Here is a 72,089-nt window from a genome sequence, read left to right as displayed (position 1 = left end):
CGCAACTTGTCGTCAAGCAAGTCAACAAGGATTACCAGAGCCCGTTGATGAAGGCCTACGTCGATGAAGTGAGAAAGCTGGAAGAGCACTTTGACGGTATACAGGCAGAATACGTTCCCCGAGCGGAGAATGATATCGCCGATTACCTGTCAAAACGCGCTGCCCTCAAGCTACCTGTGGAACCAGGTACCTTTGTGCTTCGGCTAACTCAGCCATCCATTGATCCATCAACAGAGCAGAACAAGAGGAGAAAATCAGGGCTCGGCAAGTACTTTCCCGCCGAGCTCCCCGGAGCCACCGGAAAGGATGTTGCCGGAGACACTGAGCCCGCCACGGGACGGCTAGCTCCGACAGAGCATCAAGCTCTTGCCATGGAGATAGCCGCTCCGATAGCGGAGGAAATGCCTTTAGTCCTCGCCGTCGAGCCCCAGGCTCCAGCGTGGGCACAGCATACCGTCCGATTCCTCCAAACAGGGGAACTTCCTGAGGAGCAGGAAGAAGCGGAAAAAGTAGCCCGTCGCTCTACTATGTACCAGTTCGTCGATGACGTCCTATACAGAAAGAGGCCGAACGGCGTGAAATTGAAGTGTATCCCTCGAGAGGAAGGACTGGGGCTGTTGGCGGAGATACATGGAGGCATATGTGGATCCCACATCGGGTCAAGGGCCCTTGCCGGCAAAGCGTTTCGGCAAGGCTTCTTCTGGCCCACCGCCCTCCAGGATGCGACGACACTAGTCACCAGGTGTGAAGCGTGACAGTTCCATTCAAAGAAGCTTCATCAGCCAGCTCAAGCCCTTCAAACCATTCCTCTCTCCTGGCCTTTCTTGGTCTGGGGGCTCGACATACTGGGCCCTTTCCCCCGCGCTGTCGAGGGCTTTGAGTACTTGTACATTGCAATCGACAAGTTCACAAAGTGGCCAGAAGTGGAAGCAGTGAGGAAGGTCACAGCATAGTCAGCCGTCAAGTTCTACAAAGGACAGGTGTGCCATTTTGGTGTACCCAATAGGGTTATCACCGACAACGGCACGCAGCTCACAAGTCACACCTTCATGCAATATATTCAAGACCTCGGCAGCAAGGTCTGTTTCGCTTCCGTTGCTCACCCACGAAGCAATGGTCAAGCTGAGAGGGCAAATGCTGAAGTACTGCGAGGCCTAAGGACAAAGACCTTTGACAGACTGCACAAGAGTGGAAGGCGCTGGATTGATGAATTGCCAGCGGTTCTTTGGTCAATCAGAACGACACCAAATCAAGCCACCGGCCAGACACCCTTTGCCCTGGTATACGAGACAGAAGCAGTTCTCCCCACGGAACTCATATACAGGTCACCTCGAGTACTCGCTTCTGACGAGCTTGAGCAAGAGCAATTGCGGCAAGATGACGCAACCCTCCTTGAGGAAGATAATCTTCGGGCGGCTGTGAGAGCTATTGGAAATATGCCCTAGAGGCAATAATAAATTAGTTATTATTATATTCCTTGTTCATGATAATCGTTTATTATCCATGCTAGAATTGTATTGATAGGAAACTCGGATACATGTGTGGATACATAGACAACACCATGTCCCTAGTAAGCCTCTAGTTGACTAGCTCATTGATCAATAGATGGTTATGGTTTCCTGACCATGGACATTGGATGTCGTTGATAACGGGATCACATCATTAGGAGAATGATGTGATGGACAAGACCCAATCCTAAGCCTAGCACAAGATCATGTAGTTCGTATGCTAAAGCTTTTCTAATGTCAAGTGTCATTTTCTTAGACCATGAGATTGTGCAACTCCCGGATACCGTAGGAATACTTTGGGTGTGCCAAACGTCACAACGTAACTGGGTGGCTATAAAGGTACACTGCAGGTATCTTCGAAAGTGTCTGTTGGGTTGGCACGAATCGAGACTGGGATTTGTCACTCCGTGTAACGGAAAGGTATCTCTGGGCCCACTCGGTAGGACATCATCATAATGTGCACAATGTGACCAAGGAGTTGATAACGGGATGATGTGTTACGGAACGAGTAAAGAGACTTGCCGGTAACGAGATTGAACAAGGTATCGGGATACCGATGATCGAATCTCGGGCAAGTATCGTACCGATAGACAAAGGGAATTGTATACGGGATTGATTGAATCCTTGACATCGTGGTTCATCCGATGAGATCATCGTGGAGCATGTGAGAACCAACATGGGTATCCAGATCCCGCTGTTGGTTATAGGGAATAGATATACGTGGTTACCGAATGTTGTTCGGAGTCCCGGATGAGATCCCGGACGTCACGAGGAGTTCCGGAATGGTTCGGAGGTAAAGATTTATATATGGGAAGTCCTGTTTTGGTCACCGGAAAAGTTTCGGGTTTTATCGGTAATGTACCGGGACCACCGGGAGGGTCCCGGGGGTCCACCAAGTGGGGCCACCAGCCCCGGAGGGCTGCATGGGCCAAGTGTGGGAGGGGACCAGCCCTAGGTGGGCTGGTGCGCCCCCCCACCAAGGCCCAAGGCGCAAGGAAGAGGGGAAGGGGGCAAACCCTAGGGCAGATGGGCCCTAAGGCCCACCCTGGTGCGCCTCCCCCTCTCCCCTCCCCTTGGCCGCCCCTAGATGGGATCTAGGGGGCTGCCGCCACCCCTAGGGAGGGAACCCTAGGTGGGGGCGCAGCCCCTCCCCTTCCCCTATATATAGTTGAGGTATGGGCTGCCCAATACACACGAGTTCCTCTCCTTCTTGGCGCAGCCCTACCCCTCTCCCTCCTCGTCTATTGCGGTGCTTGGCGAAGCCCTGCAGGATTGCCACGCTCCTCCATCACCACCATGCCGTCGTGCTGCTGCTGGACGGAGTCTTCCTCAACCTCTCCCTCTCTCCTTGCTGGATCAAGGCATGGGAGACGTCACCGGGCTGTACGTGTGTTGAACGCGGAGGTGCCATCCGTTCGGCACTAGGATCTCCGGTGATTTGGATCACGGCGAGTACGACTCCTTCAACCCTGTTCTCTTGAACGCTTCCGCTTAGTGATCTACAAGGGTATGTAGATGCACTCTCCTTCCCCTCGTTGCTGGTCTCTCCATAGATAGATCTTGGTGACACGTAGGAAAATTTTGAATTTCTGCTACGTTCCCCAACAGTGGCATCATGAGCTAGGTCTATTGCGTAGATTCTATGCATGAGTAGAACACAAAGTAGTTGTGGGCGTAGATTTTGTTCAATATGCTTACCGTTACTAGTCCAATCTTGATTCGGCGGCATTGTGGGATGAAGCGGCCCGGACCGACCTTACACGTACTCTTACGTGAGACTGGTTCCACCGACTGACATGCACTAGTTGCATAAGGTGGCTAGCGGGTGTCTGTCTCTCCCACTTTAGTCGGATCGGATTCGATGAAAAGGGTCCCTATGAAGGGTAAATAGCAATTGGCATATCACGTTGTGGTTTTTGCGTAGGTAAGAAACGTTCTTGCTAGAAACCCATAGCAGCCACGTAAAACATGCAAACAACAATTAGAGGACGTCTAACTTGTTTTTGCAGGGTATGCTATGTGATGTGATATGGCCAATAAGAATGTGATGAATGATATGTGATGTATGAGATTGATCATGTTCTTGTAATAGGAATCACGACTTGCATGTCGATGAGTATGACAACCGGCAGGAGCCATAGGAGTTGTCTTTATTTATTGTATGACATGCGTGTCATTGAACAACGCCATGTAATTACTTTACTTTATTGCTAACCGGTAGCCATAGTAGTAGAAGTAATAAGTTGGTGAGACAACTTCATGGAGACACGATGATGGAGATCATGATGATGGAGATCATGGTGTCATGCCGGTGACAAGATGATCATGGAGCCCCAAGATGGAGATCAAAGGAGCTATATGATATTGGCCATATCATGTCACTATTATTTGATTGCATGTGATGTTTATCATGTTTTTGCATCTTGTTTACTTAGAACGATGGTAGTAAATAAGATGATCCCTCATAATAATTTCAAGAAAGTGTTCCCCCTAACTGTGCACTGTTGTGACAGTTCGTTGTTTCGAAGCACCACGTGATGATCGGGTGTGATAGATTCTAACGTTCACATACAACGGGTGTAAGACAGATTTACACACGCGAAACACTTAGGTTGACTTGACGAGCCTAGCATGTACAGACATGGCCTCGGAACACAAGAGACCGAAAGGTCGAGCATGAGTCGTATGGTAGATACGATCAACATGAAGATGTTCACCGATGATGACTAGTCCGTCTCACATGATGATCGGACACGGCCTAGTTGACTCGGATCACGTAATCACTTAGATGACTAGAGGGATGTCTATCTGAGTGGGAGTTCATAAGATGAACTTAATTATCTTGAACATAGTCAAAAGGTCTTCGCAAATTATGTCGTAGCTCGCGCTTCAGTTCTACTGTTTAGATATGTTCCTAGAGAAAATTTAGTTGAAAGTTGATAGTAGAAATTATGCCGACTAGGTCCGTAAACTGAGGATTGTCCTCATTGCTTCATAGAAGGCTTATGTCCTTAATGCACCGCTCAGTATGCTGAACCTCGAACGTCGTCTATGGATGTTGCGAACATCTGGCATACACATTTTGATAACTACGTGATAGTTCAGTTAAACGGTTTAGAGTTGAGGCACCGAAGACGTTTTGAAACGTCGCGAAACATATGAGATGTTTCGAGGGCTGAAATTGGGATTTCAGGCTTGTGCCCACGTCAAGAGGTATAAGACCTCCGACGATTTTCTTAGCCTACAAACTAAGGAGAAAAGCTCAATTGTTGAGCTTGTGCTCAGATTGTCTGAGTACAACAATCATTTGAATCGAGTGGGAGTTGATCTTCCAGATGAGATAGTGATGTTTCTCCGAAGTCATTACCACCAAGCTGCTAGAGCTTCGTGATGAACTATAATGTATCGGGGACATATATGATGATCCTTGAGATATTCGCGATGTTTGACACCACAAAAGTAGAAATCAAGAAGGAGCATCAATTGTTGATGGTTGGTGAAACCACTAGTTTCAAGAAGGGCAAGGGCAAAAAGGGATGCTTCATGAAACGGCAAATCAGCTGCCGCTCTAGTGAAGAAACCCAAGGTTGAACCCAAACCCGAGACTAAGTGCTTCTGTAATAAAGGGAACAACCACTAGAGCAGAATTACCCTAGATACTTGGTAGATAAGAAGGCTGGCAAGGTCGATAGAAGTATATTGGATATACATTATGTTAATGTGTACTTTACTAGTACTCCTAGTAGCACCAGGGTATTAGGTACCGGTTAGGTTGCTAAGTGTTAGTAACTCGAAATAAAAGCTACGGAATAAACGGAGACTAGCTAAAGGTGAGATGACGATATGTGTTGGAAGTATTTCGAAGGTTGATCAAATATCGCACGCTCCCTCTACCATCGAGATTGGTGTTTGCGTTGAGCATAGACATGATTGGATTATGTCTATCGCAATACGGTTATTCATTTAAGGAGAATAATGGTTACTCTGTTTATTTGAATAATACCTTCAATGGTCTTACACCTAAAATGAATGGTTTATTGAATCTCAATCGTACTGATACACATGATCATGCCAAAAGATAGTAATGATAGTACCACCTACTTGTGGCACTGCCACGTAAGTCATATCGGTATAAAACGCATGAAGAAGCTCCATGTTGATGGATCTTTGGGCTCACTCGTTTTTGAAAAGTTTGAGACATGCGAACCATGTCTATTGGTGTATATGCATGAAGAAACTCCATGCAAAGGGACCGTTTGGACTCACTTGATTTTGAATCACTTGAGACATGCAAATCATACCACATGGGCAAGATGACTGAAAGCCTCGTTTTCAGTAAAATGGAACTAGAAAGCAACTTGTTGGAAGTAATACATTTTGATGTGTGCAGTCCAATGAGTGCTGAGGCGTGTAGTGGATATCGTTATGTTCTTACTTCACAGATGATTTGAGTAAGATGTTGAGTATATTTACTTGATGAATCACAAGTCTGAATTATTGAAAGGTTCAAGTAATTTCAGGGTGAAGTTGAAAGATCGTCGTGACAAGAGGATAAAATATCTATGATATGATCATAGAGATGAATATCTGAATTACAAGTTTGGCACAGAATTAAGACATTGTGGAAATTGTTTCACAACTAATACAGCCTGGAACACCGTAGTGTGATGGTGTGTCCGAACATCATAACTGCACCCTATTGGATATGATGCATACCATGATGTCTCTTATCGAATTACCACGATAGTTTATGGGTTAGGCATTAGAGACAACCACATTCACTTTAAATAGGGCACCACGTAATTCCGATGAGATGACACCGTATGAACTATGGTTTAGAGAAACCTAAGCTGTCATTTCTTAAAAGTTTGGGGCTGCGACGCTTATGTGAAAAAGTTTCAGGCTGATAAGCTCGAACCCAAAGCGGATAAATGCATCTTCATAGGACACCCAAAACAGTTGGGTATACCTCCTGTCTCAGATTCGAAAGGAATAAGGGATTGTTTCTAGAATCGGGTCCTTTCTTGAGGAAAAGTTTCTCTCGAAAGAATTGAGTGGGAGGATGGTGGAGACTTGATGAGGTTATTGAACCATATCTTCAACTAGCGTGTGGCAGGGCACAGGGAGTTGTTCCTGTGGCACCTACACCAATTGAAGTGGAAGCTTATGATAGTGATCATGAAACTTCAGATCAAGTCACTACCAAACCTCATGGGATGACAAGGATGCGTACTACTTCAGAGTGGTACGTAATCCTGTCTTGGAAGTCATGTTGCTAGACAACAATGAACCTACGAGCTATGGAGAAGCGATGGTGGGCCTGGATTCCAAAATGGCTCGAGGCCATATAATCCGAGAGAGGATCCATGTATGAAAACAAAGTGTAGACTTTGGAAGAGCTACTTGATGGTCGTAAGACTGTTAGGTACATATGGATTTTAAAAGGAAGACAGACAATGATGGTAAGTGTCACCATTGAGAAAGCTCGACTTGTCGTTAAGATGTTTCCCGACAAGTTCAAGGAGTTGATTACGATGAGACTTTCTCACACGTAGCGATGCTAAAAGTCTGTTGGAATTATATTAGCGATTACTGCATTATTTATGAAATCTTGCAGATAGGATGTCAAAACATTGTTTCCTCGACGATTTTCTTGAGGAAAGGTTGTATGTGATACAACCGGAAGGTTTTGTCAATCCTGAAAGATGCTAATAAGTATGCAAAGCTCCAGCAATTCTTCTAAGGACTAGAGTAAGCATCTCGGAGTTGGAATGTATGCTTTGATGAGATGATCGATTTTTGGTGTATACAAAGTTTATGAGAAACTTGTATTTCCAAAGAAGTAAGTGGGAGCACTATAGAATTTCTGATGAGTATATGTTGTTGACATATTGTGGATCAGAAATGACGTAGAATTTCCGGAAAGCATATAGGGTTATTTGGAAAGTGTTTTTCAATGGAAAGCCTGGATTAAGCCACTTGAACATTGAGCATCCAGATCTATAAGGATAGATCAAAACGCTTAATGATACTTTCAAATGAGCACATACCTTGACATGATCTTGAAGGTGTTCAAGATGGATCAGTCAAAGAAGGAGTTCTTGCCTGAGTTGTAAGGTATGAAGTTAAGACTTAAAGCTCGACCACGGCAGAAGAAAGAGGAAGGACGAAGGTCATCCCCTATGCTTTTGTCATAGGCTCTATACGGTATGCCATGCTGAGTACCGCACCTGATGTGTGCCTTGCCACATATCTGGCAAGAGGGTACAAAGGTAATCTAGGAGTAGATCACTAGATAGCGGTCTAAATTATCCTTAGAGGAATAAGGATATGTTTCTCGGTTATGGAGGTAATAAAGAGTTCGACGTAAAGAGTTATGTCAATGCAAGCTTAACACCTATCCGGATAGCTCTGAGTAGAGATACCGGATACATATAATGGAGCAACAATTTAGAAAAGCTCCAAGTAGAACAGTTATTTGAAATGGCTCCAAATGTAGCGTAGTAGTTGCATCTATAAGATGACATAGAAACTTGCGAAGTACATACGGATCTGAAAGGTTCAGACCCGTTGACTGTAACCTCTCTCACAAGCATAACATGATCAAACCCAGAACTCTTTGGGTGTTAGTCACATGGGGATGTGACCTTGAGTGTTAATCACATATCGATGTGAACTGGATTATTGACTCTAGTGCAAGTGGGAGACTGTTGGAAATATGCCCTAGACGCAATAATAAATAAGTTATTATTATATTTCCTTGTTCATGATAATCGTTTATTATCCATGCTAGAATTGTATTGATAGGAAACTCAGATACATGTGTGGATACATAGACAACACCATGTCCCTAGTAAGCCTCTAGTTGACTAGCTCGTTGATCAATAGATGGTTACGGTTTCCTGACCATGGACATTGGATGTCGTTGATAACGGGATCACATCATTAGGAGAATGATGTGATGGACAAGACCCAATCCTAAGCCTAGCACAAGATCATGCAGTTCGTATGCTAAAGCTTTTCTAATGTCAAGTATCATTTCCTTAGACCATGAGATTGTGCAACTCCCGGATACCGTAGGAATACTTTGGGTGTGCCAAACGTCACAACGTAACTGGGTGGCTATAAAGGTACACTGCAGGTATCTCCGAAAGTGTCTGTTGGGTTGGCACGAATCGAGACTGGGATTTGTCACTCCGTGTAAATGGAGAGGTATCTCTGGGCCCACTCGGTAGGACATCATCATAATGTGCACAATGTGATCAAGGAGTTGATCACGGGATGATGTGTTACGGAACGAGTAAAAGAGACTTGCCGGTAACGAGATTGAACAAGGTATCGGGATACCGACGATCGAATCTCGGGCAAGTATCGTACCGATAGACAAAGGGAATTGAATATGGGATTGATTAAGTCCTTGACATCGTGGTTCATCCGATGAGATCATCGTAGAACATGTGGGAGCCAACATGGGTATCCAGATCCCGCTATTGGTTATTGACCGGAGAGTCATCTCGGTCATGTCTGCATGTCTCCCGAACCCGTAGGGTCTACACACTTAAGGTTCGATGACGCTAGGGTTATAGGGGATAGATATACGTGGTTACCGAATGTTGTTCGGAGTCCCGGATGAGATCCTGGACGTCACGAGGAGTTCCGGAATGGTTCGGAGGTAAAGATTTATATATGGGAAGTCCTGTTTTGGTCACCGGAAAAGTTTCAGGTTTTATCGGTAATGTACCGGGACCACCGGGAGGGTCCCGGGGGTCCACCAAGTGGGGCCACCAGCCCCGGAGGGCTGCATGGGCCAAGTGTGGGAGGGGACCAGCCCCAGGTGGGCTGGTGCCCCCCCCCCACCAAGGCCCAAGGCGCAAGGAAGAGGGGAAGGGGGCAAACCCTAGGGCAGATGGGCCCTAAGGCCCACCCTGGTGCGCCTCCCCCTCTCCCCTCCCCTTGGTCGCCCCTAGATGGGATCTAGGGGGCTGCCGCCACCCCTAGGGAGGGAACCCTAGGTGGGGGCGCATCCCCTCCCCTTCCCCTATATATAGTTGAGGTATGGGCTGCCCAATACACACGAGTTCCTCTCCTTCTTGGCGCAGCCCTACCCCTCTCCCTCCTCGTCTATTGCGGTGCTTGGCAAAGCCATGCAGGATTGCCACGCTCCTCCATCACCACCACGCCGTCGTGCTGCTGCTGGACGGAGTCTTCCTCAACCTCTCCCTCTCTCCTTGTTGGATCAAGGCATGGGAGACGTCACCGGGCTGTACGTGTGTTGAAAGCGGAGGTGCCGTCCGTTCGGCACTAGGATCTCCGGTGATTTGGATCACGACGAGTACGACTCCTTCAACCCCATTCTCTTGAACGCTTCCGCTTAGCGATATACAAGGGTATGTAGATGCACTCTCCTTCCCCTCGTTGCTGGTCTCTCCATAGATAGATCTTGGTGACACGTAGGAAAATTTTGAATTTCTGCTACGTTCCCCAACAAGAGCAGCGCGCTACCAGCAAGCCTTGCATCGCTACCATAGCCGCAAGGTTCATGCCCGAAGCTTTTAGGAAGGCGACCTTGTTCTTCGGCATGTTCAATCGACCAAGAATTCCAACAAGTTGACGCCAAAGTGGGAAGGCCCTTATCGGGTAATACGAGTCACCAGGCCCGGCGCAGTCCGCCTGGAGACCGAAGATGTCGTTCCGGTGAGTAACTCATGGAACATTGAGCATCTTCGCAAGTTTTACCCATGAGGCGCGGCTTGTCGGGCCCCCCGGCAAGCCACCTTTTGTACGAGCCTTGCCGATGACGCATGTAACCCTTTGTACAAAGCCAGGCGCAAACCCTGAGCATAAATAAATGAAGCGCTGGCGCCCTAAGTTATAGCATGCATGCTAGGTCGGGTCTCGTCCTTGGTTAGGGTTGATAGTGCTTAGCGGCGACTAACCCCTAGCTTAGAGGTCGAGTGTGCGTCTCTTTGTCTTTCTTTTGTCTTCTTTGGTTCACAAGACACACAGATATCCGTGCCGAACCACTTGGGGAGAAAAAAAATAGGAACAGACCAGCATCTAGCCCCCGGCAAGCCAGTATTGCCGGGGGCTGCAAGAGCAAAGATTCACCCACGGCGAACCAGGGTTGCCGGGGACTGCAGCTTCAGGTAAGTTCTTCATCCCTTATCATGCATTCCATTATGGACTGAGGTATGTGAAACCTCGTTTTCCCCTAAGCTACCATGCTCCCCTAACTCTAGGCCCTAGGGCTCGTTCCTGGGGCCAAGTTGGGTCGTAGTCGCGGCAGCGAAAGGATGAAACAAGGAGCCTGAACCCACCTCATCCCTGCCTCCGCCAAAGGTGTGAGGAAGGTCGAGCGAAGTGGGGAGACGGCAAGGCCTGTTGTCGGGCAAGGAAATGTTTATCTTGAAGATATCAAGGATTTACTCCTTGTCGTGGGTTCTACCCGCAAACAAATGACCCGGCAAGCATCCCTTTTTCATTAAAAACACATTCCACTCAGGTACAGTCCATAGGGAATGAAAAGCATGAATGATGGGATTACAAGTTTTAAATTCAGCAAAGGCCCGAAGGCTTACAAACTAAAAAGAGATAAGGTGCCCGTAATCCCTTTCTTGTCCCTCTCCTCAGGAGGCAGGTCAAGGAGGCGAAAAGGACAAAAGGAGCGCCTAGGCGAGCTACGGGTGGCAGAAGACACCAAGAGAACATCTTGGTGGCCGTCCAAAGGCTGGATGGTGATGGCGGCGCCGGAAGAAGAGCTCGAAGATGAGGCGGCAGGACGTCAGATCGCGTCGAAGGCATCGATGCCCGCGTACTCCGACTTGACGGCCTTGCCGCCCGCCCTCTTCCTCTTCCGCAGCCTCCCAACGCCAGCCGCCCAAGGAGACGACCCCGAGAAGTTCAGGGAGCCGGCGACGCGGATGATGGGGTCGCCGCTGCCACACGGAGCGGCACCCGACACCTAATCGGACCCATCATCCTGCCGCCTACTGCCCTCGTCGTCGCTGCCACTGTCCTCCTCGTCACTCCCGCCCGAGGAGGAGTCTTCACTATCAAAAGAGCTCTCCACGCAGCACCTTGCACGGGTCCCAAAGCACTCGAAGACCTTGACGGAGAGAAGGCCACCCTCCATCAGCTTAAAATGGAGAGTGAGCCCCTCCGTCAAGCGGTGGATATGAGCAAACGTCTTCCATCCCCGGCAAAGATACATCACGTGAGGGGCGGGGAAGTCAACGCGGACCCGCGTGCCACTGATCCCGCAGCCCCTCATGTGCAGCCGCAACGATTCCGGCGGATCCAGCTCCATCTCCCACGCAAATGGAGTCAGGAGACGAAGGCGACAGCACGGCGGCCGGCGTAGCCTAACGAAGAACTCACAAGGGTCATCCCCAACATGGCCCTCCATTGGAGGAGCAGCTGCTGGTGGAGGCGAGGCCGGCGCGCCGCCCCGTCCTCCTCTTCCCCGAGCGCCCCGGCCTCGCCCACGGCCTCGCCCCCTCCCCCTTCCCCTCGCGGCTGGCTCTGCCACCGCAGGTGCAGGAGAAGGAGGGACGCGTTGTCGAGCGGCGACCCTCGCCACCACTGTTGAAGGACCGGGATTCCCTCTCTCCATGACGGATGGAAGGGAGGAGCAGAAGCTGAAGGAAGAAGAAGATGAAAGAATGCGGGATGCCATCCCCCATCCCGCTCTTTATAAAGGATCTGGGTTGGGGCTCGGCCGCCCCGCTCGGACAATCAAGATACGGAAGGCGCGGGGAGCCAGGACCGACCCGCCGCCCCAACCAGCGACGGCCCGGTTTCCCGCCTCCACCGTTTGACACCCCAGGCGCATGGGAGACACATGGCGGACGTGCAGAACCGAGGGGACGGGTGAGACGACCACTCCCCACCCCGTGATCATGGGGAGTGGACGCCTTGAAGACCGTGCCTCAGCCCCATTCAGTAAATGGGCCGCGCCTCCACGCCTCCCTCCATTTATGGGGAAGGCACGAACTGCCCCTTTACTATGATGTGACGCATGCCTGCGGGAACCAACCCCACGCATGCCGCCCACGTCACACGCGCCTCCCCACGCCGCGCCACGCGCGGGGGTCATGGGAAGCGCAGCGCGCGAAGAACCTTACCGCGGTAAAAACCGCCCCGCCTGCCCGCGCACCGTTTTTGGGCCTAGCCCAACAATGCATTGCGCTTATGTGTGGCCCAGGCCCGGGGGGCTCCTGTCGGTGTACAAAAAGAGGGGTACACTTTTTGTACCCCTATAACTGTGCACGGGCAGTTTGAGCCACGGGCACCACCACACCAAGCAAGGCAAGGGAGGTGAGCCAGGGTAAGACCGAAGCTCAAGAGAACTAGAACAACACCAAGGCCAAGGCCACGAAGAGCAAAGGGGACAAAGCGGACTCCCCAGGCAAGATCCTTGCCGGGAGACAGTTCTAGCAGCCCCGGCAAGACCCTTGCCGCGGCGACTCATCCCGCGCCTACGGAGCAAATAACCCTTGAGTCCACTGCCCCCAAAGGGCAAGGATTTGGGAGACATCCCCGTGGCGGCATGCAGATCTTTGTGAAGACATTCAAGATCAGATACGCACTAAGGAGACGACAACCCTTGGCGGGATCCCAGCCGAGGAAGACCACAAGGCCCCCAGCAAGCGCCTTACCGGGGATGACAGCAGGCACCCCGGCAAGACCCTTGCCGGGGCCCCGGCAAGGCCCTTACCGGGGACACCCGCAGGGCCACCATCAGGCCCACGCTGACTAAACCTCCACCACCGCATGCATGCAGCTGCCGACCCAACCAGCTTGGCAGGCACCTGCGTGGCACCATGCAGATCTTCGTGAAGACCCACCACTGCGCCACCTCAGCTGCCTGCCTACCTACGTGGCATCTCAGGCATCGCTGGCCAGGGTGCGTGTCGACACAAGAAGGAGCGGCGGCGGACGAGACAGGTTTCTCCCCCGTCCCCGATAAAGCAAGGACACCTAAGCAAGACGCATTAAATGCGCCTTGTCATGTAATGCGAGGGATAACCTCGCATCACTGTACCCTTTCCACCTCTTGTGTGCCACTGTGGCAACCCCTTTTTTCTATAAAAGGAGGCCCGAGGCGACCAGAGGAAGGATTCGGCTTTTTGGAGCTCCTCACATCCCATAGCTAGCTCAAGAACACAGATATACAATCCACCAAAGCAGGAGTAGGGTTTTACGCATCCTCGCGGCCCGAACCTGGATAAACGAACTGTGTGCTACCTGTTAGATCCGCTCTTCTCACGACCCCGTGCCCCGCCAACCACAGTAGGGATTCTTGTGATCCCATAGGTGTCGTTCCCACCGACAGACTTGAAACTTACACAAATGATATTCCTGTAGTTTTGAGGTAAATAAGAAAATGGCGAGATCATGATTTCTGCGTTCATCGTGAACGGAAATGCACTGCGTGAAGTAGTTGAACTTCTGGGGCATGTCTGTTTGAACTTCACTCTGTTTTTGACGTGTTGTTTTTTGACGTGTTGTTTTTCGCACTGCGTGAAGTAGGTGAACTTCTGTGGCATGTCTGTTTTGAACTTCACTCAGTTTCATTTTATTGCATATTTCTTATATGAAATACACACCATGAAGTACATGAACTTCCGGTTGTTATCACTTTTGAACTTCTCTCTGGTTTGAGAGAATTATTTTAAAACACAAAAAACAACATATTTTTATGTATTTTGGACATCTAAATACACGGTCAACCTCTCTCACAATAATTTTTTGAACTTTTACTCGTTGAGCAATTGAACTTCTAGCAACCATTCTTTTCGTTTATGAGTTGTTTTTAACAGTGCACAAAATGGTGCTGTGTTTTTGATTTTTTTCAACAGGTAAATCCTAGGTTTTAATAAACTCCAAACTTCTCTGTTATTTCAATTTGAACTTCACCTTTTTATATTTTCGAGTAAAGAATTATATTCGATTTTTATACGGAAAAAATCTTAGTTTTGCAATACACATTATACAAATTCTTCGTTATTTCGAACTGAACTTCTAGGTTTATTTGTTAGCAATGGGAAAAATCTAAGTTTTTGTGATAAATATTGAACTCCTCCATTTTTTGAAATTGAACTTCTTGGTTTATTATTTATTATCGAGGAAATCAATTTTTTTCATATACATTGAACTATTGTATTTTTTAAAATTGAACTTCTTGGTTTTTTCAATTTTGGACTTCTTGGTGTTATTCATTTGTAATGGGAAAAAATTCTAATTTTTTATAAACATCGTACAACTTCTTGGATATTTTCGAACTGAATTTCTTGGTTTTTTCATTAGTAACGCGAAAAATTATGAGAAAAATCTGCATTTCTTATAGACATCGAACTTCACCATTTTTTAATTTTTGAACATCTTAGTTTTATTTGTTAGTAATGGGGAAAATCCTTTTTTGAACTTTCCCGGGCAGGTCACTTGAACTTCGAGCAACTAATTTTTTCATCAAGATAACTGTCACAAATCCGTTGCCGTTTGAGAGCAGTATTAAAAATGGCAAAAAAACATAGTTTTCCCTTGTTTTTAACATGTAATTGAAGGTTGGACGTCTCGCACTAGAGATCTCGAACTTCACCGGGAGGAGCACGTGAACTTCTTGCAACAAACCTTTGAAGCTTTTAGTTTTCTGTGCTTATATTCTTATCTGAAACGCATTCCGAGTAGTAGTTGAACTTCCCGCTGTTTTCACCTTTAACTTTTGTCATGTATTTTTGTTCAACCTATCTCACAAGAATTTTTGAACTTTCTCGGGTAGAGCACTTAACTTCTAGCAACAAAATTTTTAGCCTTTCCTTTTTCATTCTTTTTTAATACAGAATGCACACCGTGTAGTACGTGAACTTCTCACAGTTATCAATCTGAACTTCTGAGATCATGCATTCTGTCTTCATCACAAAACCGAGTATCCGAAGATGCACTGCATGAAGAGGTAGAACTTCTAGAGCTGATCTATTTGAACTTCACTCTGTTTTTCGCGTGCTGCTATTTTCTAAACTCCGTACTTCTCTGCTATTTTAATTTGAACTTCGTAGTTCCATTTTTATAGAAGAAAAAAATTGACTTTTCTAAGAAAGCATCGAACAACTTTTTTGAATTTAATTTTTGTTCTAGAAACGAGAAGAATTTGAGGTTTTGTATACATCGAACTGCTCCATTATTTTAATTTGAACTTCTTAGTTTTATTCTTTAGTAACAAGAAAACTTTGGGTTTTTTTAAAACGCCAAAAAGATGTTGTTATTTTTTGTTTTTTGAACATGTAAATCCTAGGTTTTAACATACTTTGAACTTCTGTGTTATTTTTAGTTGAACTTCACATTTTTATGTTTAATTAATTTTTTTATTGATTTTTAAAACAGAAGCATAAAACAACAACTTGATGTCCATATAGAGTCAACCTTCTTCAACAATTCACTTTGAACTTCAAATAAACAAATTGAAAAAACAAAAATACTTGCATAGTACCACAACCATTCTCATCCATTTTTGAGAAATACATGAATAAAAATGTCCAGCCCTTTTGTTGGCATTTTCAAAAAACAGGTGAATGGCATAAAAAGAGAGGGATCTAGGCAGCGTCACTTGCTGGTGAATGTTGCTTCCCTTGCTGGTGAAACCTTGTTCATTTGGTCAATGCTAAAGTAGATCTGGAGGAACACACACACAAACAGACATACAGTCATACACACATATGTGGAGTGAGAAATCATGTGTACACACTTAGTAATACATGAACTTTCCTGGAAGTAATACATGAACTTATCTGTACAGACTTTTTTCTCACGTACACACGCACATCGGTTTTCCATGGAAGTTGAGGTTTGTGATCTTTAAGCACATTACCAAGAAGTGTGGAACAGAGGTGCACCACTTCATGTGAAGCTGTCGACTAATACTCACAATGGCTGATTAAGGCTGCAATTTTACTCAAAGAAAACATGAAATTTGCTACCCACTTTGTTGCAAACCCATTCCATAAAAAAACAAAATATGTTGTTTAGTAAGTGCATAACTTTTACACCAGCAATGGGAAGCAACCTGGAGCCATGGGACGAGCGCGGAAGTCCTGTCCAATCAACCAGAGAAGGCCGGGATCACCTATGAGCAGCGACAGGGACGGACGTCAGCTGAAGCAGCACCTCTGCTCCAATTGCTGGAGCATGGACCCTCCGTTGTGGCTAGCCTCTGACAGAGGCGGCAGACAGGGTGGCGTAGTTTGGGAGGGGCGAGGCGTTGCCCATGAAGTAGGAGGCCGAGGGAAGATGCAGCATCGGGGGAGGCCAGTCCTGGTGGCAGGGGCCGAGGGTGCCGGCGGCATGGGAGATGAAGAGCCAGTGCCGCGATGGACGCAATGGGAGGTACTCCGCTGCTGCAGTTGAAGCAGGGGCAGGGAGGACGCGCCGGCGGCGCGATTGGAGGTCAGTGCCTGGCGGTAGCGGCGATGGTCGTAGGGGCAGCGGCGACGCACTTGGTGGTCGGATCCCGGCGGTGATGCGAGCCAGGGAGGGAGGCAGCGGTTGCGGGCGTTCACCGGACGCGCTGCGGTGGCTGGGCGGCGCGCGGCGGCGTGGTTCACCTGGCGGCGCGCAGGAGGTGGGACGGTTGCTCCGGGAAGTGTGGGAAGTGCTGGATCGGGATCGGGGGAAGTGGTGGATCGAGATCGGAGGAGGTGGGCTGGTATTTTTTTTCTTTTTCTTTTTGTTGTCGCTGCCCAGTTCGGGAGTTCAGGAACGGACCCATCGGGCCCTATATAGGGCCTGCTGTGATCCATAACTATTCTAATCCTGGGATTAGAATAGTGATGTCCTATATATATATACATCAGACCAATCTCAACATTGCGAAGATAAACCTTGAAGTCAAACCAATGTTGTAGACAAACCAAATGTGAAGACTATGCAATTATGACGCCACATGAAATACTTCAAAAAAAATTGGTGGTGGCGTTACCCACCGTATAGGAAGTATTAGACCCAGACACGGCGCACAATTATCGTGGCGCTCCGAAGTAAAATTCCGTGTTAATGTACTCACACTTAGAGTGTATGTCTTCATTGATTGAAGATATACGTTACTTTGTGTGTTGCACATCTAAGTCATCAACATGCATAAGCGTTAGGATGTGTGTCAAATTACAGGACATTTGAGGATTCTAAGATATTTAGCTCACACCGCAACTTGCAAAACCTTTTCTCATCCAAGGGCTTTGTGAAGATACCTGCCAATTGCTCTTCAGTGTTGACATGAATGATATCAATATCTTCCTTCGTGACATGATCTCTGAGAAAGTGATGACGGATCTGAATGTGCTTTGTCTTCGAGTGCTGAACTGGGTAGTAGGCAATCTTGATGGCGCTTTCATTGTCGCAGTAGAGTGTCACGTGCTTCTGGTGGATGCCATAGTCCTTGAGAGTTTGCTTCATCCATAGAAGCCGAGCGCAGCAAGATCCAGCAGCAATGTATTCAGATTCAGTAGTGGAGAGGGATACACAGTTCTGCTTCTTTGAAGACAAATAGACAAGAGATCGTCCAAGAAAGTGACATGTGCCTGATGTGGACTTGCGATCAACCTTGTCACCAACATAATCAGCATCTGAGAATCCAACTAGATCAAACTCTGAGCCCTTTGGATACCATAATCCTAGTGTTGGGGTGTAAACCAAATATCAAAGAATTCGCTTCACAGCTAAGTGATGCGACTCCTTTGGTGCCACTTGGAATCAGGCACACATGCAAACACTAAGCATTACATCTGGCCTAGATGCACATAAATAGAGTAAAGAACCAATCATGGAGCGATATACCTTTTGATCAAACTTTTACCATTGTCGTCAGGGCCCAAATGACTTTTGGTTGGCATTGGCGTCGTGTATCCTTTGCAGTCTTGCATTCCAAACTTCTTCAGGCAATTTTTGAGGTATTTTTCTTGTGATATGAAGATGTTGTTGCTTTGCTGACGGGTTTGATGACTGAGGAAGAACTTCAGCTCGCCCATCATGGACATCTGATATTGCTCTTGCATCATGTGTCCAAATTCATCACTATATTTCTTGTCTGTGCAGCCGAAGATAATGTCATCCACATAGATTTGGCATACAAACAATTCTCCATCATATGTCTTCATGAAGAGTGTGGGATCCAGGGAACCAGGTTTGAAGCCTTTGCTCTTCAGGAAGTCTTTGAGTGTGTCATACCAAGCACGAGGGGCTTGTTTGAGGCCATACAGTGCCTTGTTGAGCATGTATATCATGTCAGGATGCTTTGGGTCTTCAAAACCAGGTGATTGTGCAACATACACTTCTTCTTCAATTTTTCCATTCAGGAAGGCACTCTTCACATCCATTTGGTACAGAAGGATGTCGTGATGGTTGGCATAGGCCAGCAGTATGCGAATGGCTTCAAGCCTAGCCACAGGAGCAAAGGTTTCATCAAAGTCAATCCCTTCTACTTGAGTGTAACCTTGAGCAACGAGACGAGCCTTGTTTCTGACAACTTGACCATGCTCATCTTGTTTGTTGCGGTAGATCCATTTTGTGCCAATGATATTGTGCTTGCGAGGATCAGGGCGCTTAACCAGTTCCCACACATTGTTCATCTCAAACTATTGAAGCTCTTCTTGCATTTCTTGAATCCATTCAGGTTCCATGAAGGCTTCAGCAAATTTCTTGGGTTCAGATATAGAGACAAATGCAAAGTGCCCACAGAAATTTCCTAGTTGTGTTTCTCTTGAACGAGTGAGTGGACCAGGTGCATTGATGCTATCGATTATCTTTGCAATCTGCACTTCATTTGCAACACGAGGATGAACTGGACAAAGACTTTGCTCTTGCTGGTCATTGTCTTCATCATCGACATTGACTTCAGGTTGAGCATTGTCTTCGGGTTGATTAGGTGCAGAGATGATGAGTTCTTCTTTAGCCCGAGCCTTTGAAGGTATGATTTCTCCAGTACCCATAATCTTTTATGGATTCACTTGGTGAGACTTCATCTAGCACATTTGGCAGGTGCTCTCTTTGTGAGCCGTTAGTTTCATCGAACCGCACATCCACAGTTTCAACCACTTTATAGTGAAAGAGGTTGAAGACTCTGTAGGAGTGTGAATCCTTTCCGTAGCCAAGCATAAAACCTTCATGTGCTTTCGGTGCAAATTTGGAAGTGTGATGTGGATCCTGTTGGGGAACGCAGTAATTTCAAAAAAAATCCTACGCACACGCAAGATCATGGTGATGCATAGCAACGAAAGGGGAGAGTGTTGTCCACATACCCTCGTAGACCGTAAGCGGAAGCGTTATGACAACGCAGTTAATGTAGTCGTACGTCTTCACGATCAACCGATCCTAGTACCGAACGTACGACACCTCCGCGATCTGCACACATTCAGCTCGGTGACGTCCCACGAACTCATGATCTAGTAGAGCTTCGAGGGAGAGTTTCGTCAGCACGACGGCGTGACGACGATGATGATGATGCTACCGGAACAGGGCTTCGACTAAGCACTGCTACGATATGACCGAGGTGGATTATGGTGGAGGGGGGCACCGCACACGGCTAAATGATCAATGATCAACTTGTGTGTCATGGGGTGCCCCCTGCCCCCGTACATAAAGGAGAAGGGGGGAGGCCGGCCCTAGGAGGACGCGCCAAGGAGGAGTCCTCCTCCTAGTGGGAGTAGGACTCCTCTTTCCTAGTCCCACTAGGAGGGGGAAGGAAGGAGTGGGAGAGGGGAAAGGCAAGGGGGCGCCCCCCTCCTTGTCCTATTCGGACTCAAGGGGATGGGGCGCGTGGCCTGCCCTGGCCGGCCCCTCTCTCTCCACTGGGGCCCATCAAGGCCCATTAGTCCCTGGGGGGGTTTCGGTAACCCCTCCGGCACTCCGGTTTTCTCCGAGATCACCCGAAACCCTTCCGGTGTCCGAATGTAGCCGTCCAATATTTCAATCTTTATGTCTCGACCATTCGAGACTCCTCATCATGTCCGTGATCACATCCGGGACTCTGAACTACCTTCGGTACATCAAAACACATAAACTCATAATATCGATCGTCACCGAACGTTAAGCGTGCGGACCCTACGAGTTCGAGAACTATGTAGACATGACCGAGACTCATCTCCGGTCAATAACCAACAGTGGAACCTGGATGCTCATATTGGCTCCTACATACTCTACGAAGATCTTTATCGGTCAAACCGCATAACAACATACGTTGTTCCCTTTGTCATCGGTATGTTACTTGCCCGAGATTCGATCGTCGGTATCTCAATACCTAGTCCAATCTCGTTATCGGCAAGTCTCTTTACTCATTTCGTAATGCATCATCCCACAACTAACTCATTAGTCACATGGCTTGCAAGGCTTATAGTGATGTGCATTACCGAGAGGGCCCAGAGATACCTCTCCGACAATCGGAGTGACAAATCCTAATCTCGATCTATGCCAACTCAACAAGTACCATCGGAGACACCTATAGAGCACCTTTATAATCACCCAGTTACGTTGTGACATTTGGTAGCACCCAAAGTGTTCCTCCGGTATTCGGGAGTTGCATAATCTCATAGTCAGAGGAACATGTATAAGTCATGAAGAAAGCAGTAGCAACAAACTAAACGATCATCATGCTAAGCTAACGGAATGGGTCAAGTCAATCACATCATTCTCTAATGATGTGATACTGTTAATCAAATGACAACTCATGTCTATGGCTAGGAAACTTAACCATCTTTGATTCAACGAGCTAGTCAAGTAGAGGTATACTAGTGACACTCTGTTTGTCTATGTATTCACACATGCACTAAGTTTCCGGTTAATACAATTCTAGCATGAATAATAAACATTTATCATGATATAAGGAAATAAATAATAACTTTATTATTGCCTCTAGGGCATATTTCCTTCAGATCCTTGATCTAGTACCTAGCACCAAATACTCTGAAGTAACTGACGTTTGGCTTCTTACCAGTTAGTAGCTCAGATGATGTCTTATTTAGAAGCTTGCGAAGATAAACACGGTTGATGACGTGGCATGCAGTATCAATGGCTTCAGGCTAGAACTTCCTTGGAGTCTTGTACTCATCGAGCATCGTCCGTGCCATCTCAATGAGGGTTCTATTCTTGCGCTCCACGATGCCATTTGATGACCCACAAGTATAGGGGGTCTATCGTAGCCTTTTCGATAAGTAAGAGTGTCAAACCCAATGAGGAGAAGAAGGAAATGATAAGCAGTTTTTAGTAAGGTATTCTCTGCAAGCACTGAAATTATCAGTAACAGATAGTTTTGTGATAAGGTAATTTGTAATGAGTAGCAAGTAATAAAAGTAAATAAGGTGCAGCAAGATGGCCCAATCCTTTTTGTAGCAAAGGACAAGCCTGGACAAACTTTTATATGAAGTAAGACGCTCCCGAGGACACATGGGAATTATTGTCAAGCTAGTTTTCATCACGTTCATATGATTCGCGTTCGGTACATTGATAATTTAATATGTGGGTGGACCGGTGCTTGGGTACTGTCCTTACTTGGACAAGCATCCCATTTATGATTAACCCCCATTGCAAGCATCCGCAACTACAACAGAAGTATTAAGGTAAACCTAACCATAGCATGAAACATATGGATCCAAGTCAGAGGCCGGGAAATTTTTTAGAAGTCCTTAATGAACCTCCTGTAAAAACCAGCATGACCAAGGAAACTTCTTATACCTTTGATGTCCTTGGGACACAGCATCTTTTCAATAGCATCAACTTTAGCTTTGTCAACTTCAATACCTCTTTCAGAAATTTTATGCCCCAAGACAATACCTTCATTAACCATAAAGTGGCACTTCTCCCAATTCAAGACAAGGTTAGTTTCTTCACATCTCTACAAAACTCGATCAAGGTTGCTCAAGCAATCATCAAAAGAGGATCCATAAACAGAGAAATCATCCATGAAAACTTCACAGACCTTTTCACAAAAGTCAGAGAATATAGTCATCATGCATCTTTGAAAGGTAGCGGGTGCATTACATAAACCAAAAGGCATATGTCTATAGGCAAAGGTACCGAAAGGGCAAGTAAAAGTAGTCTTTTCTTGATCATCAGCTGACACAGGTATTTGAGAGAAACCAGAGTATCCATCTAGAAAGCAAAAATGTGTATGTTTGGATAATCTTTCTAGCATTTGAACAATGAAAGGCAAAGGGTAATGATCTTTTTAGTAGCTTTATTTAATTTGCGGAAATCAATTACCATCCTATAACCTGTAATAATTCTTTGCGGAATCAATTCATCTTTATCATTAGGAATGACAGTAATACCTCCCTTCTTAGGGACACAATGGACAGGGCTTACCCATTGACTATCAGCAACGAGATAAATTATACATGCCTCAAGGAGCTTTAATATTTCCTTTCTTACCACTTCTTTCATCTTAGGATTTAGCCATTGTTGGTGATCAATAACTGGTTTGGCATCTTTCTCCAAATTTATTTTGTGTTGACATAGAGTGGGACTAATGCCCTTAAGATCATCAAGAATATATCCGATAGCAGCATGGTGCTTCTTCAGAGTTTTCAATAATCCCTCTTCTTCATGCTCTGAAAGGTTAGCACTAATAATAACAGGATATATCTTCTTCGTCAAGATAAGCATATTTAAGAGTATCATGCAATGGTTTAAGCTCAAACACGAGATCACCCATGGGTGGAGGAGGATCCCCTAGGATTTGAACAGGTAAGTTGTGTTTCAGAATAGGTCCCTGTTTAAATAATACCTCATCTATTTCCCTTCTTTCATTCATAAACATATCATTTTCATGGTCCAGCAAATATTGTTCTAAAGGATCAGTAGGAGGCACAGCAATAGAAGCAGGACCAATAATTTCATCTTTACTAGGCAATTCTTTATCATGAGGTTGTCTACGAAATTTAGCAAAATTAAACTCATGAGACATATCCCCTAAACAAACAGAAACAATATCCTTACTGCAGTCTATCTTAGCATTAACAGTATTCAAGAAGGGTCTACCAAATATAATGGGACAAAAGTCATCTTGTGGGGAACCGAGAACAAAAAAATCATCAGGATATTTAACTTTCCCACACAAGACTTCAACATCTCTAACAATCCCAATCGGTGAAATAGTATCTCTATTGGCAAGTTTAATGGTAACATCGATATCTTCTATCTCAGCAGGTACAATATCATGCATAATTTCTTCGTACAAGGAATGAGGTATTGCACTTGCACTAGCACCCATATCACATCATGATAACAATGATCTCCTATTTTAACAGAAATGACAGGCATACCTACAACATGTCTATGTTTATTTTTAGCATCCGGTCTAGCCATAGAGGCAAGCAGTGGTAGTAAGAGTAAAGTAGTGAGTAGGGCCAAATAAGTCCATGTGAAGCATCTCGAAGGGATGGGAAGTCATCATGATTGTCTCCGAGGGATGCTTGGCCCTAGTCATCTTTCCAGCTTCACAGGCACCACACAAATGATCCTTCTTGAACTTGACACCCTCGATGCCTACGACATGCTTCTTCTTCACGAGAGTGTACAAGTTCCTCATGCCAGCATGCCCTCGCCTCCGATGCCAGAGTCAGCACTTTGAAGCTTTTGCTAGAAGACATACGGCTAACTGTGGACCTGCTGAGAAATCTACCATGTCCAAATTGTCTTTTCGATACCCTTCAAAGACTAGAGATTTGTCAGATTCCATAAGCACAAGGCAACGATATTTTCCAAACATCACAATCATGTTCAGATCATAAAGCATTGAGACAGACATTAAGTTGAAACCAAGGGATTCAACAACCATCACTTTATCCATGTGCCGATCCTTTGAGATTGCAACTCTACCTAGACCCAATACCTTGCTTTTACCATTGTGAGCAAATGTGATGTGACTCTTGTCAGATGGATGTAGGGTTGAATCCATGAGAAGACTTCGATCACCAGTCATGTGATTAGTGCATCCACTGTCCATAATCCATTCTGAAGCCTTTGGTGTCATACCCTACAGTGCAGTTTGGGGGATAGGCTTCACCAAGGGTATTGTGAAGCATAAACATTTGACGAACAAGCGGATTATGAAAGTTCAGGTCTTGGTTAGGATAAATAGGATGTTTGTCAAGGAATCCTAGGACGAAATACATAATAAGACCATTGGGATATTTTATCTTGCGTTCCATAAGATGTTTTAGGTCCCCTGCATAAGCATCAGACGCCTTTGATTTCCGGCTGGAGACCTTTCCCTGCAAAAGAGAGTTAATTTTTCTTAACCACCCACATCTTCAGGGGTGGCTTAGAAGCAATGAGTCTAAGTGCAGCATCTGAGAACTTCGACTTTTGAGCCCTAGCAAATAGCCTTGTAGGTGGTGAATCATAAGCATAAGCAGAATAGTTCTTGGTCTTATGAACATAGCGGTTTGACGAAACACTCTCATATTCATAAGTATGAGTATGATTTCCCTGCAAAACATTGGCATTAGGGTGACTCTGGTGAGTCCTCTGTCTGTATGAAGCCTTTGGACCATATGAAGCCTTTGGTCTGGGGTTTGTCTTCTTCCCAGGTGGTGTCATGATGAAATTCATGGGAAGATTCTCAGGACAACTTTTGGGCACCCAGATCTTCTTCAAAGGTGGTCCATTCCTGCAGTTAGTACCAATATACCTGGCAAACACTTCACCATTCTGATTCTTAAACAATTTATAGTTTGGATCAAAGGATTCATCAATGATAATAGTGTTAGCACAAGTGAAGCCAGATAAGGTAGATGGATCCACTGAAGGTTTGTTTGCAGCAACCCATGTGGTTTTTGGGTACTGCTCAGGCTTCCAATATGAACCATAAACATTCATTTTTCTCTCGAACCAACACCCTCTTTCCTAGGGTTTCGGTTCAGAATCTGTTTCTTGAGGACATCACATAGTGTCTGATGCCCTTTGAGACTTTTGTACATCCCTGTTTCAAGCAATGTCTTCAATCTGGCATTCTCATCAGCAATAGTAGTGGTATCCTCATAAGAGGGGTTAGTTTCCACATCAGCAGTTGAAGACATAGTAATAGTAGCAGCAGTAGAACATACAGCAACAGAGACAGCATTATCACGCTCAAGACATTTTAAACATGGTGGCTCAAAGTCTTCCTGAGCGAAACTGGTCAGTTGAGCGCGGAGTGACTCGTTCTCCTTTTGAAGATATTCATGAGACGATCTCAAGTTCTCAAGCTCTTGCTTCCTTTGAAGATAATTGTAGGAGAGCTTTTCATGAGTAGTTGAGAGCGTATCATGACGACTTTCAAGTTCCTCGTACTTAACGTGAAGATTTTTAATGTCATCAATTAAGGACTGAGTTCGAGTCATTTCTGCGTCCAATAGGTCATCGCTTTTTTCTAGCAACTTTTGAATATGTTCCATAGCATTTTGTTGTTCTGTTGCAATTTTAGCAAGTATTTTGTAGCTAGGTTTAGATTCACATTCAGAGTCATCTTCACTTGATGTTTGAAAGAAAGCATCGCGTGAGTTTACCTTGGCACCATGTGCCATGAAGTAGTAGGTGGGAGCAGAGTCATCCTCGTCATTAGCATCAGTGTTGGTGATGAGGCCATTGTCTTCACTGTTGAAGATGGACTTGGCGACATACGTTGAAGCTAGAGCCAGGATGGCCACGCCTGAATCAGATTCCTCTTCAGACTCCACCTTTGCCTCCTCAGATGCAGACTCCTCCTCTGAATCCATCTCCTTGCCGACGAATGCACGAGACTTGCTGGATGAGCTCTTCTTGTGTGATGAAGATTTCGACGAAGACTTGGAAGAAAAATTTGAGGATTTCTTCTTCTTCTTCTTGTCATCAGAATCATATTACTTGCTCTTCTTCTTCTTAGTCTCATTGTCCCACTATGGACACTCAGAGATGTAGTGACCAGGTTTCTTGCACTTGTGGCATGTTCTCTTCTTGTAGTTGCTACCTCTTGAGCTTGCGTTGGTTTTCCTCGAAGAGGAAGGGATGATGCAGCAGAGTAGCATAAGTATTTCCCTCAGTTTTTGAGAACCAAGGTATCAATACAGTAGGAGGCCACGCTCAAGTCCCTCGTACCTGCACAAAACGATAGCTACTCGCGACCAACGCGATTAGGGGTTGTCAATCCCTTCACGGTCACTTACGAGAGTGAGATCTGATAGATATAATATTTTTGGTATTTTTGGTATAAAGATGCAAAGTAAAAAAGTAAAGTCAAAGTAAAAGGCAAAGCAAGATTAAAGTGATGGAGATTGATATGATGAGAATAGACCCGGGGGCCATAGGTTTCACTAGTGGCTTCTCTCAAGAGCATAGGTATTCTACGGTGGGTGAACAAATTACTGTTGAGCAATTGACAGAATTGAGCATAGTTATGAGAATATCTAGGCATGATCATGTATATAGGCATCACGTCCGTGACAAGTAGACTGAAACGATTCTGCATCTACTACTATTACTCCACTCATCGACCGCTATCCAGCATGCATCTAGAGTATTAAGTTAAAAACAGAGTAACGCCTTAAGCAGGATGACATGATGTAGAGACATAAATTCATGCAATATGAAATAAACCCCATCTTGTTATCCTCGATGGCAACGATGCAATACGTGCCTTGCTGCCCCTTCTGTCACTGGGAAAGGACACCACAAGATCGAACCCAAAGCTAAGCACTTCTCCCATGGCAAGAACTACCAATCTAGTTGGCCAAACCAAACGGATAATTCGAAGAGACTTGCAAAGATAACCAATCATACATAAAAGAATTCAGAGACGATTCAAATATTATTCATAGATAGACTTGATCATAAACCCACAATTCATCGGTCTCAACAAACACACCGCAAAAAGAAGATTACATCGAATAGATCTCCACAAGGGAGGGGGAGAACTTTGTATTGAGATCCAAAAAGAGAGAAGAAGCCATCTAGCTACTAACTATGGATCCGAAGGTCTGAGGTAAACTACTCACACTTCATCGGAGAGGCTATGATGATGTAGAAGCCCTCCGTGATGATGGCCCTCTCCGGCGGAGCTCCGGAACAGGCCCCAAGATGGGATCTCATGGATACAGAAAGTTACGGCGGTGGAATTAGGTTTTTGGCTCCTCATCTGGTCGTTTGGGGGTACGTATGTATATATAGGAGGAAGAAGTACGTCGGTGGAGCTCCGAGGAGCCCACGAGGCAGGGGCGCGCCCTAGGGGGGGCACCCCCCCACCCTCGTGACCGCCTCTCTGATGCCTTGGCGTAGGGTCCAAGTCTCCTGGATCACGTTCGGTGAGAAAATCACGTTCCCGAAGGTTTCATTCCGTTTGGAATCTGTTTGATATTCCATTTATTCGAAACACTGAAATAGGCAAAAAACAGCAATTCTGGGCTGGGCCTCCGGTTAATAGGTTAGTCCCAAAAATAATATAAAAGTGGAAAATAAAGCCCAATATAGTCCAAAACAGTAGATAATATAGCATGGAGCAATCAAAAATTATAGATACGTTGGAGACGTATCAGGCATCCCCAAGCTTAATTCCTGCTCGTCCTCGAGTAGGTAAATGATAAAAAGAGAATTTTTGATGCGGAGTGCTACTTGGCATAATTTCAATGCAAATCTTCTTAATTGTGATATGAATATTCAGATTCGAAAGATTCAAGACAAAAGTTTATATTGACATAAAAATAATAATACTTCAAGCATACTAACAAAGCAATTATGTCTTCTCAAAATAACATGGCCAAAGAAAGTTATCCCTGCAAAATCATATAGTCTGGCTATGCTCTATCTTCACCGCACAAAGTATTTAAATCATGCACAACCCCGATGACAAGCCAAGCAATTGTTTCATACTCTAACTTTTTCAAAACTTTTTCAATCTTCACGCAATACATGAGCGTGAGCCATGGATATAGCACTATAGGTGGAATAGAATGGTGGTTGTGGAGAAGACAAAAAGGAGAAGATACTCTCACATCAACTAGGCGTATCAGCGGGCTATGGAGATGCCCATCAATAGATATCAATGTGAGTGAGTAGGGATTGCCATGCAACGGATTCACTAGAGCTATAAGTATATGAAAGCTCAAAAAGAAACTAAGTGGGTGTGCATCCAACTTGCTTGCTCATGAAGACCTAGGGCAATTTGAGGAAGCCCATCATTGGAATATACAAGCCAAGTTCTATAATGTAAAATTCCCACTAGTATATGAAAGTGATAACATGAGAGACTCTCTACTATGAAGATCATGGTGCTACTTTGAAGCACAAGTGTGGTAAAAGGATAGTAACATTGTCCCTTCTCTCTTTTTCTCTCATTTTTATTTTATTTTTATTTAGGCCTTTTCTTTTTTTATGGCCTCTTTTTATTTGGGCTTCTTTGGCCTCTTTTATTTTATTTTATTTTTCGTCCGGAGTCTCATCCCGACTTATGGGGGAATCATAGTCTCCATCATTCTTTCCTCACTGGGACAATGCTCTAATAATGATGATCATCACACTTTTGTTTTTCTTACAACTCAACAATTACAACTCAATACTTAGAACAAAATATGACTCTATATGAATGCCTCCGATGGTGTACCGGAATATGCAATATGACAATGATGGAGTGTGTCATAATAAACGGAACGGTGGAAAGTTGCATGGCAATATATCTCGGAATGGCTATGGAAATGCCATAATAGGTAGGTATGGTGGCTGTTTTGAGGAAGGTATATGGTGGGTGTATGATACCGGCGAAAAGTGCGCGGTATTAGAGAGGCTAGCAAAGGTGGAAGGGTGAGAGTGCGTATAATCCATGGACTCAACATTAGTCATAAAGAACTCATATACTTATTGCAAAAATCTAGAAGTTATCAAAGCAAAGTATTACGCACATGCTCCTAAGGGGATAAATTGGTAGGAAAAGACCATCGCTCGTCCCTGACCGTCACTCATAAGGAAGACAATCAATAAATAAATCATGCTCCGACTTCATCACATAACGGTTCACCATACATGCATGCTACGGGAATCACAAACTTTAACACAAGTATTCTTTAAATTCACAACTAATCAACTAGCATGACTTTAGTATTATCACCTCCATAGCTCAAAACAATTATCATGCTTCAATCTTTTCTTAGTATTCAACACACTCAAAATAAAGTTTCACAAATCTTGAATACCAAGCATATTATTATTAAGCAAATTACCATGCTATTAAGAGACTCCCAAAATAATTTAAGTGAAGCATGAGAGATCAATAGTTTCTTTAAAACAAATCCACCACCGTGCTCTAAAATATCCAAGTGAAGCACACAGAGCAAAATTATAACGCTCAAAAGATATAAGTGAAGCACATAGAGCAAAACTACTTAGCTCAAAAGATATAAGTGAAGCACATAGAGTATTCTATCAAATTTTAATTCATGTATGGCTCTCTCAAAAGGTGTGTACAGCAAGGATGATTGTGGCATACTAAGACACAAAGACACAAATAATACAAGACGCTCCAAGCAAAATACATATCATGTTGGTGAATAAAAATATAGCTTCAAGTAAATTACCAATGGAAGTGGACGAAAGAGGGGATGCCTTCCGGGGCATCCCCAAGCTTTGACTCTTTTGTGTCCTTGGATTATCTTGGGGGTGCCATGGGCATCCCCAAGCTTAGGCTCTTGCCACTCCTTGTTCCATAATCCATCAAAAGAATTCACCCAAAACTTGAAAACTTCACAACACAAAACTTAAAGTAGAAAACTCGTGAGCTCCGTTAGCGAAAGAAAACAAAAGGCCACTTCAAGGTACTGTAATGAACTAATTCTTTATTTATATTGGTGTTAAACCTACTGTATTCCAAATTCTCTATGGATTATAAACTATTTTACTAACCATAGATTCATCAAAATAAGCAAACAACACACGGAAACAGAATCTGTCAAAAACAGAACAGTCTGTAGTAATCTGTAGATAGCGCAAGATCTGGAACCCCAAAAATTCTAAAATAAATTTCTGGACGTGAGGAATTTATCTATTAATCATCTTCAAAAAGAATTAACTAAATATCACTCTTCAAATAAAAATTACAGCAGTTCTCGTGAGCGCTAAAGTTTCTATTTTTTACAGCAAGTTCAACAAGACTTTCCCCAAGTCTTCCCAACGGTTCTACTTGGCACAAACACTAATTAAACAAAAAAACACAACCAAAACAGAGGCTAAATAATTTATTTATTACTAAGCAGGAGCAAAAAGCAAGGAATAAAAATAAAATTGGGTTGCCTCCCAACAAGCGCTATCGTTTAACGCCCCTAGCTAGGCATAAAAGCGAGGATAGATCTAGGTATTGCCATTCTTGGTTTTAGAGAGAAAGAGAGCAAACTTGTTATCTATGGAATTAATCTTTCTATTTTGACAACGTACATGTTCATTAATGGTAGAAGAAAGATTAATAATGTTGCGGAAATTGGCATCTAGGCTAACTTTTATCTCTTTAATAGATTCATTTTGGTAAGAAAGCAAGAGAGATGTGATTTCAGCTTTCTCATTAATGGGGTGCCCAAATATAGTTTTCATCCTCTCATAGGTATCTATGGGGTCCCCTTCAAGGAAATCCCCTTCGAAAATAGAATCTAAAACTTGTTTGAACGAAGCGGGTAGCCCAACATAAAAGCGTTTTAAGTAAACCTCAATTTGATATTGGGGTACATAGCTAGCCCGGATCCTTAACAGCCTATCCCAAGCATCTTTCAAAGATTTATCAAGTAAATAACGAAAAATCCAGAATCATCTTCATCAAAATTACTAAGGTTCTCATTGATAACTCCGGCAAGTTGTTCTATAGCATTCCGATTTATGAGTTTAGATAAGATAGTAGGATTGTCTAAAGCACTAGAACTTGGGAGAGAACCCCCCAACTCTTTTTGGTTCTGACATGGCGAGGGAAAAGGGGCAAATAGAGAGGGAGGATAGAGAGACAGAGGGCGAATAAAACGGCAAGGTGAAGTGGAGGAGAGGAAAACGAGAGGAAAATGGAAAATAATGTAATGCGAGAGATAGGGATTGTGATGGGTACTTGGTATATTGACTTTTTGCGTAGACTCCCCGGCAACGGCGCCAGAAATCCTTCTTGCTACCTCTTGAGCTTGCGTTGGTTTTCCCTGAAGAGGAAGGGATGATGCAGCAGAGTAGCGTAAGTATTTCCCTCGGTTTTTGAGAACCAAGGTATCAATCCAGTAGGAGGCCACGCTCAAGTCCCTCATACCTGCACAAAACGATAGCTACTCGCAACCAACACGATTAGGGGTTGTCAATCCCTTCACGGTCACCTACGAGAGTGAGATCTGATAGATATAATATTTTTGGTATTTTTGGTATAAAGATGCAAAGTAAAAAGTAAAGGCAAAGTAAAAAAGCAAAGCAAGATTAAAGTGATGGAGATTGATATGATGAGAATAGACTCGGGGGCCATAGGTTTCACTAGTGGCTTCTCTCAAGAGTATAGGTATTCTATGGTGGGTGAACAAATTACTGTTGAGCAATTGACAAAATTGAGCATAGTTATGAGAATATCTAGGCATGATCATGTATATAGGCATCACGTCTGTGACAAGTAGACCGAAACGATTCTGCATCTACTACTATTACTCCACTCATCGACCGCTATCCAGTATGCATCTAGAGTATTAAGTTAAAAACAGAGTAACGCCTTAAGCAAGATGACATGATGTAGAGAGATAAATTCATGCAATATGAAATAAACCCCATCTTGTTATCCTCGATGGCAACGATGCAATACGTGTCTTGCTGCCCCTTTTGTCACTAGGAAAGGACACCGCAAGATCGAACCCAAAGCTAAGCACTTCTCCCATGGCAAGAACTACCAATCTAGTTGGCCAAACCAAATGGATAATTCGAAGAGACTTGCAAAGATAACCAATCATACATAAAAGAATTCAGAGAAGATTCAAATATTATTCATAGATAGACTTGATCATAAACCCACAATTCATCGATCTCAACAAACACACCGCAAAAAGAAGATTGCATCGAATAGATCTCCACAAGGGAGGGGGAGAACTTTGTATTGAGATACAAAAAGAGAGAAGAAGCCATCTAGCTACTAACTATGGACCCGAAGGTCTGAGGGGATCTACTCACTTCATCGGAGAGGCTATGATGATGTAGAAGCCCTCCGTGATGACGGCCCTCTCCGGCGGAGCTCCGGAACAGGCCCCAAGATGGGATCTCGTGGATACAGAAAGTTATGGCGGTGGAATTAGGTTTTTGGCTCCTCATCTGGTCGTTTGGGGGTACGTATGTATATATAGGAGGAAGAAGTACGTCAGTGGAGCTCCGAGGAGCCCACGAGGCAGGGGGCGCGCCCTAGGGGGGGTGCCCCCCACCCTCGTGACCGCCTCTCTGATGCCTTGGCATAGGGTCCAAGTCTCCTGGATCATGTTTGGTGAGAAAATCACGTTCCCGAAGGTTTCATTCCGTTTGGACTCCGTTTGATATTCTGTTTCTTCGAAACACTGAAATAGGCAAAAAACAGCAATTCTCGGCTGGGCCTCCGGTTAATAGGTTAGTCCCAAAAATAATATAAAAGTGGAAAATAAAGCCCAATATAGTCCAAAACAGTAGATAATATAGCATGGAGTAATCAAAAATTATAGATACGTTGGAGATGTATCAGTAGTCATGAGAGGAAGCTTCATCGTTTCTTGAGTTGGATCTTGAAGACTTTCTGAAGTCTTTCTTCTTGGTGAACCTCTGGAACTTCTTCACAAGCATAGCAAGCTCCTTTCCAATGTCTTCAGGATCCTCAGAACTGCAGTCAGATTCTTCTTCAGATGAGGAAACAACATTTGCCTTCAAGGCGCGAGTTCGACCATGGTTGGTACCATAGATATCTCTTTTCTCAGATAGCTGGAACTCATGTGTGTTGAGCCTCTCAAGTATGTCAGACGGATCGAGAGTCTTGAAGTCAAGGCGTTCTTGAATCATTAGGGCCAGGGTGTCGAATGAGCTGTCAAGCGATCTCAGAAGTGTCTTGACGATTTCGTGCTTGGTGATCTCAGTGGCGTCGAGTACACGAAGCTCATTTGTGATATCAATGAGGCGATCAAATGTGAGATGGACATTCTCATTATCATTTCTCTTGAAGTGGTTGAAGAGGTTGCGAATAACACTAATCCTTGAGTCTCTCTAGGTTGAGACACCTTCGTTGACCTTGGAGAGCCAGTCCCAGACTAGCTTTGCAGTTTCCAGTGCACTCACATGGCCGTACTGTTTTTGGTCAGGTGACCACAGATGATGTTCTTGGTGGTTGAGTCCAGTTGAATGAACCTCTTGACATCAGCAGTTGTGACACCTTCACCGACCTTGGGAACGCCGTTCTTGATGACATACTAGAGGTCAACGTCAATGGCTTCAAGATGCATACGCATCTTATTCTTTCAATAGGGGTAATCAGTGCCATCGAAGACAGGGCACGCAGCGGAGACCTTGATTATCCCTGCAATCGACATAGCTAAAACTCTAGGTGGTTAAACCGAATCACACAGAACAAGGGAGCACCTTGCTCTGATACCAATTGAAAGTGCTAGTTATCGACTAGAGGGGGGTGAATAGGTGATTTTTATGAAAGTCTTCAAAACTCGGGGGCTTTGAAAACAAACAGTAGAAATGATCCTATTGATATGCAGCGGAAGGTAGACTACACTAGACAGGCCATAGTCAAGTAAGCAATGAAGTGAAAACACGAAGACTATCAGTAGCTAGGTAGTAAGGATCAGGATGGAAGACAGTGTGAAGCCAAACAGTAAATAGTCTTCACTCAGTGAAGTCAATCAGATCATACAGGCAAGCAATGACTTCACGAAGACAAACTGTAAAGTAAAGGGAAGTGAAGGATAGAACCAGTAGCTTGGTAAAGACAAGGATTTGATAGAGCAGTTCTAGTTGCTGTGACAACTGTATGTCTGGTTAGGGAGGCTGAGATTTAACTCAGAAGACCGTGTCTTCACCTTATTCCCCTTGAGCTAAGGACACACAGTCCTCGCCCAATCACTATGGTAAGTCTTCAAGGTAGACTTCCAAACCTTCACAGACTTCGTTCACCAGCGATCCACAACGAATCTTGGACGTTCAAAACGCGACGCCTAACCAGCTGGAGGATTCACAGTCCTCAAGTGTAACAAGTCTTTAGATCACTCAGACAGAAAGACTTCAGTGATGCCTAACACTCTTTGGCTCTTGGTGTATAGGGCTTTGTCCTCGCAAGGATCTCTCTCTCTCTCAAATGCTTCGGAGGTGGGTTTATTTCAAACGACAAAAGCCGTGCACTAACTCTGAGTAGCCACCAATTTATGGTGTAGGGGGTGTGCTATTTATAGCTAGGAGATAACCCGACCTGATTTGTCCGAAATGACCATGGGTCACTAAGGAACCGACACGTGTCCAACGATCAGATTTCAAACACACGCGACAGCTTGACTTGGGCTACAAGTAAAGCTGACTCATCCAGCTCTGGATAAGATTTGCTCTTATTGTCTTCGCTCGAAGACATAGGATTTGGTTGAGCATCACATCAGTCACTCTGACTTTGTTCACTTGGACCCCACTTAACAGTATGCTGGTTCCTATGACTCAATAAAGAAGAAAATGAAACTACGAAACAACTATGTCTTCGCACTCCATAGTCTTCATGCGATGTTTTCTCATGTCATAATCTTCACTGTGAATGTCTTCACAGACCATCATTGTCTTCAATGTCTTCACACATTTTCAGGGATCATCTCTGGTAGGTAAAACCGAATCAATATGGGACTACTACCTGTGTTATCCTGCAATTCTTACAAACACATTAGTCCCTCAACCAAGTTTGTCGTCAATACTTCAAAACCAACTAAGAGTGACACTAGATGCACTTACAATCTCCCCCTTTTGGTGATTGATGACAAACCGGTTGAAGTTTTCAACGGGGATAAAAGTATGTGAAAGTTTAAGAATTAAGGTATTGTCTTCATAAATAGCAAAGGTTCACCCTGAAGATGTGCATATAAGAAATTTGCTTTTGAACGCAAATGCACATGCCAAATTTTGCTTTGTAGAGATCCTCTTCAGCTTATGAAGAATGCAAATGACAATAACAGGGATTCATGCATGCATATCCATGAATAGAAGCAGAAAAGTACTCAGAATTTTCTTACCCACATTTACTCCACGAGGGAAAAACCTGCCTTTTTGTTTTTCTTCCTGCTTTCAACGTCTCCTCGTCCGCTCAGTGGTGCGCCCTTTCCTTCCGGCCTAAGGCCAACTCCACCACGCGATCCTATCCTGTCTGTCCTCGTTTGATTGGGGTAAAACGGACAAACGAGGCGGCCCAACGCGCGGGAGCAAATGGACTTTTGTCCGTTTTGTGTCCGCTTTCAACCCATCCGCGGCCCAAGTTTGCACCGCTTTTGGGGTGAAAAGTACACCACGCGGACGCGCGGGCCGTCTGCGCGTGTCCTCCCCTTGCTCGCCCGTCGGTGGTACAGGGCGGACCTTTTTCTATCCGCCCCTCCCTCCCTCCAGCCGCACCCCCTCTACTCTTCCTCATTCTTCCCCTCGCTGCCGCCGCCGCCGTTGCCATTGCAGTCGTGCAGTTCGGACGCATGCTCGCCCAGCCCCTTCCCCTCGGCGCCGCCGAGCTACCCAACCTCGACCACCTGATTTGCGCACCCGCTGGCCAAATTTGGGGCGGATCCGGTCGGTCTTGAGCTCGCCCGGCTGTGGGAGGCCGGGCCGCGCCATGGACTGGTCGGGCACCTCGCCGGAAGGCCCTGGCAGGGCCGCAAGGCCACATGCAGGCGGTGGCTCCTCCTCTAGCCGCTCGGATCTGCACCATCGGTGGTCTGCCGGCAGATACACGAATGGCGGTCGGCCGGGCTCGGTGCTTGCCCAAAAGCTCGCCGGCGCACCGTTGCCACTCATTAAGTGCGACCACTGCCCAAGGATGGTCGTGCGCCGCGTGTCTACAACGCCGGAACATCCCGGATGGGTGTTCATCAAGTGCTTAAACGATGAGGTATGTGCTTTTTTTAGCTTCGGTTTGTACTTTAGTTTTGACTAGTTGTGCTAACTACAAATTTTATTGTGTAGCATGGATGCAAGTTTTGGTATTGAGAAGAAGAGTACATTGATATATTGATAGAGCGAAATTTAGTACATGTTAGTGCACTTTTAGCTAGTATAGAGGTTGTAGATGAGACAAGTGCATTTGTTGCTATATTAGAGGCTAGACACGAGACTAGGTGTGAGGAAACAACATCGACTTCTGGCTTGAAGAAGAAAGGAGGATGCCAGATCGAACCTCCTCCACAGACCAACAATGAGTGCATCGAGAAGGCCCTAACCCAACTCAAGGGAGCAGTTATGGAAATTGGGTATCTTCTAAAATGTATTTTTATTGTTCTTATTTTTTTGTCTTGCTTTACTAGTCAAAATGTGATGATGTATTTTTCATGTACCGAAAATGAATGATGAAAAGAAGTTAAGGACTTGCAAAGAAAAATGTACGCGGACAGGATGTGGCCGGGATGTGTCCGCGCGCTGGGCGCACGACGACTGCATCCTAGGACAGGCCCGGACACGACCTCATCGCCCTACCCAAACGGACAGAATCCGGACAAAACAGACGTCCGTTTGAGGTCGCACGGTGGAGTAGGCCTAATTGCAACCAACAAAAACAAAACAAAACAAAACAAAAAGGAAATATAAAACTCAACCCAAGCCGCATCGCAGTTCGCAAGCGCGGAAGAAGGAAGGCAAAGAATCACATCGCCGACCAGACCCCCTGCCCCCACCCCACCCTCCACCGCCAGGCGGGCCCACGCGCACCATCGTGGCCCACGCCTCCTAGTTAAGCGGTCACTCGTTTCACACTTACCACCCTCGGGTTGGATTTCCTCACCATCACGACCCCCACCCTCCCTCCGTCTCCCTTCCCTCACTCCTCTTCCACGCGTTCTAGGGCCTCGTGTCTGTTTCGGGTTGTGGTCCCGGCTCTGCCGGCGGTGAGGAGGTCCGCTGCGGGGGGCGCGGGGCGGGGGCGGGGGCGGCGAGGGTGAGGCGGCCCCGCGTCGTTGGATTGGGATTGGGGTTGGGATTGGGTTCGGGGGAAGGGGGCGCCGTGGTGCGGCCGGCATGGAGCCGGACTTCTCGCGGGCGAGCGGCGGCCCGAGCTACGAGTTCGCCTTCAACTCGGTCAACTTCTCCGACCGCGTCCTGCGGATCGAGATCGTCGCCGGGGACGACGCGCCGGGGGCCAGGGGCGCCGCCGGCGAGGGCTGCTCCTCCATCGCCGACTGGGCGCGCCACCGCAAGCGCCGCAGGGAGGATCTCCGCCGCGACAAAGGTGAGGGGGAGGTTGGTGGTTTGCGGCTCGTCATCATTTCGGCGCGGGGCCGATTCGGGCAATTTGAATTCGTGCTGATTTGACGGCGGGTGTGGGGGATTGGTTTAGGGGGACGCCCTCTTTTTCCGCTGATTGGTCTTGACTGTCTGTTGGGGATTTGGGTGTCAAAAAGCCTTACGTTTCGTATAAGGATGGTAGAAAGATGGTAGGACAGCTTTTGCTTTTGATCAAAGTCAAAGTTATGATTTCCCAGTTGTTGTTTGCTTTGGTTTGATGAATCTCTTAGCCGTTGTCACACGGGAATTTAGCTACTATATGATCTTCTGAGCAATGTGGTGTTGATGAGATGGCATTCGTGGGTGGGATTTAGGGAAGGTGGTGAGGGCGATTGTAACCACGTGATTCCAATTTGGGTGATTCCTTGTGGACTCTATTGCCAGGATCTTATTCAGTTCTCAGTTTCATAGGAGAATAAGAACTCTGGGGCATTGCAGTAATATGACCTTGAATTTGCGAAGAGCATTGCACACTGTACCGAACCAGCCACAAGCTCAGTAGACGAAATAACTTGTTTAAATTGTGTCCAGAAGTTAGTTTGGTTATTTCCTGATAAATAACAGTCCGTGGCTGATGGTACCTTCATAGTTCTTTGTTTTATATAAAGTTCAGATGACCTTTTTGTCTACCTAGAGTTGTTGTAATAGTATGTGAGCTGTTCTTTACAGTGCGATCCTGTTAAGCAGTCAGATAGTGTTCCTCTATCAGTATTTCATGATGATGCGTGGATTTTCATTTGCTTGATTGACAAATAACTAGCGATTGTTTATTTGCTTCATCCACTAGTAACTGTAGTCTCCTATAGTTCTACCAAATACCAAATTCAGTATAGTAAATTGTGTACCGTTTTCCTCCCAGCTTATAAGCTCACTGCCTGCACATTTTAAAACGAGTTCCAAGAATATTTGGTATAATGATATAAAAAACATCCAGTTATGCTTTCTAATATCATGCTTACCTGTTTCTTGTTTTCAGGCCACTTCCCTACTAGCATTTTATGTATATGCCAATCATACTTAATTACGTATGCCAATCTTTATCACCTTGTTGCATTACAATAGCACGACCAAATGTTGTCCAATGTCTCGCTGAGTTGGGCATGCATTCATTGTAATGTGCTAACAGGGTTTTTTACGTGTTATAATGGTTCTAAGTTTCTAATTTGAGAAAAGTAAGCAGGAAAGAGAGTATATTAAGGGGAGGGAGAGAACAGTAATGAAGTTAGAAGTTCTTACTCTTAACCAGTTACTCCCTCCGTCCGTGTTTATTAGGCCACCGGGCCGAAGTGCTGGGACTAAGGCACAACACGTGCGGTTGTGCAGTTTTGAATCGGCCCTATTAGGACGCATCGATTAGCGGCATTAATTAGTGAAACCGTCTCACCTCCCTCGTGAATGTAGTGACTGGGGATTTATTTTCCTCAGTCAGTGGATGGAACGAGCAACGGAATCTGCACTACTTAATTACAACGGGCCTAAAATAAGACGGACGCGGCTCGCTGGTTCTCTGGCCTAATAAATGCGGGCAGAGGAACTATTGGACTTTCTATTGGTGCCCCATGAAAAGTTCCAAGTACCCAATATATTTTGCTTGCATCCAACTTCACACTGAATTTGCAGTCTAGCTAGAGTCAAGATATTCATCATTGATGCCTGTTCATGGGCCTCATATTGTTATTAGGGTTTATGCTTTGTTGCTTGGAGTTTTTTCTGTCATTATCATCTGAAGCTAATGCACTCTTGTTATACTTTATTAGAATATGTTTCTGTCATTACGCTCTGAAACTAATGCACTTCTTCCTTAATCTTGTTCTTGTTCTAGAGTGCAATAGCTTCCATTTTTAATGACTTCCTGCTATTTTTTTCATGCCTCCAGAATGTGGAAAGTACATGTTGGAACCATCAAAGGTAAAAATCGAAGCAGAAGAATGTGATACCTATGAGGAAACCGGTGAGGAGCCTGTAGCTATGATAGAAGAATCTCCACCTGATATTGGACAAGATGGTCAGTGCAATTAAATATCTTTTACGAATTACTAAATAAGTGGCAGTCAGGTTTAGCAAATTGAACACATATACACACAGAATTCGGTGCGCCCATGCCAAATAATTAACATGATTTTTGGATATCTGTTAAGTTTAGCAATCATTGGTACTAACCATATGTGATCATAGAGTTAGTTGCTGGCACGATGTATCAGAGTGAGTAACCCATTCCTCTGTATTGAAACTGTGGAGACATGCTGTTACTGATGGTGAACCTTTTCTTCGAGCCATTCCTTTGACAATTTCAATATTTTGTAGGCATGCTGTAATCAGTTTAAATGCCTCACTTCACTATTGATTGGTCGAGGTTTATATGAGCTTTATTACTTGTTTCTTGCGACTCCACCTAAATAGCTAGGAACAATTGGGTTATGTTGGATGGATTATACTTCTGTGAGATATAATTCTAAGATATATAATTATAAGTTGTGTGCAATTGTTATCCTTGTGGACGAACTAAGTTCAAATTTTGAAGTTACCAGATCTCTGACATTTGTGCATTATGTGGTAACTGATAACTCATATGATTCAGTAAAAGATGTGAATATTGTTCTACAAGTATGTTAAGAATCGATGCTGCTGCTGTGCACCATTTTGTTCCTTTATACTATGTTGCATTTTTGTGCCTGCTTCATTAGACTTTGTTGTTTGTATTAGGCGAGGATGGAGAAAACAGCGACTCATCGTGGAATATGGAGTGTAATCAGGTTTTGAGAGTGAAATCTATCTATATCAGCTCTGCAATTCTAGCAGCAAAAAGTCCTTTTTTTTACAAGGTAATTCTAATTTGTGCATGAAATGAGTTCATTGCGCACTGCAGTTATATATTGTTATCTAGCTAACATTGTCGTAACATTCATCTTGTTAGCTTTTCTCAAACGGCATGAAAGAATCTGATCAGAGGCATGCTACTCTTAGAATAACTACTTCAGGTAATGCGGGAACTCCAGTAGGACACTTGGCATTTTTAATGTTCTATCCTTGCTGCTGTATAGTTTTCTTTAATGTCTGAACGATCGATTTTATAGCACTGACATGATCAGTCTCAATGAGGTTATCGACGGTTGAACTTCAGTTGAGCTATCAAGTTGATTGTCTATATCCTACCATTTTGCATCTTTCATCTCCCAGGAATAAGGATATTGTACCTTGCTCAAAAGCTTTTCAAATCTATATTAACAAACACAGTTTTGTTTTTTTTGTGCCTTTTAGTTAACAGTTACCTTATGTCTGATCGTTGTATTTCTACTTGGAACAGAGGAAAGTGCCCTTATGGAGCTTTTAAGCTTTATTTACAGTGGAAAATTGACGACAAATGAGCCAACCCTTCTGCTTGATATCTTGATGATTTCTGACAAATTTGAAGTTGTTTCTTGCATGAGACACTGCAGTCAATTGCTAAGGAGCTTACCCATGACCACAGAATCTGCACTTCTCTATCTAGATCTGCCTTCCAGCATTTCAATGGCTGCAGCAGTTCAGCCACTGACTGATGCTGCCAAGGAATTCCTCGCCAACAAATACAAGGATTTGGCTAAGTGGGTGGTCTCTTTATTTAGAGAGTCAACTAAATTATCGAAATAACATTGTTGAACTAAAGGAATGCTTCCTCCTTCCAGGTTTCAGGATGAAGTGATGAACATTCCCCTTGCTGGGATTGAAGCCATCCTATGTAGTAATGACCTTCAGGTGGCATCAGAGGATGCAGTCTATGACTTTGTGATCAAGTGGGTTCGTGCTCAATACCCAAGAACGGAAGAAAGACGTGAAATCTTGGGTACTCGCTTGCTGCCGCTCGTTCGGTTCTCTCATATGACCTGCAGGAAGTTGCGGAAGGTCCTTGCGTGCAGTGATCTGGATCATGAACAAGCATCTAAAAGTGTCACTGATGCACTCCTGTACAAAGCTGATGCACCACATCGACAGCGCGCCCTTGCTGCAGATGTGTTGACTTGTAGGAAATATACTGAACGAGCTTACAAGTATCGCCCGCTTAAGGTGGTGGAATTTGATCAACCATATCCTCAGTGCATAGCATACTTGGATCTGAAGCGTGAGGAGTGTAGCCGACTTTTCCCATCCGGGCGGATTTACTCGCAAGCATTCCATCTTGCTGGACAGGGATTCTTCCTGTCGGCACATTGCAACATGGATCAGCAAAGTGCTTTCCACTGCTTTGGTCTCTTCTTAGGGATGCAAGAGAAGGGCTCAACGAGCGTTACTGTGGACTATGAGTTTGCTGCAAGGACAAGGCCATCGGGCGATTTTGTCAGTAAGTACAAGGGCTACTACACCTTCACTGGTGGAAAGGCAGTTGGCTACCGGAATCTCTTTGCGATTCCCTGGCCGTCGTTTATGGCTGATGACAGCCTCTTCTTCATCGATGGAGTACTACATCTGAGAGCGGAACTGACCATAAAGCAATCATAGATGGTGGAAAATCTTGTGTGGTTCAAACATGTTTTTCCTGAGCACCAAAATAGACACTTTTGAAACGAGAAGCAGAATCTGTGAACTGTGAAAACTGAAAAGTAATATCTTATGAACTGTGAAGGTGTAGTTGCGCCACATGAGTTCTTTTCTTGATGCGTAGCTCTACATGAGTTAAATTTGCAGTTTGTTGAAATTTCTACTCGTTTTGATGGCGATCCTTTATTGGACATCCGGCATGTTTGGATAGTGTCATGTAGAATGTGGTCAAGGTACAAAGGGCGTTTGCTAAATGATGTCAAGAAGCAAGTAGTTCTATAGAAAAGAAAAGGGTTACTTCAAACGATGGATTTTGCATCTTACTGTATTTCCTTTTAGAAACTGCTTGGTATTGCTGGAGGCTCTGTTTGTTTAGTTTGCGGCTGGTCGATGGCCGTGTTGGCAAAAGTTTGCTGATTTGGCAATATGGCTGTAGATTGAATGCTACTCCCTCCATCCTAAAATAAGTGACTCGATTTTGTACTTACTTTGTACTGAAACTAGTACAAAGTTGAGTCATTTATTTTGGGTTGGAGTGAGTACATTTTTTAGAATCCCTAGGGCTCATTTGGTAACCAGGGACCCTGTGGGGATCCCCTTCCTTTCCTCGGGTGGGAAAACCTCGAGCCGAATCGAGCCCGGGGAATCTACTGGCCCTTCCCTGGTTGAGTTTTTCGTGCCTCGACAGGTTGGGGAGAAAAACCCCGTCTCGGTCGGGAGGGAACCTGGCCCTTTCCTCGGCCCTTCCCTGGTTGAGTTTTTCGTGCCTCAACAGGTCGGGGAGAAAAACCTCGTCTCGATCGCTTTCCTGATTGAGACGCGCTTGTGTTGGGTGGAAGTCCACATCCTTTCCCTGAACTCCCCTCAGCCTAGAAGCTCCTCTCTCCACTGCCACCAAGCCGGCCATGGTCGCCGCCAAGGATCTGCACCTGGCAAAGTTTTGAATATTTCTGCTCCCGTCTGTGGTCGTGGTCTCACAGATCTCGTCATGTTTGACGACGATGACTTTGCCTCGCACACGCGTGCTCCGCTGCTGTTGCCTCTGTACTCAGCATCAACAGTTGCATATCTTCACATCATCCGCATATGGTGGCTGAGCAGCAGCGACAACACGTCATCGATTGAGGCGGAGGACGTCCGGAAGGTGCTCACTTGCAACATTTGGCGCCATGGCCGGTGACATAGAGTGCCTTTCTATTGGGAATTTGGCTGCTTCAGTTTTTGTTTCGCGGTTTGGCCTTCCCCTAGCTATTCCCGTCAGCCAAAGGATGATGTAGATTTTTCATGGTGTTTAAGTTTGCACAAGACAATCTCACCCTAGGCACTTGTTCCTTACGAATAGCTCCCCTAGCATCCAAATGAAGCCCTAATTTGGAACTTGAGTTCTTCACTAGTACCAAAGGGACCGGGGATGGGAAGGGATCTGGTGAACCCCTCCCCTTCGCCCAATCCCCTCAACCCCTCCTAATCTACACTAGAGTTATGGGTAGAGAATACATGAGGGAAAGACTGCAGATAGGATGAGGGTTTGCGGGGGATCCATGAAGCTGCACAAGTCGAAAACCAGCCCACAAAAAATGAGGCTTCATAGCATCTACAACCGGTGCCCTTGTATCCGTCCCAAACGCCCGGCCTGCCTGCCTGCACAGGAAACAGCCACCCAGCCGGATCTGGCAAATCCGACTCAAACACCCTAGTTGATCGGTACTCCGCATACCCGATCCATATGTGGGGCGAATGTGGTGACACCCGGACCCGCCCACCATGTAGGACTGACCACAAGGGCTGTTAGGTTGTGTCGAATATTGTGTACAAGGTAGGTTACAGTTGGACTCTGAGTAGTATTGTGTTTACATAGGATATGAAGTCGTGTCCTAATAGGACACTTGTATTCTAGGCCTCTCATATATAGCGGGGGTAGACACACGATGTAACCAGGGCCGGCCCTGGGGCATGGCGAGGAGTGCGGCCGCCTAGGGCCCAGCCCAAGCAAGGGCCCATCCGTTTGCATGTCTCTAGTAGATATATAAGCATATTAGGAAGAAGAAAAGATAGAGAAGGTAAAAAGACCAGCCAAGAGACAACCATTCAGCCAGTCACCTACTCCCGCTGCGCGACCAAGCTAGGAATTAACTTTGCGGCGAAAATTTTGGCCATGAAATCAGCCAATCTGCTAATTGTTGGGGATCGTAGCAGAAATTTAAAATTTTCTACGCATCACCAAGATCAATCTATGGAGTAATCTAGCAACGAGGGGAAGGAGAGTGCATCTACATACCCTTGTAGATCTCTAAGCGGAAGCGTTGCAAGAACGCGGATGAAGGAGTTGTACTCGCAACGATTCAGATCGCGATTGATTCCGATCTAAGCGCCGAACAACGGCGCCTCCGCGTTCAACACACGTGCAGCCCGGTGACGTCTCCCACGCCTTGATCCAGCAAGGGGAGAAGGAGAGGTTGGGAAGACTCCGTCCAGCAGCAGCACGACGGCGTGGTGGTGGTGGTGGAGGAGCGCGGGACTCCAGCAGGGCTTCACCAAGCACTACGAGAGACGAGGAGGGAGAGAGGTAGGGCTGCGCCAAGAGGGAGATGATCTCGTGTGTCTTGCAGCCCCCAATACCTCAAGTATATATAGGGGAAGGGGAGGGGTTGCGCCCCCATCTAGGGTTCCCTCCCTAGGAGTGGCGGCAGCCCCAAAACCCATCTAGGGTGGCGGCCAAGGGGGGAGAGAGGGGGGCGCACCTAGGGTTTGCCCCCTCCCACTCTTCCTTGCGCCTTGGGCCTTGGTGGGGGGACGCACCAGCCCACCTGGGGCTGGTCCCCTCCCACACTTGGCCCACACAGCCTTCTAGGGCTGGTGGCCCCAACTGGTGGACCCCCGGGACCCTCCCGGTGGTCCCGGTATGTTACCATAGCACCCGAAATTTTTCCGGTGACCAAAACGGGACTTCCCATATATAAATCTTTACCTCCGGACAATTCCGGAACTCCTCGTGACGTCCGGGATCTCATCCGGGACTCCGAACAACATTCGGTAACCGCGTACATACTTTCCCTATAACCCTAGCGTCACCGAACCTTAAGTGTGTAGACCCTACGGGCTCGGGAGTCATGTAGACATGGCCGAGACAACTCTCCGGTCAATAACCAACAGCGGGATCTGGATACCCATGTTGGTTCTCACATGCTCCACGATGATCTCATCGGATGAACCACGATGTCAAGGATTCAATCAATCCCGTATACAATTCCCTTTGTCTATCGGTACGATACTTGCCCGAGATTCGATCGTCGGTATCCCGATACCTTGTTCAATCTCGTTACCGGCAAGTCTCTTTACTCGTTCCGTAACACATCATCCCGTTATCAACTCCTTGGTCACATTGTGCACATTATGATGATGTCCTACCGAGTGGGCCCAGAGATACCTTTCCGTTACACGGAGTGACAAATCCCAGTCTCGATTCGTGCCAACCCAACAGACACTTTCGAAGATACCTGCAGTGTACCTTTATAGCCACCCAGTTACGTTGTGACGTTTGGCACACCCAAAGTATTCCTACGGTATCCGGGAGTTGCACAATCTCATGGTCTAAGAAAATGACACTTGACATTAGAAAAGCTTTAGCATACGAACTACATGATCTTGTGCTAGGCTTAGGATTGGGTCTTGTCCATCACATCATTCTCCTAATGATGTGATCCCGTTATCAACGACATCCAATGTTCATGGTCAGGAAACCGTAACCATCTATTGATCAACGAGCTAGTCAACTAGAGGCTTACTAGGGACATGGTGTTGTCTATGTATCCACACATGTATCTGAGTTTCCTATCAATACAATTCTAGCATGGATAATAAACGATTATCATGAACAATGAAATATAATAATAACTAATTTATTATTGCCTCTAGGGCATATTTCCAACACTAATATCCTTGATTATCGATCTCAATTAATGCCGGATCTATGCAGCGTGAGATGTGTATCCATTCCATGCACCCAAAAATCCCATTTAGTTTGGCAAGTATGAATCGCAGCATGCAATACTCCTTTCCACAAAATTAAAAATCATGCAACACTCCTTTAATTAGGCCCCATGCATCATGCAATACTCCGATTCAAGCTAAAAAAAGTATGCAATACTCCACTAATTAGGCACCATGCAACCAATGATTTTTCTCGTTGGATGAATCTCGTTGTCGGTTCTTTCGACGGGTCGCAGCCACTACACACCTGCCACAACATTATTGGTGATAGTCGTGGCAGTCAGAGCCGTGCCAAGGCGAGGGCCCATGGCCGGTGGAATTCAGAAGTTCGCACAAGGGCCTCTAAGATGCTAGGGCCGGCCCTATGCCAACATAATAGCACCGGAACGCAGGGGAAACCGGCGGCATGTGCCGGTGTCCAGGGCGACCGGGTGTGGTATTGTAGCGGTGTCATGGGGAGGAGCGCCCATAGTCAGGCCCCGAGGATGTAGCCATATCGGTGAACCTCGTTAACAAATCTCGGTGTCATGCTCGTATAATTGATTGGTCTTCGGATGATCAGTGGTATGCCTCGAATTTATTCTAACAAGTGGTATCATGAGCTAGGTTGTTTGGAGATCATGGATTGTCGATTCAGAGGCAGGTTTGATGTTTTGATCGGTATTGTGTTGAGCATGGTTGAGATCGATGGAAAGACGTCAAGGCGCTGAGCAATCACGGCGAGTAGCGGAAATCAGACGGTCATGCAAGCAGTCGAAACATGCGGCGATCGTTCAGTGGATCGATCGGGCGAGCGTGTACAAGCGGCGTGTTTTGGGGGAAAATACCCGACGAGATCGGATCGAGCAGGTGCGTGTCGTGGTGTTTCAGATTGACTCGGTCTCAGCGAGATCAATTGATCGAAGGAACATGGACACAAGTCGGTGCAGTCCGAGGTGCGCACGGGTGGCAGAAGCAGCTGTACGGTGGCCATGCGCTTGGAGCGAGGCGCGCGTGAAGTGGCAGCGCAACGCCAATCGCGCAGGAGGCTTGTGCGGGCAGGACACAGTTTGACGCGTTGCGGAGGCTCATGCAACTACTGATGCTTATCGCTGGAGCATGCAAAACCTGAAACGACACGTGATTTGTTTGGGAAAAAAATTGACACGAAGACTAGTCAAGACCGGGATGCTATCATGAAAGAAATAGAGAGGCTCGTTCAATAGCTACGTACGTGTGGTCAATTAGGAGCTTGGCTTGCTTTGTTAATCTCCTTTGGTGTTCACGCGGGAAGGCTATGAAGGATTGTGCTTTGGGTTTTCTTTGCTGGTACACTTCTGTGTATGGATGGCGTTGGTTACGATGAAGGCTTGAGGAGTCTGGAGCGTGTCGTTGCAGTCGAATAAGTTTGGCTGGGTCGGACTAGACAGTCTGACGGATCGACGCGAGTCGGTTGATACAGAAGACGATGGTGGGATCAGCAAAGACGACATAGGAGCGTGATGCTGATGGTGACCGACTTCTGGGGCGTGGAAACACGTGGCGCAGGCCTGAGGGCTTGTGTGGCTTCGACAAGACTATGGCGCGGGGTTGATTCAAGATGGTGCACATGAGAGTTTGAAGTCGACGGGGCGCGAGGGTGGATTGCCTCATCTACCATGGAGTCATGTTGAAGGTGGAGCTGGATTGAGGGGCTACGATGTAAGGATCCAAAGAATCGAAGCCTATTCAGCGGGAAAAGCGAGTGACACGTAATTTGGACTGGAGCCCAGTGGTCTGATGGAAGCGTGAAACTCGTCATCAGTCGGTGATGATCGGTGGTACTCTGCAGTGGGGGTTGAGTGGTGTGGGTTCGCGACCCTTGAGACTCGGCCGGGACAGCGGAGGCTCGACGCGGTAATAGCAGCGAGGGGTGCAGTTAGCACGGGGCATGAAGACGGGCCAGGGCTCTGGTGATCATACATGTGGTGAGACAACTGCGAATTTGACTCGGGATGACTACAAGCAATGGTGAAATTCCTTCAAGTTTCAGACAGGCGATCGAGAAAAGAACGGTGATGTTGAGTTCAGGTAACTCTTATGTGTGACACCCAATATGTGAGTTGTTCACTTTCACGCAGGTTAGTGATCAGTGTGTGATGTCATGGATGGATACTCTGGAAGTTGGGAGCACAAACTAGAGTAACAAGGAACTTAATTTTGCTCGAGCGTTGACCGTGGTCAAGAAAAGAAGGGACTACAAGTTGCAGGTGGAGTCATATGGAGTCTTTGGAGTAGCAGCGGTACTCATGGAATAAACTCAAGTCCAATGTACATGGAAGTTTGACGCATTGACAGATTCAGGGTGGTGGAGAATATTCGCCAAGGTGGAGTTTGTTAGGTTGTGTCGAATATTGTGTACAAGGTAGGTTACAGTTGGACTCTGAATAGTATTGTGTTTACATAGGATATGGAGTCGTGTCCTAATAGGACACTTGTATCCTAGGCCTCTCATATATAGCGGGGATAGACACACGATGTAACCTATGCCAACATAATAGCACCGGAACGCAGGGGAAACAGGCGGCATGTGCCGGTGTCCAGGGCGACCGGGTGCGGTATTGTAGCGGTGTCATGGGGAGGAGCGCCCATAGTCAGGCCCCGAGGATGTAGCCATATCGGTGAACCTCGTTAACAAATCTCGGTGTCGTGCTCGTATGATTGCTTGGTCCTCGGATGATCAATGGTATGCCTCGGATTTATTCTAACAAGGGCCCACGCGGACACACGCATAAACCATTGGTTCGACGGGCGCCTCCTCTGTTTTTCGGTGAGAATGCATTCATGGCGCCGCGTGGCTCTGCTCCAGCGTGCCACCAGAGGGACTAAGTCTGGCTATTTAGGCCGGAAGCAGCAGCTCAACCCCGTCCCCCGTCTGCATTTCTACCCTCTTCCCTCCCTAGCGTCGCCACCTTTAGTACGGTCGTCGTTAGCCGCTAGCCATGGCCAGGCATAGGATCACCATCTATGCCATGCTCACTCCGGAGCAGCGGTTGCAGCAACTGGAGGAGATCCAGGCCAGGCGCGAAGCTCAGATCGCAGTCGGCATGTCTCTAGATTCGTCGGAGCCGGAGGAGGAGCAGACGACCATGGATGACTCGAAGGCAGAGGAGGCAGATCATACGCCTTCGGCTGCGGGCTTCGCCATGGTCAATGCGCTGGCGAAGTTCGAGGTGGCCCAAGCGGAGGATGCGACGGAGCAACAAGCCACCCTCGATTCCATCCAGTCGGAGGCGAAGGTGGAGTCCAACCATTGCTTCCTCCGCTAGGCAGACACGAAGCTCAACGAGATCTGGGCCGACAAGGAGCAAGAGGAGGCGGAGCCGGAGGTGCGCCCAACCGCCAATGACCATTAGGCTGACGACTCCGACACGAACTTCATCAACATCTCCGATGAGGAGGACGAGTAGTGTAGTTGGTACATAGATCATGTCGTTGCATGCTTTTGTATGAAAATGCAAATCGTGAAATGACTACTATGGTCGTTGGAGGTGGATTATGGGGTACGACCGGTCACCGTCTGCAGATGTGTCCGACCCATTTCGTCCGCCCGCGTTCGTTTGAGTCCGTGGAGACAAAAAACCGCAACTCAATGCAGAGTTCACTTTGTGTCCGTTCTCGGACTCATTTTCTGTCTCAAAATTGGGTCATTCGAAGCGGACACCGTGCGCTGTCCGTCTGTGTCCTCTTTGTCTGGCCTAGCCCATCACCTACCCACCTTTTTATCTCTCTTCCCTCCTTTTTCTCCCTCCTGGCCCACACATCCACCCATGAACCGCAATAATATCTTCACGTCGATGGGAGACAGAGGAGGCACGTAGCGCGACGGCGCCCCCTCCGACCAGTCTCATCGGCCTCGAGGCCTCCGTCGCCGCGGCCCCCGACAATTGAATCGTTGACGGGCTCGGTGGTGTTTGTCCACGTCGTATTCACGTCGGAGAACATCATCCGCATCAGGTGCGGTGCTCCCTTTGCATCAGGCAGGCACCTCTTTGATGTTCTCCTCCTCGAGCGACAGTTGGGCAAGGGCATCCAAATGCGGTAGCACCGTTGGGTGCACCGTCCATGTTCGCATGTCCGTTTTGTGTCCGTTGTCTGTTTTGTCAACCCAAACAAATAAAAAATGAACAGAATTCATGTTCGTTTGGGTCACTCTGTTGAAGCTGGCCTAAGGCTTTGATTGGTTGCAAGGTAAAATACACCCAGGAAACCGAGTTGCTCTAACAATTCAAAGTCCAATACGATACCCTCATTCTCTAATCACAAAAATCCCAGCTGCCCAAATCATGCTCCATGCATGTTCATGGACACAACGAAAGTACACGAGAAAATGATGATGATTACTCATCAAGGGGAAAACCCCGTGACACCAAAACCCACCCCCTCCAAACCGCAAGCTTTGGCGTCCTCCCCGTCGGCCTGCCGCCTGCCTGCGTCCCCCCTTCCTAACCGCAACCAACCCAACTCTACTCACTCCAGTCTAGAAAGGAAAGGAAAGACGCAACACAGGTCACGTCGCGAGCGAAGCAAGGCACAGAATCGCGACGCCGACGCCGACCAGACCCTCACCCTCCGCTGACGCGCCGGACCCACGCGTGAGAAACGTGGCCCGCGGACACCCGGGACCCACGGCGCACGCCTCCTAGTTAAGCGGCCTGCCGGTCCCTGCACCCAAATCGTCGCACCCGTTTCGCACTTACCACCCTCTGCTTTCCTCCCAATCACACAGCCGCGCCTCTCTCTTCTCCGTCTCACTCTTGTCCCCCACGCCCCCGCTTCTGGGAAGCGGCCTTCTGAACCTTCTCTCCGGCTAGGGTTCCGGCTCCGACGGCGGCGAGGATGTGTGCCGCGCGGCCGCGGAGGTGAGGCGGCGGACGTGGTGGGATAAGGATTGGTGTTGGTATTGGGATTGGAGGAAGGGGGTGGCGGTGGTCGGGATGGACCCGGACTTCTCCCGGGCGAGCGGCGGCCCGAGCTTCGAGTTCGCCTTCAACTCGGTCAACTTCTCCGACCGGGTCCTGCGGATCGAGATCGTCGCCGGGGACGACGCGCCGGGGGCCAAGGGCGCCGCGGGCGAGGGGTGCTCGTCCATCGCCGACTGGGCGCGCCACCGCAAGCGCCGCAGGGAGGACCTCCGCCGCGACAAAGGTGGGGAAGGTTGGCCTACGTCTCGTCATCATTTCGGTACGGTCCGATTTGGGCGTGGGTGGGTTTGAATTTGCATTCGTACTGATTTGACAGCGGGTGGGTGGGGAGTTGCGAAATGGAGGTAGTACTACTTGCTTTTCCCGCTGATTTGTTTTGATTGCCTGTTGAGGATTTAGGTATCAAAAGGCTTACGTTTGGTATAACCGTATAAGGTGGGAGAAAGATGACGAGGCAGCTTTTCCTTTTGATCGAAGTGAAGTTATGATTTCCCAGCTCTTTGCCTTCCTCAGTTGTTGCCGCACGGAAATTTAGCCACAGTATATGATCTTCTCAGCAACGTGGTGTTCAGGACATGACCTTGGTGGGCGGAGTTTAAGAGATGACTCTATTTGCAGGATCTTATTCAACTCTTAATTCCGCAGAAGAAGAAAACTCTGTGACATTGCTCCTAGTATGATCCTGAATTTACAAAGAGCATTGTGCACCATAACTGAACCAGCCTCAAGCCCAGTAGATGCAATAAGTTGTATATAAACTATGGACAAAAGTTAGTTTGGTTATTGCCTGATGAATAGCACGGCCAGATGTTGTCCAATGTCTCATTTAGCTGAGCATGCATTCGTTGTAATGGGCTAACAGGGGTTTTACGTGTTACATAATGCTTCTAAGTTTCTATATTTGAGTAAAGTAAGCATGAAAGAGGGTATATTAAGGGGAGGATGGAACAGTAATGAAGTTAGAAGTTCTTACTCTTAACTAGTTACTCCCTCTGTCTGTGTTTATTAGGCCACCGGGGCGAAGTGCTGGGACCAAGGCACCACGCGTGTAGTTGCTCAGTTTTGAATTGGCCCTGTTAGAACACATGGGTTAGCGGCATTAATTAGCGAAACCATTTCGCCTACCTCGCACATGTAGCGGCTGGAGATTTATCTCCCTAAATCAGTGGACGGAACGAGCAACGGAACCTGCGAAATCTGTACTTAATTAAGACCGGACGTGGCTCGCTGGTTCTCTGGCCTAATAAACGTGGACATAGGAAGTATATGACATTCTATTAGTGTCCCATGAAAAGTTCCGTGTACCCAATATATTTTGCTTGCATCCAACTTCGCTCTGAATGTGCAGTCTAGGCATTTATCATTAATGCTTGTTCATGGGCCTCAATTGTTATTAGGATTTATGCTTTATTGCTTGGATCTTTTTCTGTCATTGTCGTATGAAACTATTGTAGTCTTGCTTTGCTTTATCAGAATATGTTTCTGTCATGACGATCTGATGCTAATGCACTTCTACTATTCACATTTTCTTAATCATGTTCTTATTCTAGAGTGCAATACCTTCCATTTTTAATGACTTCCAGCTATCATTTCATGCCCCCAGAATGTGGAAAGTATATGTCAGAACCAGCAAACATCAAAATTGAAGCAGATGAACGTGATACCTATGAGGAAACCAACGAGGAGCCTGTAGCTATGATAGAAGAATCTCCACCTGATATTGGACAAGATGGTTAGTACAATTGAATATGTTTTAATTACTCCGTAATACTCCCACCGTATCAAAATATAAGAGATTTTTTCGGCTAGTTTAGCCTACAAAAACGTCTTATATTTTGGTACAGAGGTAGTATATGGCAGTCAGGTTCAGCAAATTTAACACATAAATACAGAATTCCGTGCACCTATGCCAGATAATTAAAATTATTTCTTGGAGAACTGTTATGCGTAGCAATCATTGGTACTGATCATATGTGATTTTAGAGTTGGTTGATGGCACAATGTATCAGAGCGAGTAATTCATTCCTTTGTATTGAAACTGTGGAGACATGCCGGTACCGGTGAAGCCTTTCTGCCACCCATTGCATTGATAATATTAGACATGTGGTAATCATTTTAAATGCCTCACTTTACTATTGATTGGTTGAGATTTATATGAGCTTGATTACTTGATTCTTTCTGCCCCACCTAATTGTGGAACAATTGGGTTATGTTGGATAGATTATACTTCTGTTGGATATAATTCTGACATAACTGTAAGTAAACTTTTGTACAATTGTTGTACTTGTGGACAAATGTACTTTTAACTTTTGAAGCTACCAGATCTCTGAAGTTTGTGCACCATGTTGTTAATGATAAGTCATATGATTCAATACACTGTCACTATGCTCCCCATTTGGTTGTGCTCCAAAGCATCATATCCTTGTCTATATAAAAGATGTGAATCATGTGCACCATTTGTTCCTTTATACTACATGCCTATGTGGCCGTTTGTTCTCTGCTTCATTGGACCTTGTTGTTTGTATCAGGTGAGGATGGAGAAAGCAGTGACTCATCCTGGAATATGGAGTGCAATCAGGTTTTGAGAGTGAAGTCTATATATATCAGCTCTGCGATTCTAGCTGCAAAAAGTCCCTTCTTTTACAAGGTAGATTTAATTTATGTGTAAAATGAGTTCATTGTGCAGTGTAGTTATTTACTGTTATCTAGCTAACAGTGTCATAACTTTCATCTTGTTAGCTTTTCTCAAATGGCATGAAAGAATCCGACCAGAGGCATGCAACTCTTAGAATAACTGCTTCAGGTAATTCGGGAGCTCCTTTAGGACATTTTCTGTCCTAGCTGCTGTACAGTTTTGCTTAATGTTTTGAATGATCGATTTTGTAGTACTGACATGATCATTGTCAATGAGGTTATCCATGATTAATTTTTCAGTTCAGCTAGCAAGTTACTCCCTCTGTCCCATAATATAAGAGTAGTTTTTGACACTACACAAGTGTCAAAAACGCTCTTATATTATGGGACGGAGGGAGTAATTGTCTATACCCCACCATTTTGCAAATATATTTTTCTTTTGCTTTCGAGCTAACAGTTACCTTGTGTCTGATTGTTGTATTTCTACTTGGAACAGAGGAAAGTGCCCTTATGGAGCTTTTAAGTTTTATTTACAGTGGAAAGTTGACGACCAATCAGCCAACCCTTCTGCTTGATATCTTGATGATGTCTGACAAATTTGAAGTTGTTTCTTGCATGAGACACTGCAGTCAACTACTAAGAAGCTTACCTATGACCACAGAATCTGCACTTCTCTATCTAGATCTGCCTTCCAGCATTTCAATGGCTGCAGCAGTTCAGCCACTGACTGATGCTGCCAAGGAATTCCTCGCCAACAAATACAAGGATTTGACTAAGTGGGTGGTCTCTTTATTTAGAGAGCCAACTAAATTGTCGAAATAACATTGTTGAACTAAAGGAATGCTTCCTCTTTTCAGGTTTCAGGATGAAGTGATGAACATCCCCCTTGCTGGGATTGAAGCCATCTTATGTAGTAATGACCTTCAGGTGGCATCAGAGGACGCAGTCTATGACTTCGTGATCAAATGGGCTCGTGCTCAATACTCAAGAACGGAAGAAAGACGTGAAGTCTTGGGGACTCGTTTGCTGCCACTTGTTAGGTTTTCTCATATGACCTGCAGGAAGTTGCGGAAGGTCCTTGCATGCAGTGATCTGGATAATGAGCAAGCAACTAAAAGTGTCACTGATGCACTCCTGTACAAAGCTGATGCACCACATCGACAGCGCGCCCTTGCTACAGATGTGTTGACCTCTAGGAAATATACTGAACGAGCTTACAAATATCGCCCACTTAAGGTGGTGGAATTTGACCGACCGTATCCTCAATGCATAGCATACTTGGATCTGAAGCGCGAGGAGTGTGGCCGACTATTCCCATCTGGGCGGATTTACTCGCAAGCATTCCATCTTGCTGGACAGGGATTCTTCCTCTCAGCACATTGCAACATGGATCAGCAAAGCGCTTTCCACTGCTTTGGTCTCTTCTTGGGGATGCAAGAGAAAGGCTCAACGAGTGTTACCGTGGACTACGAGTTTGCTGCAAGGACAAGGCCATCGGGTGAGTTTGTCAGTAAGTACAAGGGCTGCTACACCTTCACTGGTGGAAAGGCGGTTGGCTACCGCAATCTCTTCGCAATTCCCTGGCCGTCGTTTATGGCTGATGATAGCCTCTTCTTCATCAATGGGGTACTACATCTGAGAGCAGAATTGACCATAAAGCAACTCTAGTTGGTGCTTGGCGCACTACTAACCTCATCTGTCCTTGCTCACACCTCAGTTCGTGCAACGATGGGCCTCAGTGTGGAAAATCTTGTGTCATTCGAACATGTTATTACTCTGTGCCAAAATAGACACTTCTGAAATGAGAAGCCAAATCCTTTGTTTTACATAAAAAGAGGACTGTCATGTTATGCATTTAGTTTTGAACTTTGGAAACTGAAGATTTGACACCGAGAATCAAAGTTACATTCTGAACATGTTCAGATGAGTTGAATTTGCAGTCTGTTAGATTTCCTACACGCGCTGGTAGGGCCGTTTAGACAATAGATGTCACAAAGACCATGTGCTAAATTGCTGCTGGTGGGGAGGCTTGGTTCTTGCTAGTAGATATGCTAGGGATGCTAGGGTTTTAGTCCAAGGAGGGCGACGCTCGGACAGATGACGGTGTTTCTTCTTTTAAGTCGAATCTTTCAGGCTCTGATCCTTTTTAATTTCGTTGGAACGGATTAAATGAAGTTTTGCTGTAAATTCTTGCCAGCTCCTTAGACGGTGAGTTTAGGTTTTCTCATCGTGCATATGCTAGACAGTGAGGTTAGGCTTTCACATTGTGCATATGTGATGACGAGGTTTGATATCAGATTCTTTTGATGGATTCAAGGGTTCAATGATGATGTTTATCGCTTTAAGGCATTGGTTCTTAGAGACATGTGAACGAAGACTTTTCGGCCCTCATCAACAAGGTTAGTCCAGCTTTGATAGAGTGGTGACAACGTGTACAAAGACTTTTTGGCTGTCATTAATAAGGTCAGGCCAACTCACTATGAGAGCACCGACAAACAATGCGTCAGTGGCTTGTTTTGACGGCATCAATGAACATTTGATGGTCCAGAGATCTCGATGTAATTATTATTATATTTGGGGTGCTTAAAAAGAAAAGCATACTAGCCATGAATTGAAAACCCAAATCTTATATTGTGTGCGTTCATTGACAAGCCATGTGACGGATTGTCCAGTTATTTTATTTTAACTCTCATCTCTTATCAATTACCATGCGAAGTGGTGGACTTCATGCTATCTTTTATAAAAGATTTTGACCCATGCTAGAGGACGACCTAATTAAGGAGGTTTTGCAAGCAATCAATACAATGCATGCACTATTCCAGCTGGTTGAAATGACACTGTGATCGTGATGATTTTAAAGGTTAATACACCGAAAAAAGTAACCCAATTTAGGCCGACCAACTTATGTAATGTTGTATATAAAATAATTACAAAAATGGTGGCTTATCGGTTGAAGGTCTTCCTGCCAGATATTATTAGCCCAACTCAAAGTGCTTTCGTACCCGGCAGACTGCTAACATATAATATTTTAGTAGCTTATGAATGTTTTCACACACTCAAGAATAAAAGAGAAGGTAGATAGGGTTTATGCGCTATAAAACTTGATATGCACAAAGCTTATGACAGAGTTGAATGGCCTTCTTTGAAAGAAATTATGTTGCGATTGGGTTTCCGTCAAGATTGGGTAAATTTTATTATGCAATGCGTCTCAACGGTCGAGTACAGAGTAAGGATTAATGCGGAGAAAAGTGAGAGCTTCAAGCCTACAAAGGGTTTGAGACATGGAGACCTGTTGTCACCATACCTCTTCTTGTTGTGCACTAAGAGTTTGAACGCTTTCTTACACATGCGGAGGAAAATGGAAAAATTTCAGGAGTAAGAGTCTGTAGAGACGCTCCACCTATCACAAACCTTCTCTTTGTGGATGATTCATTGATTCTTATGAAAGCCAACCAACACAGTGCGGAAGCTCTGAAAGCAGTGCTAGAACTATATTGTGAGGCTTCGGGACAATTGGTAAGTGTTGAAAAATCCAACATTTTCTTCAGCCCTAACACAAAGGTGGAATTAAGAGAACAATTGTGTATAAAGCTGAATATATTGATGGAGGCTCTTAGTGATAAGTATTTGGGTTTGCCAGCAAATGTGGGAATTGATAAAACAGACTATTTCCAATTTTTGATTGAACGTATTGTTAAGAAAATTAGTGTCTGGAAGGAAAATTTACTATCTGCTGGGGAAAGGAGATCTTGCTCAAGGCTCTGATCCAAGCCATACCCACCTATGCAATGTCGGTCTTTAAAATACCTAAAAAATTGTAAAGGAATCATTGACGCGATAGCGCGTTTCTGGTGGGGAGACGAGGAGAATCAAAAGAGAATGCATTGGATGTCCTTGTGAAAAATGTGCGTACCCAAAAATTAAGAAGGAATGGTATTCCGTGATATTCACTCTTTCAACCTGGCCTTGCTCGCTAAACAGACATGGCGTCTTCTAGATAATCCTGGTTCCTTGTGTGCCTCTATCCTAAGGGCTAAGTACTACCCCGATGGTGATTTATTGAATTCCAAGCTAAGGAAAGGATCTTCTTTTACCTGGCAAAGCATTATGGCAGGCACAAACTCCGTGAAACATGGTTATATTTGGCGAGTGGGGAATGGACAAAATATCAATATTTGGGAATACGCTTGGATCCCAAGTTGTGCCATTAGGAAAGTTGTAACGCCTAAGGCGAGACAACTGTTAACTATGGTAGGTGACCTCATTGATCTTGTTTCCAATAATTGGGATGAAGATATGATTAGACAAACAATGTGGCCCATCGATATACAACGGATTCTTTCAATTCCACTCTCGCAACATGATATGACAGATTTCATTGCTTGGAGTTATACGAAAAATGGTACACCACGGTAGTTCTGCTGAAAACAGTGTCAGTCCGGGTTAGTTCCAATCATATCATACCGATGAGGACATCAATACCATTGTTACACCCACAGCCCCTGCTGCTATACATACTGGACCAATTACTAGAGCTCGCGCACGCCAATTGAATTATCAGGTACTTTCATTTCTTGGTAACGATTCTAATGTTCATGAGAATATGATGCTGCCTAAATTGGATACATTTGTTTTGCTTACAAATGAAGGCCTAGCTTGGACAAGAAAGATGAACCTTGAATCAAGTTCAAGCATGAAGATGATGGCATGCGCAAGGGAAACAAGAACGGAGTTACAAGTGATGATTCCAGGACTTTGAAGCCACCATAATGAGTGCAGGAAGCCTTGGACGAAATATACAAGATGCCACTTCATAAATTTTGTCCAGAGACTATTTTAGGTGCTGCGTCACCTTATTTTTGGGCCAGGCCCATATAATTTCGAAATACTTGATTATAGGCAGTTTTTATAGTCCGTATGTGTGGGGAAACAAGAGTTAGGGTTGGTTTCGGACCCCTCCTCCAAGGGCCACGAAATTCCCCCCTCTCTTCTCCATATATACAGCCCTTAGGGCATCATTTAGACTTTGGGTTTTGTTTAGATTAAAGTTCGCCATAGCTGCAACTTCGCGTACTTCGTTTGTGTTCAACGACCAAACAAAGGCGTCACAGAACCCCACCTTGATCAATAAAGCTTTCCTTTATTATTCGCAATATCCAGATTGCAATCTCAATTTCTTGCTTGTTCTTCGTTTGCTCGCAGGAAATAGACCCTCTTGGTCAGGTTGATCATGCTCCGGCGTGGTCAATAACCCTCGGAAGTTGGTTTAGCGATTGCTAAGGCGTGACGTCTTCGCACGTTCGTAGTCGGATCGTCAAAGTCGACTCCCACAGAAAACGATATCTATCTCATCAAAACATCGGGACACCTTCGCCTCTATCAAGTGGTATCAAATTTCCAGGTTGCTCGGTGAGATTTTACAGTTTTTCGTAGTTTAGATCGAGTCTGTTCTTCATACCTACAGTCCACGAAAAAAGCCAAAAAAATTAGGGTTAGTTCATCATATCCGAACCAATCTGAGCCTTTGCATAGTCTTTTCAGTATTTTGCTTTGTTGAATTTGCGGTTGCATCGTCGTGTCTAGTTGCTGGTCTTAGAGTCTAGTCTTTTAGAGTTTCGAGTTCTGGTCATAAGTTGTCACGCCGCCGCCGCACCATCATCATCACCCCTGCCATCTACCACCACCGCTTATCCGCCATCGACCCGTCTCCATATACCATCACCAATCCGTATCCATATACCACCACCAATCCGTATCCATATACCACCACCGTTGCCATATCCTACCACCATATATCCACCACCAATCCGAGTTCCTTTCGTATTAGGTTTGTTTTCGAGATCCGTCTAATTTCCGATTCGTGTTTCCTTGCCTGAGTAGGTTTCGAAAAAAAAAGAAAAAAGAAAAAAAAGTCTGGAGACCCCGGGGCAGTTTTTAGGCCAAAATTTTCACAGGCAAAAATATTTTTTCCCTATCCTATTTTTAGGCTTTTCTGAGTCTTTTGAGCCACGTGCCATCATAGTGATTTTTTGTCGCACTTTTTCGTCGTCGCTGCCCTGATTTCCGAAAAAGTCAAAAAAAAATTCGTGCCCATCTTGTCAGTTTGACGAGGGAAGAGTTTTGAGACACTCGCCATTATAGTGATTTTTCACAAAAAAGAGGCAAAAAAGAGGAGCGCCAAAAAAACAGAGCGAAAAAAAGTTCCAGAGTGTGCTTTTCCCTTGTTTACGTGCAGCGCCGTGATTTTGTTAGTGTTCTAGGCTCGCGTCTCTAGCACGGTCTAGTCTAGGACCAGCACAGTACCATCGTTGAGAGTTTATTCAACTTTGCATCTCTGAATTGATTATTGCTAACCTGCTCCACATACATCTACATCGTGCGTTTGATTTTCCCTGGTAATCGCTCTATCCAAGCTTTGAGAGTTTTGACTACGACGGTTGCCGATCACCGCCTGCTACTGGGTAAGAACCGGTAAGAATTTGAGATTTGCTTGACGGATTTGTGACACCCACCACCACCTCTTGTTAGTAGTCTGTAGGATCATATTCTTGTGTGTTTCTATTGCTGCTAACCATGGCAAGATCATAAGCCGACGAGACTGACTGGGAGAACATGATGAATAAGGAGTTGCATGATAAATTTCAGCAAATGATGAGTGAACATGTGCAAGATGTGCTAAACATATTTGAAGAGGCCATGGAGAAGAAAGATGGCATGGAGAAGAAGTTCGAAACAAAGCTCGATAACAAGTTTAATGAATTGCTCGTGCGTCTTCCACCACCACCACCGGCTGCCCCTAACGCACCTCTACAACAACAACAACAACATCAACAACAACGTCGCTTTCCAAATCAAGTGGGACGAGCATAACGCGTTCCCATTGACCCTGGGAAAAATTCTGGTGCCGCTGTTGATGCTTCTGTCGCTCATGCTGCTACTGCAGAGGTGGAGGACCATTACGAGGATGAGGTTGATCAAAATTAGAACTACGTGCAACCACCAGCAGCACCACCACCAGGTCGTCCTCAGGTATATCATCTCAACGGTAGGGCTGCACCACCATATGAGGTACGAGATCATGACCATCTTCCTAAACTGAAATTGAATATTCCACCATTTGAGGGTAGATATGTTTCTGATATATATCTTACTTGGGAGTTAGAAACTGAACAACGTTTTACATGTTTACAATATCCTGAGGAGAGACGTGTTCTTGCTGCTGTTTGTGCTTTCACTAGCTTCGCATGTGTTTGGTGGTCTGAACATTGTAGATTATATCCTATTCCAACTACTTGGGCTGCTTTGAAAACTGCTATGCGTACTCGTTGGGTTCCACCATATTATCAACGTGAATTACTTCAAAAATTACAGCGTTTAAGATAAGGAAAAAATTCTGTAGAAGAATATTATCAGGAATTACAAACTGGCATGATTAGATGTGGTATTGTTGAGGAGAATGAAGCTACGCTTGCACGTTTTATGGGTGGATTAAATAGAGAGATTCAGACCATTCTAGAGTATAAGGAGTATACTAATATCACTCGTTTATTCCATCTTGCTTGTAAAGCTGAACATGAAGTGTATGATCGACATGCATTGACGCGAACTAACTTTTCTGTAGGTCATTCTTCCTCATGGACACCATGTGCATCATCTACTTCCACTACACCAGCACCTCCATCAGGTGCCACCTCCAGCCGTGATATAAGAAAGTAGGCACAACTACCACTATCTGTCAAGAGCACACCTGCCGGGCCTGCGCAGAGCTCTTCTTCTTCCATGGCATCAACAGGGCACACAAGTGATATTATTTGTTGTCGTTGTAAGGGAAGAGGACATTTTGCGAGAGAATGCAAATCTCAGCGTGTGATGATTGCTACTGAGGATGGTGGGTATGAGTCCGCTAGTGACTATGATGAGGAGACTTTGGCTCTTATTACACATGAAGAACACGGTGGAGATGATTCTAATCATGAGACACAATACATGGCTGCTAAAGATGCTGACAGGTATGAATGCTTAGTTGCTCAACGTGTTTTGAGTGTGCAGATTACACAAGCTGAGCAAAATCAGAGGCATATGATACGTCTCCAACGTATCTATAATTTTTGATTGTTCCATGCTATTATATTATCAACCTTGGATGTTTTATATGCATTTATATGCTATTTTATACGATTTTTGGGACTAACCTATTAACCTAGAGCCCAGTGCCAATTTCTGTTTTTTCCTTGTTTTAGAGTATCGCAGAAAAGGAAAATCAAATGAAGTCCAATTGACCTGAAACTTCACGGAACTTATTTTTGGAAGGAAAGCAACCCGGGAGACTTGGAGTCCACGTAAGGGAAGCAACGAGGAAGCCACGAGGCAGGGGGGTGCGCCCACCCCCTGGGCGCGCCCTCCACCCTCGTGGCTCCCCCGACGTACTTCTTCTGCATATATATATATCCATATACCCTAAAACGATCGGGGAGCACAATAGATCAGGAGTTCCGCCGCCAGAAGCCTCCGTAGCCACCGAAAACCAATCTAGACCCGTTCCGGCACCTTGCCGGAGGGGGCAATCCCTTTCCGGTGGCCATCTTCATCATCCCGGTGCTCTCCATGACGAGGAGGGAGTAGTTCTCCCTCGGGGCTGAGGGTATGTACCAGTAGGTATGTGTTTGATCTCTCTCTCTCTCTCTCTCTTGTGTTCTTGAGGTGATACGATCTTGATGTATCGCGACCTTTGCTATTATAGTTGGATCTTATGATGTTTTCTCCCCCTTCTACTCTCTTGTAATGGATCGAGTTTCCCCTTTGAAATTATCTTATCGGATTGAGTCTTTAAAGATTTGAGAACACTTGATGTATGTCTTGCCGTGCGTATCTGTGGTGACAATGGGATACCACGTGATTCACTTGATGTATGTTTTGGTGATCAACTTGCGGGTTCTGCCCATGAACCTATGCATAGGGGTTGGCACACGTTTTCGTCGTGATTCTCCAGAAGGGACTTTGGGGCACTCTTTGAGGTCCTATGTGTTGGTTGAATAGATGAATCTGAGATTGTGTGATGCATATCGTATAATCATACCCACAGATACTTGAGGTGACATTGGAGTATCTAGGTGACATTAGGGTTTTGGTTGATTTGTGTCTTAAGGTGTTATTCTAGTACGAACTCTAGGGCTGTTTGTGACACTTATAGGAATAGCCGAACGGATTGATTGGAAAGAATAACTTTGAGGTGGTTTCGTACCCTACCATAATCTATTCGTTTGTTCTCCGCTATTAGTGACTTTGGAGTGACTCTTTGTTGCATGTTGAGGGATAGTTATGTGATCCAATTATGTTATTATTGTTGAGAGAATTTGCACTAGTGAAAGTATGAACCCTAGGCCTTGTTTCCTAGCATTGCAATACCGTTTACGCTCACTTTTACCATTAGTTACCTTGCTCTTTTTATATTTTCAGATTACAAAAACCTTTATCTACCATCCATATACCACTTGTATCACCATCTCTTCGCCGAACTAGTACACCTATACAATTTACCATTGTATTGGGTGTGTTGGGAACACAAGAGACTCTTTGTTATTTGGTTGCAGGGTTGCTTGAGAGAGACCATCTTCATCCTGCGCCTCCTACGGATTGATAAACCTTAGGTCATCCACTTGAGGGAAATTTGCTACTGTCCTACAAACCTCTGCACTTGGAGGCCCAACAAAGTCTACAAGAAGAAGGTTGTGTAGTAGACATCAAGCTCTTTTCTGGCGCCGTTGCCAGGGAGGTGAGTGCTTGAAGGTATATCTTTAGATCTTGCAATCGAGTCTTTTAGTTTCTTGTTTTATCACTAGTTTTGTTTATAAAAGAAAATTACAAAAAAGGAATTGAGTTTGCCTCATACGCTTCATCTTTTTAATATCTTTTGTGAGTATGATGGAAAGGAAAATTGTGCTCAAGTGCTAGAAGAAGAATGCATTAAAATGTTTGGCACTAAATATTTGAATGATGAACATGATTGCAATGTTGTTAGTATGAATTCCTTGAATATCCATGATGCTAATGATATGCAAAGCTACAAGCTTGGGGAAGCTATGTTTGATGAAGATGATATTTTTTGTCCCCAAAGCTTTGATGAGCAAATTTATTATGATGAAAGCATGCCTCCTATTTATGTTGATTATATTGATGAAAGTGGATTTGGAGAGGTCATGACTTTATTTTGTGATGAATCCACTATTTCGGAAGAGGTTCCAATTGATTATGAGAACAAAGTTGCTATCTATGATGATTATTGTGATGACTTGTATGCTATAAAGAATAATGATATCCATGAAACTTGTCATCATGATTTTAGTTTTCAATTGGATTATGCCTCGCATGATAATTATTTTGTTGAGTTTGCTCCCACTATTATTCATGAGAAGAATTTTGTTTGTGTGCAGAGTAATAAAATTTATATGCTTGTAGATCATGAAAAGAATGCTTTATGTGATAGTTATATTTTTGAATTCATTCATGATGCTACTGAAAATTATTATGAGGGAGGAATATATGCTTGTAGGAATTGCAATAATATCAAGTTTCCTTTCTATGTGCTTAAATTTTTGAAGTTATGCTTGTTTTACCTTCCTATGCAAGTTGATTATTGCTCCCATAAATTGTTTGATCACAAAATCCCTATGCATAGGAAGAGGGTTAGACTTAAATGTGCTAGTCATATTCTTCATGATTCTCTCTTTATGTTACAATTCTTATCTTTTATGTGAGCATCATTGGAATCATCATGCCTAGCTAGGGGCGTTAAACGATAGCGCTTGTTGGGAGGCAATCCAACTTTATTTTTGTTCCTTGCTTTTTGTTCCTGTTTAGTAATAAATAATTAATCTAGCCTCTGTTTAGATGTGGTTTTATGTGTTTAATTAGTGTTTGTGCCAAGTAGAACCTTTGGGAAGACTTGGGGAAAGGCTTGTTGATCTTGCTGTAAAAAACAGAAACTTTAGCGCTCACGAGAACTGCTGCCATTTTTATTTGGAGAGTGCTATTGAGTTAATTCTTTTTGAAGATGATTAACAGAAAATTTACTCAGGTCCATCAATTTATTTGAGAATTTTATGAGTTACAGAAGTATACGTTTGATACAGATTACTACAGACTGTTCTGTTTTTGACAGATTCTGTTTTCATTGTGTTGTTTGCTTATTTTGATGAATCTATGAGTAGTATCGGAGGGTATGAACCATAGAGAAGTTGGAATACAGTAGATATTACACCAATATGAATTTATAATGAGTTCATTACAGTACCTAAGTGGTGATTTATTTTCTTATACTAACGGAGCTTACGAGTTTTCTGTTAAGTTTTGTGTTGTGAAGTTTTCAAGTTTTGGGTAAAGATTCGATGGACTATGGAATAAGGAGTGGAAAGAGCCTAAGCTTGGGGATGACCAAGGCACCCCAAGGTAATATTCAAGGACAACCAAGAGCCTAAGCTTGGGGATGCCCCGGAAGGCATCCCCTCTTTCATCTTCGTTCATCGGTAACTTTACTTGGAGCTATATTTTTATTCACCACATGATATGTGTTTTGCTTGGAGCGTCAATTCATTTTATTTAGTTTTACTTGCTGCTTGAATAAAATACCAAGATCTGAAATTATTAAATGTTAGAGAGTCTTCACATGGTTGCGTAATTATTTAACTATTCATTGATCTTCACTTATATCTTTCGGAGTAGTTTGTCGTTTGCTCTAGTGCTTCACTTATATCTTTTTAGAGCACGGTGGTGATTTTATTTGAAGAATTAGATGAACTCTCGTGCTTCACTTATATTATTTTGAGAGTCTTTATAATAGCATGGTAGATTGGTTTGGTTATGAAACTAGTCCTAATATGATGGGCATCCAAGAGGGATATAATAAAAACTTTCATATAGAGTGCATTGAATACTATGAGAAGTTTGATACTTAATGATTGTTTTGAGATATGAGGATAGTAATATTAGAGTCATGCTAGTTGAGTAGTTGTGAATTTGAGAAATACTTGCATTGAAGTTTCTGATTCCCGTAGATGCACGTATGGTGAACCGTTATGTGATGAAGTCGGAGCATGATTTATTTATTGATTGTCTTCCTTATGAGTGGCGGTTGGGGACGAGCGATGGTTTTTTCCTACCAATCTATCCCCCTAGGAGCATGCGCGTAATACTTTGTTTCAATAAATAATAAATTTTTGCAATAAGTATGTGAGTTCTTTATGACTAATGTTAAGTCCATGGATTATACGCACTCTCACCCTTCCACCATTGCTAGCCTCTCTAGTACCGTGCAACTTTTGCCGGTACCTTAAACCCACCATATAACCTCCTCAAAACAGCCACCATATCTACCTATTATGGCATTTCCATAGCCATTCCGAGATATATTGCCATGCAACTTTCCACCGTTCCGTTATTATGACACGCTTCATCATTGTCATATTGCTTTGCATGATCATGTAGTTGACATCGTATTTGTGGCAAAGCCAGCATTCATAATTCTTTCATACATGTCACTCATGAATCATTGCACATCCCGGTACACCGCCGGAGGCATTCATATAGAGTCATATCTTGTTCTAAGTATCGAGTTGTAATTCTTGAGTTGTAAGTAAATAAAAGTGTGATGATCATCATTATTAGAGCATTGTCCCAGTGAGGAAAGGATGATGGAGACTATGATTCCCCCACAAGTTGGGATGAGACTCTGGACGAAAATAAATAAATAAAAGAGGCCAAAGAAGCCCAAATAAAAAAAGAAGAGAAAAGAGGCCATAAAAAAGGAGAAGGTCCAAATAAAAAACAAAAACAAAAAAATGAGAGAAAAAGAGAGAAGGGGCAATGCTACTATCCTTTTACCACACTTGTGCTTCAAAGTAGCACCATGATCTTCATGATAGAGAGTCTCTTGTTTTGTCACTTTCATATACTAGTGGGAATCTTTCAATATTGAAATTGGCTTGTATATTCTAATGATGGGCTTCCTCAAAATGCCCTAGGTCTTCGTGAGCAAGCGAGTTGGATGCACACCCACTAGTTCCTTTTGTTGAGCTTTCATACACTTAGCTCTAGTGCATCCGTTGCATGGCAATCCCTACTCACTCACATTGATATCTATTGATGGGCATCTCCATAGCCCGTTGATACGCCTAGTTGATGTGAGACTATCTTCTCTCTTTTTGTCTTCTCCACAACCACCCTTCTATCCCACATATATTGCTATATCCATGGCTCACGCTCATGTATTGTGTGAAGATTGAAAAAGTTTGAGAACATCAAAAGTATGAAACAATTGCTTGGCTTGTCATCGGGGTTGTGCATGATTTAAATATTTTGTGTGGTGAAGATGGAGCATAGCCAGACTATATGATTTTGTAGGGATAGCTTTCTTTGGCCATGTTATTTTGAGAAGACATGATTACTTTGTTAGTATGCTTGAAGTATTATTATTTTTATGCCAATATTAAACTTTTGTCTTGAATCTTATGGATCTGAATATTCTTGCCACAATAAAGAGAATTACATGGATAAATATGTTAGGTAGCATTCCACATCAAAAATTCTGTTTTTATCATTTACCTACTCGAGGACGAGCAGGAATTAAGCTTGGGGATGCTGATATGTCTCCAACGTATCTATAATTTTTGATTGTTCCATGCTATTATATTATCAACCTTGGATGTTTTATATGCATTTATATGCTATTTTATATGATTTTTGGGACTAACCTATTAACCTAGAGCCCAGTGCCAGTTTCTGTTTTTTCCTTGTTTTAGAGTATCGCAGAAAAGGAAAATCAAACGGAGTTCAATTGACCTGAAACTTCACGGAACTTATTTTTGGAAGGAAAGCAACCCGGGAGACTTGGAGTCCACGTAAGGGAAGCACCGAGGAAGCCACGAGGCAGGGGGCGCGCCCACCCCCCTGGGCGTGCCCTCCACCCTCATGGGCCGCTCGTGGCTCCCCTGATGTACTTCTTCCGCCTATATATATATATCCATATACCCTAAAATGACTGGGGATCACAATAGATCGGGAGTTCCGCCGCTAGAAGCCTCCATAGCCACTGAAAACCAATCTAGACCCGTTCCGGCACCCTGCCGGAGGGGGCAATCCCTCTCCGGTGGCCATCTTCATCATCCCGGTGCTCTCCATGACGAGGAGGGAGTAGTTTTCCCTCGGGGCTGAGGGTATGTACCAGTAGCTATGTGTTTGATCTCTCTCTCTCTCTCGTGTTCTTGAGGTGATACGATCTTGATGTATCGCGAGCTTTGCTATTATAGTTGGATCTTATGATGTTTTCTCCCCCCTCTACTCTCTTGTAATGGATCGAGTTTCCCCTTCGAAGTTATCTTATCAGATTGAGTCTTTAAAGATTTTAGAACACTTGATGTATGTCTTGCCGTGCGTATCTGTGGTGACAATGGGATACCAAGTGATTCACTTGATGTATGTTTTGGTGATCAACTTGTGGGTTCTGCCCATGAACCTATTCATAGGGGTTGGCACACGTTTTCGTCGTGATTCTCTGGTAGGAACTTTGGGGCACTCTTTGAGGTCCTATGTGTTGGTTGAATAGATGAATTTGAGATTGTGTGATGCATATCGTATAATCATACCCACGGATACTTGAGGTGACATTGGAGTATCTAGGTGACATTAGGGTTTTGGTTGATTTGTGTCTTAAGGTGTTATTCTAGTACGAACTCTAGGGCTGTTTGTGACACTTATAGGAATAGCCGAACGGATTGATTGGAAAGAATAACTTTGAGGTGGTTTCGTACCCTACCATAATCTATTCGTTTGTTCTCCGCTATTAGTGACTTTGGAGTGACTCTTTGTTGCATGTTGAGGGATAGTTATGTGATCCAATTATGTTATTATTGTTGAGAGAATTTGCACTAGTGAAAGTATGAACCCTAGGCCTTGTTTCCTAGCATTGCAATACCGTTTACGCTCACTTTTACCATTAGTTACCTTGCTCTTTTTATATTTTCAGATTACAAAAACCTTTATCTACCATCCATATACCACTTGTATCACCATCTCTTCGCCGAACTAGTGCACCTACACAATTTACCATTGTATTGGGTGTGTTGGGGACACAAGAGACTCTTTGTTATTTGGTTGCAGGGTTGCTTGAGAGAGACCATCTTCATCCTACGCCTCCTACGGATTGATAAACCTTAGGTCATCCACTTGAGGGAAATTTGCTACTGTCCTACAAACCTCTGCACTTGGAGGCCCAACAACGTCTACAAGAAGAAGGTTGTGTAGTAGACATCAGCATAATTTGTTCCATACAAAGGGAGTTGTGAAGGAACGTTCTGTTCGCGTCACCATAGATGGAGGGAGCTGCAACAACTTGGCTAGCATGGAGATGGTGGAGAAGCTATCTCTCACCACAAGACCACATCCACATCCTTACTACATCCAATGGTTCAACAACAGCGGCAAGGTTAAGGTAAGACGTACTGTTCGTGCGCATTTTAGTATCTCTACATATATTGATTATGTTGATTGTGATGTGGTACCCATGCAAGCATGTTCCTTATTACTTGGTAGACCATGGCAATTTGATAAAAATTCTGTACACCATGGTAGAACTAATCAGTATACTCTTGTTCATAAGGATAGCCATATTACTTTGCTTCCTATGACTCCTGAATACATTTTGAAAGATGATATTAATAGAGCTAATAAAGCAAAACAGAAGAAAAATAAGAGTGAAAATCAGATTTTGGCAAAAGATTTTGAGCAACAAATGAAACCTAATAATAAACCATCTAGTGTTGCTTCTGAAATTAAATTGAAAAGTGCATGTTTACTTGCCACAAAATCTGATATTGATGAGCTAGATTTCAGCAAATCTGTTTCCTATGCTTTTGTGTGCAAAGAGGCATTATTTTCATTCGAGGACGTGCCTTCCTCTTTGCTCCTTGATGTCACTAACATTTTGCAGGAGTTCGCTAATGTCTTCCCACAAGACGTGCCACCGGGATTACCCCCTATTCGAGGGATTTAGCATCAAATTGACTTAATTCCCGGTGCATCGCTACCCAACCGTGCACCATATCGTACCAATCCAGAGGAGACAAAGGAGATTATGCGTCAAGTACAGGAGCTGCTCGACAAAGGTTACATACATGAATCTCTTAGTCCTTTGCTGTTCCTATTATACTAGTGCCTAAAAAGGATGGTACGTCACGTATGTGTGTTGATTATAGAGGCATTAATAATATTACTATTCGTTATCATCATCCTATTCCTAGGCTAGATGATATGCTCGATGAATTGAGTGGCTCTACAATTTTCTCCAAAGTTGATTTGCATAGTGGATACCATAAAATCCGTATGAAATTGGGAGATGAATGGAAAACGGAATTTAAAACTAAGTTTGGTTTATATGAGTGGTTAGTCATGCCTTTTGGGTTAACTAATGCACCTAGTACTTTCATGAGACTAATGAACGAATTTTTACGTGCTTTCATTGGACGATTTGTGGTAGTCTATTTTGATGATATACTGATCTATAGCAAATCTTTGGAGGAACATTTGGAACATTTACGTGCTGTTTTTATTGCTCTACGTGATGCACGTTTGTTTGGTAACCTTGGGAAGTGCACCTTCTGCACCGACCGAGTATCTTTTCTTGGCTATGTTGTTACTCCACAGGGAGTTGAAGTTAATAAAGCCAAGATTGAAGCTATTGAGAGTTGGCCGCAAGCCAAAACAGTCACACAAGTGAGGAGTTTTCTTGGCCTCGCTGGTTTCTATAAGCGTTTTGTGAGAGATTTCAGCACCATTGCTGCACCTCTCAACGAGCTTACAAAGAAGGATGTGCCTTTTGTTTGGGGTACTGCACAGGAAGAAGCCTTCATGATATTGAAAGATAAGTTGACACATGCTCCTTTACTCCAACTTCCTGATTTTAATAAGACTTTTGAGCTTGAATGTGATGCTAGTGGAATTGGATTAGGAGGTGTGTTATTACAAGATGGCAAACCTGTTGCATACTTTTCTAAAAAATTGAGTGGGCCTAGTCTAAACTATTCTACTTATGATAAAGAATTATATGCTCCTGTTCGGACCTTAGAAACATGGCAACATTATTTATGGCCCAAGGAATTTGTTATACATTCTAATCATGAATCTTTGAAACACATTAAAAGTCAAGCAAAACTGAATCGTAGACATGCTAAATGGGTCGAATTCATTGAGACTTTCCCTTATGTCATTAAACACAAGAAGGGTAAAGAAAATGTTATTGCTGATGCATTGTCTCGTCGTTATACTATGCTTTCACAACTTGACTTTAAAATATTTGGTTTGGAGACCATCAAAGATCAATATGTGTATGATGCTAAATTTAAAGATGTATTGCAAAATTGTAAGGAAGGGAGAACTTGGAACAAGTTTGTTCTTAACGATGGATTTGTGTTTCGTGCTAACAAGCTATGCATTCCAGCTAGCTCCGTTCGTCTTTTGTTGTTGCAGGAGGCGCATGTAGGAGGATTGATGGGACACTTTGGCATCAAGAAGACGGAGGATATACTTGCCACACATTTCTTTTGGCCAAAGATGAGACAGGATGTTGAGCGTTTTGTTGCTCGCTGCACTACATGTCAAAAAGCTAAGTCACGACTCAATCCTCATGGTTTATATATGCCTTTGCCTGTACCTAGTGTTCCTTGGGAGGATATATCTATGGACTTTGTTTCAGGTTTACCTCGAACAAAGAAGGGGAGCGATAGCATATTTGTTTTCGTGGATAGGTTCTCGAAAATGGCACACTTTATACCATGTCATAAAAGCAATGATGCTGTTAATGTTGCTGATTTGTTCTTTCGTGAAATTATTCGCTTGCATGGTGTGCAAAATACTATTGTTTTAGATCGTGATACTAAATTTCATAGCCACTTTTGGAGATGTTTATGGGCTAAGTTGGGGACTAAACTGCTTTTTAGTACTACTTGTCACCGCCAAATTGATGGACAAACTGAAGTAGTCAATAGAACATTGTCTGCTATGC

General features: G+C 44.7%; 2 protein-coding genes across 6 annotated transcripts; both read left to right on the top strand.

The window, feature by feature from the left end:
- Positions 1-37,461: 37,461 nt before the first annotated feature.
- Positions 37,462-42,572, top strand: LOC147960211 (BTB/POZ domain-containing protein POB1-like). Its single transcript, XM_087538165.1, has 6 exons — positions 37,462-37,902; positions 39,835-39,963; positions 40,662-40,780; positions 40,873-40,936; positions 41,263-41,542; positions 41,624-42,572. Exons 1-6 carry the CDS (start codon positions 37,692-37,694, stop codon positions 42,432-42,434), a joined length of 1,614 nt encoding a protein of 537 aa, XP_087394291.1. The 5' UTR covers positions 37,462-37,691; the 3' UTR covers positions 42,435-42,572.
- An 8,576-nt stretch (positions 42,573-51,148) lies between these two features.
- On the top strand, positions 51,149-55,956 carry LOC125518704 (BTB/POZ domain-containing protein POB1). 5 transcript variants are annotated; one of them, XM_087537851.1, is made up of 7 exons: positions 51,149-51,638; positions 53,010-53,138; positions 53,555-53,661; positions 53,935-53,976; positions 54,146-54,209; positions 54,537-54,816; positions 54,898-55,956. In XM_087537851.1, the coding sequence occupies exons 1-7, from the start codon at positions 51,419-51,421 to the stop codon at positions 55,706-55,708; spliced, it is 1,653 nt and encodes a 550-aa protein (XP_087393977.1). In that variant the 5' UTR covers positions 51,149-51,418; the 3' UTR covers positions 55,709-55,956. The 5 variants fall into 5 exon arrangements, with proteins under 5 accessions (XP_087393977.1, XP_048539489.1, XP_048539488.1 ...); XM_048683532.2 differs by lacking the exon at positions 53,555-53,661 and having other exon boundaries at positions 51,150-51,629; positions 53,935-54,053; XM_048683531.2 differs by lacking the exon at positions 53,555-53,661 and having other exon boundaries at positions 51,150-51,638; positions 53,935-54,053.
- Positions 55,957-72,089: the final 16,133 nt, after the last annotated feature.

Source organism: Triticum urartu, chromosome 7A (genome assembly GCF_056163025.1).
Source record: "Triticum urartu cultivar PI428250 chromosome 7A, HENAU_Tu73, whole genome shotgun sequence".
Lineage (NCBI taxonomy): Eukaryota > Viridiplantae > Streptophyta > Magnoliopsida > Poales > Poaceae > Triticum > Triticum urartu.
This window is presented reverse-complemented; position numbering and strand designations above follow the sequence as displayed.

Excerpts from the sequence above, each read along its gene's own strand:
- LOC147960211 (XM_087538165.1), top strand. The coding sequence starts at position 37,692 with ATGGAGCCGGACTTCTCGCGGGCGAGCGGCGGCCCGAGCTACGAGTTC. Across the intron at positions 40,937-41,262 it reads TCTTAGAATAACTACTTCAG|AGGAAAGTGCCCTTATGGAG; the intron begins GTAATGCGGGAA and ends TACTTGGAACAG. Across the intron at positions 41,543-41,623 it reads AAATACAAGGATTTGGCTAA|GTTTCAGGATGAAGTGATGA; the intron begins GTGGGTGGTCTC and ends TCCTCCTTCCAG.
- LOC125518704 (XM_087537851.1), top strand. The coding sequence starts at position 51,419 with ATGGACCCGGACTTCTCCCGGGCGAGCGGCGGCCCGAGCTTCGAGTTC. Across the intron at positions 53,662-53,934 it reads GATATAATTCTGACATAACT|GTGAGGATGGAGAAAGCAGT; the intron begins GTAAGTAAACTT and ends TGTTTGTATCAG. Across the intron at positions 54,817-54,897 it reads AAATACAAGGATTTGACTAA|GTTTCAGGATGAAGTGATGA; the intron begins GTGGGTGGTCTC and ends TCCTCTTTTCAG.